We start from the raw sequence: 72,089 nt of genomic DNA on the forward strand, positions 1-72,089 counted from the left end.
AACATTGTCAAATAAATTTCAAACCTGGGCAAAAGATTCCGAAGAGGTAACCTATCCAAGCCCCTCATCGTTTTATATACTTCCTTCAAATCGCCTCTCAACTCCAAAACCCGAGCACGAACTGCTCAAATTTTGTCAAAAGGCTGTTGGTAACCAGTCGTCTCTGATCCAAGTGACATCCTTGTAAACCTATTTCCCTGCCTCTCCAAAGCGTTTACATCCTTCCTATGTTGTGGTGACATGAACTGCAAACGATCCTCCAGTTGTGGCCACACCAAAGACCCACATGTCAGCTAAGCTACGACAGTGTAAAGATCATCAATGCATAATACCCTTTTTCTGGGCACTCCCTTCCTTCCTGACATTGTGTTAAGACATTGATATGAAAGTGAAATGAGACATGGAAATTCAATGTTTGCAATGTCACCCAGTTTTATTCACGTAGTTTAGAAAGCAGTGGGGCAGCGATCATTCAGTTGAAACAATAACATGAAGCCTGAATTGATGACAAAACAGAACTCTCCAATCAGAAACACAGATGTTTTCCAGTGTTACATGTTGCTCTTTCCTTCTTCGATTTCACAAATGTACGCAACACAGTTGTTAGATGGGGCACACTCTTTTAACCCTCGTTGAAATGCCCTTCTCACATGGTACGCTGCTGCAGTAAGTCCCTTCTCAAATACATGAAAATATTGGCGCTAGGAGAGAGAATAAAAAGAAAAACTAAGATTCGTTGATGTTAACAGTCAGATGCGATATGACATCCACCTGCAACTGACTCAGATACGCAATGCCAGAACACTGCAGATTTCACCCTTGCTGTTCTAACCAGACATTCTTGGAGTTGTAAGCTTGCATATTGCTTGAACTGTGTTCCAATAATTGTTCGTGCAGACCAGAACTGGATGCAGTTCTCCACGTCCAACCTCATATTGGTACAGTCTACTGACAACTGAGAAGTGCGTTCTCACTGTGAGGCATTGGGGTGAGGAATTGTGAGGTACTCAAGCAGCTTGCCTCCAGGGAGTGAAAATGCATCGACAATTTTGGCCACCGCAAGAATGGGACGATACCAAAGTCAATAACTCTGTAACTTATTTACCCAGAGAGGTGCTGGGATTTGGAATGTCTTGGATAGTGGCAGAGGCTGATTCCACAGCAGGTTTCCAAACAGAGCTGGATGTGGAGTTCAATGGAATGAATTTAGATGGGTTATCAAAATAATACTGGCGAATGGGGCTAGATGGACAGCACTTTCCAGCATCAGGACATACACGATTGTAAGAATGCCCTATTTTAACTATACAATTCTATGATGATTATGTGACAGAGAACTCAACAGGTCTCGGTAAGGAAGGATGCTTCAAGATCGGGATTAAATGAGACTGGCGTTTGTGAGTAGGTACACGACCAGAGAACAGACGTCATGAGTCAAGATCAATAACGCCAGCTCACTAATAAAGCGTCAAGAACAGAATTCCCACTTGGACAAACTCAGATTCTACGACGTTTGTCAACCTGTTTCCATTTGCAGACACTAGACAAGAAATTGGATGTGCAGAAGGCGGCCGTTTAGCCAGTCAAACTTGCTCTTCGATTTGATGATATGTCAGTGCTGATGTTTGACTCTGATGGACATTTTTTTTTATAAAGTCGCACGAAATCAGTTTACAGTCCAACAGGTTTATTTGAAAGTGCAACCGGAGAGTGCTGCTCCTTTGTTGCGTATCTCGTGGAGTTGGATTATAGGACAAAGAAACATTTAGAGAAACATATCAGTATGTCATACACATATGCAATATATGATATAAAACAGAGATTGCTGTTCAGTCTTTTGTCTTTTAGAATGGGGCTGCAGGTTCAGATTCCTTAAATTGTAAATCCCAGAACTTCTTTCAAGTTGTATTCCCGAGAAAATTAAAGGTTGTATTTAAAAAAGAAGTCACCCCATCGACTTTTGTGTGTTTCTGTGTGCATGTGAGGGAGTGAGGACGTGAGCGAGAGAGTGTCTGTGCATGTCTGTGTGGGTGGGAGAGAGGGGGAGTGTGTGTGTGTCTGTGTATCTGCACATGTGTGTCTGAAAGAGAGTGTGCATCTGCAAGAAGGTCTGCGTACGTATGTTCGAATGTAAAACGGTGTGTGAATCTGGTGTCATGATTGAGCTGATCATCTCCACTTCCCTTTCGTACACCTCCCGGATAATTGCTCGATTGCCATCCTGACTGAAAATCTGTCAACCTCACCCATAAACGTACTGAATGAAAATGCACTCTATGCTGAAGAATTTCACTGTTTCAATGCCCTTCAAAAGAAGATAACCTTCTTCGATGAAGATTTAAATGGGCTACAATGTATTCAGAGCTGATGCACTCTGGTCCACAATTCTTGCACAACGCTAAACAATATCTCCTGTTCTCCACTGAATGTTTTTTTTTCTAAGAGTCTTTCATGTTTCAGCAGGCTGAGATCTCATTCTTCTCAACTCCCACCAATATTATCCTGTCCTACTCAATCTCTCCATAGCTGATGTCAGTTCCGTGATCTTCTCTGGATTGCCTCAAATTCTGCTCCGACTGGAAACAAATAAATGGTTGAGGAGCTGAATGAGTAAGTTGCATCAGGCTTTGCTGTGAAAAGGGCGACTTACATCGTTGGGGGGTGGGTGTGGACAGCAGAAATTCGTACGGTGGCCAGCAACAAGGAGAACTGCTGAAAGAAAACGGAACATCTGGAAGAGTGAAAATTACCTGATATAGATGGGCTACGTCCCACGGTTCTGAAGCAGATAAGTGAAGAGATCGTGGGGCCTTCAATAGTCATCTTCCTGGTGTCACTAAATTCATGGAGACTCCAAGAATACTGGAAGCTTACTAATGTTAAACCACTGTTTCAGAAGGGAATAGGGAGAAAGACAGGAAATTACAGAATGAAAAGCCTGACTTAAGTCAATGGTCAGATTTTAGAATCCATTGTGAAGGGTGGGAATTCTGAATACTTAGAAATGCATCGCAAAACAGGGCAAGCTCAGTATTGTTTTATCAAGGGGATTTTTAATTTTTTTGTGGGGGGTGCATAGAGAAGGTTAGACCTGGGGGAGCCAATCGATGTTGTCTATCTCCACTTCCAGAAGGCTTTTGATAAGATGCCGAATGAAACAACATGGTAGGAAACAGCCGGATGTTGTTAAACGCTATGTATTAGCATGTATAGAAGATTGACAGTCTGGCAGAACGCAGAGAGTGGGAAACAAACAGAAAAGAAACCCGTAGCCAGTGTTTTTTCCATAAAGCTCAGTGTTGGGAACACAGCTTTTCACTTCATATATTAGCGATCAACATGAAACAACTATGAGCATTCTGTCTAAGTTTGCAGATGAGACAATGATAAGTCGAGGGGCTGGTAAAATTGAGGAGACATGGGGGCTTCAAACAGGATTAGAGATTAGGAGAGCAGGTAGAAGTATGGACTATTTTATAAATAGGGAGGAAATTCAGAAATCTGACGATCAAAGGGACTTAGAGTCCTGGTCTATGATCCTCTTCAGGTAAACGTGCAAGTTGAGTCGGTAATCAGAAACGCAAATAGAATGTTGTCCAGCATCTCGAAAGACGAGAACAAAGACGCACGGATGTACATCTGAGGCCCTGTAAGTCTGGTCATTCCACAGTTGGAGTATTGTGCACAGTTCGGACCTCATTCCTCAGGAATGATGTATTGGCTCTGCAGCGGTCTGGAAGGTGTTCTCAAGAGTCATTCGAGGAATGAAAGACTGGACATTTAAGGAAGAGTTGCGTACTCTGGGACTGAACTCGATGGAGTTCAGAACAATCACGTATACATGATTGAAACTTTCAGAATACTGAAAGTCCTTGACAAAGTGGAATTCGAAAGGGGTTTCTATTGGCTGAAAAAAACGAGGAATCGAGGAGTCAGCCTTTGAGTGTAGGAAGAACTCCTGGTATGGAGATAAACAGAAACATTTCGAGATAAGCATTGTTGAATCTATGGGATACATTGCCACAGAAGTTCATGGAGCCGGGTCATTTAGTATATATAAGACTGACATAGTTAGTTTCTTGGTTGCGAAGGTGATCAAAATTTGAAGGAAGAAAGCGTGAAAATGGGGTTGAGAACTCTACCAGCCGCGTTTGAATGGCAGAGCACACTCGCTGGGCGAAATGGCCCAATTTCTGTGGTCTTCGGATCTTATGATCTTTCCTCAGATAAGATGCCCACCGTTACTTATAGTATTCCACCAGTGCTTTGTCGAGTTTCTTGTTCAGTCTTATCAAAATTTCCTTCTCTTCCAAGATGACAAAAACAGTATGTTCTGACGGAGTAGACACACATGAGACACACAGATGGGAGCACACATCGAAAGAACACATCAGTTACTGTTCCAAGCCATGTTTCCCATGTTTGCCAAAGCGGAGATTAAAAAATCACTGCAACGAAGACAAAAAGAAAAACTTTCGAATTGTGGTGCCTTTCATATATATCAGGATTCCAAGTAGGAATAACATTGTCGCACACATCATCGTTGTGGTTATGAGAGAAGAAACGATCATCCTCTCTTTATGGGTGTTGGGATCAATTATTGATACAATGGCGACTGGCTGCACTTTACGTTCTAATAAGGTGTAGATCACTAACTCAGACTGACAGAAACTGGAATGAAAAATTGGAAATATCTCCTTAACGCTTATGTCATAAAGCGAGCAGAGTTAAGTGCCCGAGTAATGAGTGAACTGTCGACGATTGAAGTCAATTTTTCACAAGTACGGAGGTACAGGAATCGGCGATTTGGCACATTGCATCTGTTCAGCTACTCAGAAAGATCATGTCTAATTTGTAAGACAACTCCATATGCAAGGCTTGGGACCATATTGCTTGCTCCTCTGCCTCAGTGAAAATGATCAATATCACATTTAAATGTAACAATTGAATAGCATCACTAACCATTTGAGGGTGTGAGTTCCAAACCTCCAAAACTATTTTAGTGTAGAAGTGGGTTCTGGCATCTTTCCTGCATTGCCTGACCCTTGTTCTCAGACTATAATGTGGACATCTCTGGTTGGGGGCAAACACTGAATGCCCAACCCGAGTGGTCTCTGTGAGGATGTCGTGGTGAACTGCCTTCTTGATTCGCAGTAATCCATACATTGCAGTTTACCCACAATGACCCGAGGGTGCGAATTCCGAGATTTTGTACCAGCACATATTTGACTTCAACGCCAACTTTTGCACATTGTTTGTTCTTATTTTTCCCTGTCAGTAATCCGAATCTTCGATTACATCTCCCAATAACCTTCCAGATTCTGTGAGATTTCAAGCCTAAATAAAGAACATATAACAGTACAAAACAGTAAATGCATTTGGCCCTCAGTGTTGTGCCAGACTTTTATCCTACTCTAAGATCAGGTAAACCGGCATACCTTTCATTGCACTAATAGAATTAAAATCCCCACTGTGTGGAAACAAATCATTTGGCCAACAGGTCCACACTGGTCCTCTAAATAATATCTCACCCAAACCCATGGCCCCACACCTATGAATCTACATGTCCCCTGAATAAATTACCTGGCCTACACATCGCAGACCACTAATGGCAATTTAACATGGCCAATTTACCTGACCTGCATATATTTATGGCTCTGAAAGGAAACTGGAGCACAAGGAGGGCAAGCACGCAGAAAAGGGGAAAACGTGCAACCTCCACATAGACATTCCAGTGAGGATGGTATCGAACCCGGGTCAGTGGTGCTGTGTAGCAGAAACGCTAACCACTGAGCGAACGTGACGATGGACTAGTCGCTTAAAAACATATCTGATTTTACTCCCACTGTTGACAGCATATTCCACACACCCAGCACTGACTGTGTAAACAAACCAGCTCTCCCATCTTTTCTGAGCAATTCCTCCAATGACCTTAAATATTCCCCCGCATTTTAGACATGAACGCTGTGGGAAAAAAACAATCTGTTTATCCATTCTATCTATGATTCTCAACATACTGTGCACGAAAATGAAGTCACTTCTCATACGTCATCCCCCAAATGAGAAAAGTCGTTACCTGCCTCTACCTTCCTTCATAAGATTTGTCCTACAGTCCAGGCAATATCCTGGGAAGACGTCTCTGCACTTTCTGTCAATCTTTCTTTTAATGAGGCGATCAAACTAAATGAAATATCCCAAGAGTGGTCTTACCAGGGGTCTATAGAGCTGCACAAAAACCGCGCAGCTGTTAAACTCAATCTCCATGCTAATGAACGTGATCACATCGTACACCTCCTGAACAAATTATCAACTTGGATGGCAACTTTGGTGGATCTATGGGCATGGTTCCCTCTGTTACCCCGCATTGCCAGGAATTCTATACCTTGCATTAACATTCGACCTTCCAAAGTGAATCACATCACACTTTTGCAGGTTGAACTTCACCTCCTCCTTATCAGCCAATATCTCCATCCTTGCAAAGTCTCATTGCATTCTACAACGGCCTTCCACACTATCCACAACACCACCAAACTTCACATAATTGGTAAACCTATGAACCCACCTTCAATTCCTCACTAAAGTCATTGATAAAAATCACGAAGAGCAGAGGTTCCAGAACTTATCCCTGCGGAACACCACTGGTCACCGAAATCCAGGCTGTTAACATTCCATTTACTGTCATTCTCCATTTTCTATGTGCCCACCGATTCTATATCTGGACATCCAGCCTCCTCTTTATCCCGATCCTCCTTATTTCGTGAATAACCCTAAAATGGAGATTTTTATCAAACGTCTTGTGAAATTCCATATCCACCACAACTACTGCTCTACCATTATTAACATGTGTTGTCAAATCCTCAAAGAATTCAATAAGATTTGTGAGGCAACATTTGCCACACTCCAACGATGTGGCCCTAAACCAGTGCACAGTAATGACGCAAAGATTATGGCAAGAGGCAAACTCTTGTATGGCTTCCTGTAATATCTTAGAGTACATTCTGTTTTCCAAAGGGATTTATGTATTCTTGCATTTTACAAAATATTCAACACAACCTCCTTCCTAACACCAACGGCTTGATTATAAAAATCTACTTCATGCTGTCACCAGAAACGTCAAGGGTGCCATCTGTTGTGAATACTGAATCAAGGTATTTATCAATGACTTCCTCTGAGTCCAGAAGCAAGTTCCCTCCACCAGCCCTGATCAGCCCCAACTCACAGTGGCCATCCGCTTGTCCCTTAAATAAGTGTAGATTGCTTTCGAGTTCCCCTTAATCCTTGGCTCTATTGCTTTTTATGGCCCCATCCAACTCTCCTAAGTACACTATTCTGGTCTTTGTAAACTTCTGAAACCCTTTCTGGTCATTGCTGCCTCAATCTTACGTAAACCTCCTTCTCCCTTATGAAAAGACGTTCCATTATCCTTGTCACACAAGGTTCTTTCAACCTACTATTTCTTCCTTGTCGCCATTGCACAAACCTATCCAACAATATTAGCGGGAGTTTCCGAAGCAACCTTCACGTTTCTGTCGTGCATTTTCCTGTGAACATCTATTCCCATTTACGACCCTCAATGGCAGACTGATAGAATTGTAATCCCACTCCCCCTATTACATACCTTCACAAACTGTTTGTTCCTACATTCTCCATGAGAAACGTAAACGTCTGGGAGTTGTGATCACTGTGGCTGATAAGCACTCCCAGTTGCCATCTGAAAACCTGGTATGCCTCATTGCCAGACACCAAGTCCAATGTGGCCTCCCTCTTGCCGACCAATCCACAATTTGAGTAAGGAATGCTTTCTGAACACACCCCACAAAAACTGCTCCATCCAAGCTGTTTGAAATAAATAGATTCCAATCAATATCATGGATGTTAAAGTCACGCACGATAACAATCCTGCTACTTCTCCACCTTTCCAAAATCTGACTCCAAGTGTCTTCCTCCGTGCCTCTGTTGCTATTGGGGTGACTGCAGAAAACTCCCAATAAAATGACTGCTCTTTTGCAGTTTCTGACTTCCAACCAGAATTACTCTGGAGACAAACGCTCCTCCACGATCTTCCTTTCAGCAGCTGTGATATTATCGCAGATTAGCAATACCACTCCCCCACCTCCTTTACAGAAAACCTCCATTCTGGTTTGAAACGTTTAAACCCAGGAACATCCAATACCACACCTGCCTTTCGATATTCAAGTCTCTGTAATGATCACAACATGACAGGTCGAAGTAATGATCTACATTCTGAGTTGCTCACATTTATTCTTGATACTTGTATTAAAATAGCTGCAATTAAACCCATCACAATGACTGCACCTTTGCTGCATCAAGTGCTAGCCCCTTCTCAGAAATCCTCTGAAGAATGTGTCTCGCACTACACGATCTACCGCACCATCTGTTCCAAGCCCCCTACCTATCTAGTTTGAACCCTCCCAAAGAACTCCAGCAAACCTCACGGAGAGGGTATTATTGTCCCTCCAGTTCAGGTGCACCCGCACTTCTTTTACAGGTCCCATCTCTCCAGAATGTATCCAATAGGATTAGGAAATTACTGCATGGAGTCTAGTCCACCATTTAATCCTGGACAATAAGTTTTTCATTTTCATTTTTCCGCTTACCCCTCGTAATGTTTGATCCTATGATATTCAAACATCTATCTATCTCAGTCTTAAAAGTTCTCAACGACCTGACTTCAAGACCCGTCTGTGGCAGTGAATTCCATAGATTCATCAATCTCTGACTAAAGAAATTTCTCCTTATCTCGGTTGCTAAAGGGCGTGTCTTTACTCTCAGGCTTTCTTTTCGGGTTTTATTCGCTCGTACAAATGGACAACATGCAGTCTGATCTGGCCATCCAATATTCCACGTTTGCACGTTTGGGAATCTGAATGCAATTCTTCAATTCGCCATCTCTTTGGCATCCTGTGCGATTGGGAAAAATGATCAGCAGTTTGACCCAATGAAATGTAAAGTGAAATTTTGACAGAGTCTCTGAGATGCCAAGGTATTTTGATGAAGCAAGCCAGGGAAATAGCTGAATGTGAGTATGGATGCAAATAATTTAAAACACTCACGAATTTGACCTGTCCCGTTCCATATTAATAGGAACGAGAGCTCTGTCATTGTCTTATTGTTGGTCTGTTCTGTTCAGAACCACTCAGCTCCAGGGAGTTAGGACGGACCTGAATCGCTCCTTGCAATACCTGGCATGTCAGCCAGGAAGATGTGTCAGAGGAAATAAAACGTCAGAGAAAGTATTGTGTGGAGCAGCATCCGGAAACAAAAAGTTCAAATCGATGTTCAGAGAGTCGACAATTCAACCAGGCAGCTGTAGTTAGAGAATGAAAGACACACACAGAGACACACAGAGACACCCACACACACACGCACACACACGCACACACAAACACACTCACACACACACACACACACACACACACACACACACACACACACACACACACGTGCAAACAGATTCAGTGCAATAGAGACTTCGTTTGAGCGGCAAAGAGACGGATGAAGAGAGTGTGATCGAGGCAGAGAGGCACGGACAGTGAAACAGGAAGCACGACAGACAGAAAGAAATGTAGGATATTTGGCAGAGAAACAAGCGAGAGGGTAAGAGTCGGACACTCACAGGAAGTCACAGATAATAGCGAGAGACAGGGACAGTGAAAGGTGGAATGTGAAAGGGAGCGAATCAGATTGTTCCACAATAAGTGAAAGTGAGACGAGAGACAGTGATTGAGACAATGTGCGTCATACTGGCAAGCAACAGTGATAGAGATGAAAGAACGATGTATGCACATATCGAAATAAACATAGAAGCAGACAGAGTGAGATTGACAGAAAGAATGACAAAGAGACAGTGTGAAAGGCAAAGAGAGAGTGAGTGATATATGGGTGAGATGCAAAAAAGTGTGAGAGAAATGAGGGAGTGACAGGCACTGACATACCAACGGAGGAAGATACAGCAGCATAGATTCCACGTTTCAAAAGGTCTTCCCTTTACTCTCAGGCTGTGTTGTCTGTTCCTATTCTCCCCATCAACGGAAACATCTTCCCAAAATCACTTGGACCAGACCATTCAGTTTCAGCTTATAGACCACCGGGATTTTAAATACAAATCTTGGAATAGCCCTCTCTCTGACAGCTTACGGAATTAGTGGAATTACAGAAAGTGAACAGCAATTTGACCCAGTGAAGGAGGTTATGAAATTTGGACAGAATCTCTGAAATGCAGATGCAGTGAGGTGGTGCAAGCCCGGGATTTATCGGAAGGCGAGTACGAATTTTAATGATTTCAAGCGGTCACGGATTCAGCCTGTCGAGTACCATACAACCAGGAAAGTATTGTTATGGATATGTTGGGTTCAGAGCAACTCAGCTCTGGGAAGTTAGGACAGACCTTGTACAGAATCGGTCCTCAAAACATCTGCTGGCTAAACAGCATCACCCAAGACAAACCCTCAAACACAGCCCGTTCACTTTGGAGTAAAGAAGGGGAGGCAGTGGATTCACCTGGAGTGTGTCTGGAAAGTATTCCATTGGAAACAAAAGTTGGAGAATATGCAATGGGAGCAAAATTCCGAATCTGAATCTGAAATTCGTTGTGAAGAGAATCGACACAGAAACCAGAAAACTACAGTGAGAATATGAGCGAGACAGACAGAGTCAAATCAGAGATTGAGAGCAAGTGTCCCTCCCATTTTGGACCACTCTATATCTCCTGTCGTAGTGTGAACAAACTAATCCCAGTGAAAAACTCACAGACGTCCAAGATGTGGTAATTAATGCAGTGAGCGTTACTCCCCTCTTTTAGAAAGCAGTTGGTCATTGGATAGTTAACTTTTGAGAATAAAGCAGAAACGGATTGATTGGAATGACAGCGAGCATTAGTCGGAAGTCAAATGAGTCTCACAATCGGAAACAGCCTATTTTCATGAATTCAAATAAAGCAGCAGATGGCATTGAAGGAACATCTCCTACTGCAGACAATCTCATTTGCATGACAGTCTCCTTCTCTGCAGATCCCACCTTCCCACTCACGTTCCAGCTCATTAACTGCGAAAAGTAAATGAGGTCTCAATTAATAAAATTTTGAATCCATTGTGGCACCAAAACAGTTGATGAAAATCAGCAAGTCTCTCAACACCTGAGGAAAGAAAACATTTAATATCTGAATTTTGGCGAGTTTTTATCAGAAGAAGTTTGATTTCAGATCTCCAGCATTCGCATTCGTTGCTTTAGATATGGAAGTATTGTATGTACTGCAGTGTGAATGAATCTCTTCGGGAAAATGATCAATCAAAGCTGCATAAAGTGGCAAACATCAGGTACGATACAGCTCGCAAGTGTCTGTTGTGGGACACAACTGTAGAAAGAGAATTGTCAAGCTCTGATAACAATGTTACAGACAATCATTTTAATGCGATATGTGTAAACATCCCTTCCTTTCTTCGTGGTTAGGGAGTGTGCAAAGTGCTTTGCATTGTGATTTCAACGACCTTTCTCAGATTGTGTCGATAAAGGGCTCTGAATAAAGATCGGATTCTAAACACAAGACACAAGAATGCTCTTTAAAATCTCTCTCCAACACATTCAAAAATCACAGCAACGTAAGGAACCAGGAATGCTGTATAAAATGACAGAGAACGTGTGATAGTGGGGTGCTGCTTAAATTAACAGACAATTTGTGGAAGTGGCAATAGTCGTTTACAAACAGGGACGTATGAAACCAGGAATGTTTTCTAAAAAGTCAGGGATGCATGGAAATACAAATTGTGTTGAAAGTGACAGTGAATATGTGCAAGTGCGAATTACGTCCAAAATAACCTGGAACATGTAGCAGTTTGATTCTCGCCAAAACAATAGAGAAATGTGGAATAAGGAACTCTTTCCAAAATATTTGGTACATGTGGATGTGGTAGTACGGTTTAAAACAACAGCACGATCTGGGCAATCGAATAGCATCTGAAATTAAGTGATCGTGAGGATGTGGGAATTGTTTATAAAATAACAGGAAGATTTAGAGGTGGAAATGCTGTCCAAAATTTATTTAATTATTCATTGTATTATTTATTGTCACGTAGATACCATTACCAAATATCATCAAAAATATTTTATATGGTCGCCACTCTCGAGTGCTATCTTGAAGCAAATTAACATAAATGAAAACTTCGAATAGAAAGGCAGAAAAATGAAGAAAAAACGTGATAAGAGTGATAGAGCCCCTGCGCTGTTGTTACAGGCTATTGTGACCAACAAGTTCACACCGACACACTGAAGAATATCCTACCCAGACCTATGACCCTACATTTCGCGGATAATTGCAGTTAATCTACACATGCCTGAACACTATGGACAATTTATTCATAGATAGAACATTACAGCGCATTACAGGCCCTTCGGCTCTCGAAATTGCGCCGATCTGTCATACCAATCTGATGCCCATCTAACCTACAATATTCTATGTGCGTCCATATGCTTGTCCAATGACGACTTAGAAGTATTAAAGTCGGCGAATCTACGACCGTTGCTGGTGAAGCATTCCGTACCCTTACCACTCTCTGAGTAAAGACCATGGTCAATTCACCCGACCTTCACAACTTTGGACGAAAGAAAGTGTCCAAATTTACTGATCAATCATGGGCTCCTTGTGGCTATGCACGAGTGCTGCCCTGCCACCGCAACTGGAACGGACATTATAGCTATTCCACGCAATCTTGCCTCCACCGAGGCCCTTGCGAATATGAGTACACGCTGGGCTTTACCAATGTAGACCCAACCTGTGCTGACAGTTTCAGGGCGGGCACAAACTCCGCCAGGAGAATTTCGAATGCAGTGATTGGATCAGACAGAATCAACATGGATTTATGAAGGGTCGATTATGCATGACAAACCCGTTGTGGATGGGTAAAAGCAGGATGAGGCTATTGAGTTGGACGATCATCCATGGTCGTAATTAATTTGAGTGCAGGCTCAAAGGGCTGAGTAGCCTCCTCCTGCTGTTATCTTCTATAATTGTCCTACACCATTTCGGGCATCCGTCTGAAATGCAGCCACTGTTGAGGCCACCAAATTCGCCTCCGCCACCGCCTCCAGGAATCTGCGTTCAGACTGTTTCGATAATGCAGAAGCCACCATCACCAGTCCGGGCTGCTGTGCCTGCACAATTCGACGCTGCTGGGCTTAGTTTCCACCACAGATGCTATCGCTGTGTCAGAGCTCTTCACCCAAAGGCAAGAAAAGGTATTAGAAGATTATAAAAAGACAAAGAGAGGAGAGAAATGTAAAGACACGAGAAAAAAACCGGATGTAGCAGACGACCCTAGGCTCAGAACCCTGACTCCACCTCCATTGTACTGGAAGCCAGGGAAATAACAGGGAAGTAGAAATATTGTATGAAATAGGACGACCATGTTGACTGATATTTGGACACTCAGCAGACTGCTCTTTCATCCTATTGACAGCAATATAATGGCTACAATGTAGGACAACTGATATTTGTATTTTTAGAATTTTGCAGTCTGTATTACTACTGTCATGCAACGTCCACAATATGGCAACGTACACGGTGCGGGAAGTAGTGACAACTGCGTTTCATCAACTTCTTCTGCTCAATAAAATAAATTCTTGGCACTCACTTTAAAAGAAGTAACAATTCATTTGTCCGATTCTAACAGTGAACAACCGATCTGAACCATCAACAAAGAGAATAAATCCCTTCTGATCACTAAATAATCCCGAATGAAGCAAGATGATTTTGTCATGCTGATCCAATAAATACAGGTCCCATCTCTTCAAGAAAATTGGAACTTATTCCTCCAAAATTTAGTCTTCCTGAATACTGTTTGCTTTCTGTGTTGAGTATAAGTTCAGGAATATTAGATAGTTGTGTGTGTGTGTTATGTTTGGTATTTCGATGGGGCTTCCTCTCAGTTATGGAGGATTTGTGAGAGCTGGACTTTTTCTGTCTGGAGCTGATGACTGTTGTATCTAGTGGATGGCAGCTAGCTCTGGTCCCTTCTTTGTATGATGACATACCAATAATTATTAAAATAGGATTTATCCCATGTTGTCAAAACCATCAGGTATAAATGTATCGCATTTTGGAATCTAAGTGCCTGGTTAAATTTGATTGGCTAAATTCAAAAGCCTGTCGCCTTGGTAAAAAGTGTTGATTGTCCTGCTGACTGTACGGCCTTTTTAATACATACATTACAATTCGGGTCTTCTCTGTGTTGTTACACGCTCTCTGGCTACTGCCCACAGATATCCATTTTAAATCTGCAAGCACAGAAAAAGCACATAATCTTTGAAAGCAAACAAGCAATGCTTTCCTGCCAGCATTATGCAAACACCAAATTCTAACTTCCCGCCTCCCAATCCACAAGTACTCTATTCAGCATCACAACAGTCGGAAAGTAGATACTTGCAACAGTGTGCTGTCTGTATATTGAAAACACAAGCTCACAAAGAGATTCTGGGTCTTTTCTAGTCTTTACTGTGAGACAATACAAAATTTGTTGAACTCTGACAGACTGAATGGAGCCTTGGGGCCAGTGAAGTTCGTGTGAGTGCCGAATATTTAGCGGACAGGTAGACTGTCGAAAATGGTCAGAGATTGTTGCTCGTCACATCCCCAAAATGTAAGTATTTCTGTAATTATGCCATCCATAGGGCGTTTCTCCTGCTCGAGTTTTTCTATGTTGAGATTAGTCCGCAGCAGATTCTCAGCCACTGGTTTTCTTGTAATGACGTACCAATAACAATCAAGTTACTGGGGACTCATGTGGTGCAGTGGAGGAGACCTCTCTTTGATTCAGGAGATCCGGATTTGTCTCCCAAATTTCCTCCTCATACCTAGGCAGCACGAAACTAAATTTAAAATAGGGGCAGTATTTTCATCAGCATTAAGAATGGTTGCTGTCTGTTGGGAGAGACAGATTCATATTTGCTACAGCACAGAGACAGGTCCTTTGGCCCAAATCGATGGATGCCAACCAAATGCTCATCCAGACGAACTCCATTTCTTTGCACTTGGCCCATATCTTTCTAAACGATACCAATCCAGTACATTTGTCCAAATTCCTTTTAAATCTTTCTAGTGTACCCGCCTTCACCACGTCGGATCGCTGTTCATTCCATATGCGTACAAACCTCTCTTCAAAAGTTTGCACCTCAGGTTCCCTTTTACACATTCACCTCTAAACTCGAACTGATGCCGACCCTCCTTGATTCATGAACCCTGACAAAAAGACTGAAGGCATTAAAGCTAACCTTTCTCTCATTATCTCTTCCAACCCTATCAGGCCCCTGTAGTCTAGTACGCGCACAAGAAAACGTCCTGGCTTGTCCTATCTCTCCCTTTCACTTCGAGCATTGACTCCGCGCAACATCCTTGCAAATACCTTCTGAACTCTCTCCGATTTCAAAGCAAGATTTCAGAAACAGGTTGAGCAAATGTAAGCACAATACTCCAAGTGCAGCCTCACCAACGTCCTGCACAACTGCTACATAACATCCCAACTTCTATCCTCAATGCCCTGACTGATGAAGGCCAGCGTGCAAAAAGCCTTCTTCACTGTTCTGGTCATCTGTGATTACACTTTCACAGAATTATGCTCCTGAACTCCAACTCCTTCAGGCCTGACCATTTACCATGAAACTCCTACCTTGATTTGACTTCCAAAATGAATGACCACATTCTAATCTGTATTAAACTCCATTTCCCATTTCTCCCCCGATCAACGTCCTACTGCGATTTCTGATAAAATTCCTCACTCTCCACGATTCTGCCGATATCATGTAGTAATTGTTTCTTTAATAAAGTGAAGTATTCCATATGCCTTCGAAAATGCACCTCATGTACATAACCTGTTATCCTCAGTGACCCGTTCATATTAAAATGTTTGAGTTAGTGTTAGGATTCAAATTCTGGCAGTTGAATCATAAAATAGTCATGAACAAATTTGCGAGCGACTTTTTTTTGCGAATACTTTTTTTAATTCTCAGCTATTTCCAGACTTCCCAGCGTCCCAACCTTATGATATCATCATTTGTCTTGTGAGCTGGTCATGAATCGAGTCTATCACATTCTTTCTCAAGATGTGTTATATTTGCCACGTAATCAACACGGTGATATCTGCTTGCAATTACTAGCCAAGCTCACCGAATTCCGACTGTGCAAAAAAGGCTTTCCACTTATCAAATCTGTACTAACCTTGTAAAGAACATCCCATTCTGACTCACTCCACACCAGTAAACGTGCTTTTGCTGCGTATAATTCACCGAGCCTGCACGTCCCTGAACACTACGGGGTATTTAGCATGGCACGCCACCAGAAATACCCCATATTTGGTCTGTGGGAGGAAATAAGTCCACACAGTGGAACCTTTGCAGACACAGGGAAAGTGAGTGATATCCATATAGGCAGTCGCACAACTCCTGGAATAGAAACTGGGTTCTTGCGCTGTGAAACAGTAGTGCTAAATACTGTGCTTCTGATCTACTCTTGACTGTTAACCACCAACCAAATTTTATCTCAGCTGTGGACTTCTGACTTTTTAGTTCCATTCAAATCCTAAATCTGTACACTGCTCAGCAAGATCTGCAACAATGAATGCATCCCCCTGCCATGACTCTCACAGAAAAATTGGGGATAAACATGTTTTAAGTCCCATGGAATCTTACTATCTTTACCAGCTCTCTCGCAACTTACCCGCAATAAAAGAGTGTTTGTAAATTACTGCCACGGCGCTGGTCTATGCTCTCTTACCCGCCTCAGTAAGTTGGGAAAGTTAACAAACAAAAACAGAAATCAGTGGGAAAAATCAACTCATCTGGCAACACCTGAAAACGAATTCTACCATCTCTTCCCAAATGCCGACAGACCTGCTGAACTTTCCGAGCAATTATTGCTGTTGTTTGCAATTTTCAGCGTTCTCAGTTCTTTGTTTACTTTTGATTATTAGTGTTCAGGGATGCACCATATCCACAACTGAAGATTTATGTACTTTTATTGATGCTGAAACGATAGCTTCTCGCTATTGTCTGCAGTAATTTTATCTAAAATTTAACGTCAATGCATCCTGATGGATTGTGCTGCGTTTCCGTTTTTACTTTGTTTAAACCAATGCTTTGTAAGTGTTCAGGTAGAACCCACGTCTTCCAGGCGCAGACGCAGATTACTTTGATGATCCCAAATTTGGCCCAGCTATTCCTTTGCTCAGTTCGCATATTTTCAAACAGACCTATTTGCAGGTATGTTGACACAGCTCTGGTTCAGGTGGGACTTTAACCGGGGTAAAGTAGCTAAGAGTGAGGTTCTCAAACACTGCAGCACAACAATCCCTTTCTGTTTATATTGAACTAAAGTATTGTGTGCAGTTCCTGAGCCAACATCAGAGAGAAATTTGATTGTACTTGAAAGGGAGCAGAGGAGACTGCCTTCCCCAGAGATTTTCAGTGAAGAAGAGAGATTGGGCAGACTCGATTTGTTCTCTTTAGAGCAGAGGAGAATTAGAGAGGGCATGGATGAGATGTGAGGGGAAAAGATAAGGTAGATAGGAGGGAATGCTTCCCTTTGTCAGTGGGATCAATGATCGGGGTCTTAGATTTAAGTCAAAGGAGCAGCAGGTTCAGTGACACTAGTAAAGTCCTTTTCATCCAGCATGTCGTGTGAATCTGGAATGTGCTGCCTGTAAGGGTGGTAGATGCACAATCCCTAAGAACAGTGAAGTACTAAGAAATCCACTTGCCATACCAAGGTATAGGCGTCTATGCATCAAGTGCTCGAATTTGGAATTACAGAATTTAGCTGTTTGTTTTTGACCAAAACTGAGGTTTGGGCTATAGAGAATTGTTCTGTGATTGAGGTACCAGTGACATTATGTCGCTAATCTGTAAGTCACACCATGGTTGCATAAGAAAGGCAGCCCCTTCAACGCATTAATCTCAGCAATTCATAGCTTTCCCAAGTGCATTCCCTCCAACACTGAAACCCATCACACCACAGAATGAAATAAATTGATTAGACAGCAGTATTTATCCACGAGAGCGGCAGTGAGCTGTCGGACACAGTCATGAATATCAAACGTCAGTCAAGGCTTTCAGACAGGATGGGAACTGATGACCAAACATCTGACAGATAGGAAATCTGCTCACAATGACTTACCTCGATTGGGCTTACAGTGGCCTGCAAAAGACACAGACACAGTGGTGCACACTGCCTAAAATGCAACTGGTTATAAATCACACCGCACCAAGTTATAGTCCAACAGTTTTAATTGGAAGCACACTAGCTTTTGGAGCGACACTCCATATCACTTGATGAAGAGGGTCGCTCCGAAGGCTAATGTGCTTCCAATTAAACCTGTTGGACTAGAACCTGCTGTTGTGTGATTTTTAACTTTGTAAACCCCAGTCCAACACGGGCATCTCCAAATCATAAAATGCAGCCGATTCCTCTATGAAAGATTGCAGCATAGTCTCACGCTAATCCCCACCAGGTCCTCGATTCGTGACACAATTAAATGCAGTAGTATGGAATTAGTACAATAGATTATGGCATTCGGTCCATCATGCTCATACAGCTTGATAGCAGTGAGATATCAATAAGGACAAGCTCTCACCAGCCAGGACGGTTGCACTGGTCGTGGCGCAGGAGACTGTGCAATTACCTCGAGATCTTGGAAGCGCAGGACTCACATCTATTACGAAGCAAAAAGCCACTTCACCAAACTACCTGCCCTTGAGATCAACTACAAAAAGTCACAGCCTTAAATCCCAGCTAGATTTCTGCACATACCTCCTATAAAGACCTACAAAGATATTCAGATAATTTACAGAATAGCATCCAAAGTTCTGACTTTATCCGAAATAAATTAATGAACTTGAATAAATACCCATTTTTTTTAGCTTGTTATCTCTCTGGAGATTACCAGGTTCCAATCCCATTTACAGACAAAGTGTGAATCGGTTGATAGCATTTCTGTCTACTGAAATATCAAACAGTGATTCTCATCTCTCATCAACATACACCACCCCAGCCTCAGCACGCCCGAATGTGTTTGTTCATCATTAATCCTCATTTTCTGCAATCATTAATATCAAAAAGGGAACCATCATACGGACTGTTCAGGCCACCCACTCTCTCACAATTCCAATACGATGGATCTCAAAACTGCACACAAAACTGTTGCTGCGGCCCAGCCGGTGTTACGGACAGTATTGCCAACGATTCCCTTGTCTCTGTCTTGGCTGTTGAAGTGACGTATCCCATATGTCTTCACACAGATATTTTTCGTCGATTTATGTAGAAATCATTCTTCAGATTAGTAAAATTGCAATAATCCAGGAGAATAATTTCATTTCTTGCTTTATGTCCTTACCCAAAATTGTACTCAGATAAAACGAATTATGAGCAGGAGAAACTCGACGTTCACCCAAAAGCACGCGGTTAGCAAGCCGACGATGCTTGCAATGACTCAATCAAGAACAGTGTACTCACTGCTGGGTTTCCAATCAGTTGCATTGAATGGACTTCTGTGACCTTCATTCGTTTGATGTAATGATTAACCAGAGGACATAGAAGTCCTCACACCTCTTTTATTTTACTGTGTTGTTACAGTCATCGAGTCTTGGAGTCCGACAGCGCGGAGACAGGTCCTCTGGCCCAAACCGCTTCATGCTGTGCAAAATGTTCATCCATGCTAACTCCAAATCCTTGCAATTGTACTTGTAAACCTTGCCTATCGATGTACTTGTCCAAATGCACTCTCAATGTTGTTAAATACCCAACTCAGCGACATCCACACGAATTTCATTCCATAGGCACACCAACATCTGTGTGACAAAATAATTCCCTCAGGGTCCCTTTTCTTCTTTACCCACTTATCTTAAACTGATACCCTCTCGTCCTCAATTCCTAATTATTGTTTTGCATTACTCAGACATGAGCGGATTCATTTGCTCTTCCACCCCATCTGATTATTTCAGGTTTTAAATTGCATTGCCACAGCTGAGGCAGGGCGTTTGCAATTCTTTAGCTCAATCCAAATTAAATCAAACAGCCCTCTTTGGAACTGCAGTTTCCGCCTGCGACTAATCCTGCTCTGCTCTTGATTTTTCACAATTATCCGCTTGCTTTTGAAGAAAATGTTTTGAAACAAGATGTGTCGTCCAGTCATTCTTCTCTCTTTTATCTAGGATTTGTCAAAACATTTGGGGACATCTGGGTCGCGAGTATAGCGGCTGGTGGAATGTTGCGAGCCACATTTCTGGGTGAACTGAACAAACGGATAGCTCGAAAAGGATTGTATCATATGCTTCTTCGAGGGACGATCTGACCTTCTGAAAGAATGTGATGTTACAGTTCGTAATATTTCAAATATAGAACAATACAATGCAGAACACCCTTCAGCCCTCGATGTTGTGCCGACCTGTGAACTATTCTTAGTTTGTCCCTCTGCACTATCTCAAAATCATTCAAGTGCTTATCTAAGGTTTGCATAAATCTGCCAAATGTGGCTAAACCCAAGGAAATATCTCCCTCAAAACTTTTGCTGCAACGAGATGAGAGTCCACTGTGAGGGTCGGGGGAAGGGGCATAGAATTTCCAAGCCTGCATTCCAAGCCTGATGACGTGATGATCATTACAGCGACTGTTCAGAGAGCAGGGCAGGACTGGCAGCTAAACTGTCAGCATTTGAATCGTTCAGGCAAGATACAGAGCGACTTAAAAGGGTGGCATAATTATGCTAATTATGAGGTAGAATGTCACTTTGTTGTAAGAGAGGATAGCTTGCAGGCCTTATCCAACAACCTATGTGGTATAACTCAGAAATAAGAAAGTTGCGATTGCAGCAGGATTACATTATAGGCTTCCCAATAGCCAAAGGAAGAAAAAGGAACAGATACACAAGTGGATCATTGAAAGCTGTAAAAAAACAGCGTTGCTATCGTGTGTGATTTTAACTTTCCTTCTATTGACTGGGACACTCTTAGTGCCAGGGATTTTGAAGGGACAGTGTTTGATAGTTCCATTTGCAGTGCGGAAACTGATGGAGAATGGATTGGCTCTTGATACAGCATATAAGTTTTCGAATTGAGTAAGAGGCCACACTCGACCTGGTATTGGAGAATGAACCGAGCCAAGTGATCAAATGTTCAGTAGGAAAACATTTCAATAGCAATGATCATAATCTGTAAGTTTTAAATAAATTATGGACAACGATAAGACTGATCCCCGGATAAAAGTGCTAAATTTTGGGAAAGCTGTCGACAACTGAATTAGATGAAAGTCGAGGAATTACATTGGGGCAGCTGGTGAAGGTACCTACACATTAGAAAGTGCTGTATATTTTGAAGGCCAATTGACTCATTTGAGGATGAATGTAGAAGACAGCCAGACGTCCAGGGAGACAAAAGATATTGAAAGACGGTTGTTAAAAAATGAAACGAAACGTACAGAAGATGCAGTAAGCTAAAACATGACCGCTGAGGGGTCGACCAAAATCAGGAAGGAAATTAGGATTTCTGAAATGGTTAATGGAATGTTCTTAGCCATTCAAATTAAGGAGAAATGCAAGAGGTTATTTCCATCTGTTAAGAGCAAAAGGGAAGCGAGGGAAAGGGCGGATCCACTCAAGGCCAAAGGAGTGAATATATGCAAAAGCCAGAAAGTTGAATTATTTCACGATAGTGTACATTGTCTCGGTATCGAACAACGAGAACAAAATGTGTGGTGGTAAGGTTAGCGATTGGGTATGTTGACTTCCTGGAGCATGTCGGTATTATGAAAGGGGAGATATCGAGGCTCTTCAAAAACAAAAAGGCAGGTAGGTCGCCTAGAACTGATGGAACCTATCATCGGATGTTGAGGCGGCAAAGGGGGAGAGATTGCTGGAACCTTTATAAGTATATTTTCATATGCTTTAGATGAAGGCGAAACCCCAGAAGTCTGATTATAAGATGGGACAATGGCGTACCGCATTCTTACCTTCCTTGGTCGAAGCATTGAACGTAAACAACGGGAAGTCATGTTATATTTGCATAAAATCTTAGTTCAGCCACGTATTGATTTCGTGTGTACTTCTAGTCGCCTCACGATAGCATTCTGTATAGGATACGGAAGATGTTTCGAAAGATTGGATTGAATTAGCTATAAGAATATTTTGGAGAAATTTAGATTTTTTTGCACAAAAGCATTTAAGTCTGAGGGGCAACCTAATGGAAGTGTATAAAATTATGAGAGGAGTGGACAGGGTGGATAGTCAAAGTGTTTTTCAGTGTGAAAATGTCACGTAGATTTGTACCAACATGGGGCAAGATTTGAAGACCCTTGTGAGACCATTTCTTCACACAGACGATGGTAGGTGCCCGGAAGGTACTGACAGTGTGGCTAATAGAGGTCGGGTATGATAGCAAGTTTGAAGAGGCGTTTAGACAGATACAAGAATAGTGAATGAAAAATTAAACTAATACTGCGTTTAGATATTGGCTCCCATCTTGTGGAATCTGTTTGGATTATGTTGACACATACCAAGACTCAGAAATAAAAGTTGATCTGCAAGGTCATTGCAGGGAGCAATATGATGAATATGATGGAGAGTGATGTACGTTACTCTGCAACAAATGTCCTGATCTCATTGGACGTCAGTACAACGATATGAGGCACAGGACAGCTGTGTTAGATTGTGAAGCATTACCGAAAAGATTCCATGTATTAACAACAGAATACATCACAGCAGCGCAAGGATGAACTGCAACATCATTACTTGCATGATAACAAAACATGGCAGAACCAAGATTTCCAATAGAACATAGAGTTAGCACCAATCAAAAGGAAGTGGCATACATATTGCTTGGCATAGGACAACGGACCGTAGAAGTCCAAAAAAATCAGAATTATTCAAAGAGGGGAGGAGGTTGATTTTGGATGGATACATCCTGAGTAACTGTTTGATTAACTGGAGGATTGGATAATCAGTGTAAAGTCCCATTGAACCCGACCCGTGAAGTACTGGTTGATCCATGTGATCGGGTATTGTTCCATTGAGAACTGATGAAGTAAAGTATTTGCTGGGGAGAAAGGTTTGCATGGAGGGTGTGCAGGACCTGAAAAAAGGAAAGATCGGTGACCTAAAGGGCAGAGGGTATCGCACGTTGTTTGGTATAAAGGCCTGGGCGTCCCATGAGGATTTTGGGAGACAAATACAGAAGAATTTTTTCGCTGCATGGGATTTCTTTCCCTGCCATTCTCTTGCTCTGCCTTTCACTCTGTTTTTGCTCTGATTTTTTCTCACTGAATCTGGTCTTTCGCACTACTATGTCCGTTCTTCTCTCTGTCTCACTCTCCCTTTCCCCGACATCACTCTTCCTCCTTTCCAAATTTTCTGCCTTTACCTTCTCACACAGTCTCTGTGTAGGACCTTTCCCCTCCACTTCCTTCTTTGTCCTGGGGTGCGTGGTCAACGTGTGGAGATGCATAGGTGTTTTTACATACAGTGGATAAGGTGTCGCAAAATTGTGATCGTGGAGAAGATGTGCAGAGAAGGCCAATGAGGTGAAGAGAGTATCATGCAAAACCTAGAAGCAATAACGTTTTGGGGTGGGCAAAACATTTGGGGTGGAAAATTCATGGAAAACTTTAGGAAGGATGCAAAATATTTTGCCGTGACATTTCTGGAGCAGACATAATCTGGTAAGGTGCAAAGTGTGAGGATGTGACAACAAAGGATGGATCTAAAATAGGGATAACAATATTTAAGTTTTGAAAGTCTTCATGTACAAATAGATTTGTGTTGACTGAAAAATCACGGGACTACAATATCTAGACCCAAGGAAGCCTAAATATATGAGGGAAAAGTAGGACATGCCACCAGTACTTCATTCGGAGGTTCACTTACAATGTTTTCTAGCATGTTGACGAAAACTCTGAACCGGACCTTCCAGCTCAGCATCCAAAACCTCAACCTGGGCTACAAATACTCTGAAACCTCCTTAACATAAAGTCAAAGACAGCTTGTGGGCTCGTGGAGTGTGAGGAAATTAAGGAAGTTGCACAGGGAGGGAAAATACACAGATGAAGTTGAGTAGTGTTTGAGATGGGAAGAATGAGTGGCATAAATTGTGTGGGAGTTTAACTAACTTTGTACGGGGGTCTGCAAAATCTCGGGGAATGCAAACATATGTGACCTAAATATCTGGAGGGGCACGTTTTCCCTTCTTCGCTATTGGTCTGTCTTTCTCTCTTCCATTTTTTCTCTCTCTCTCTCGTTCTTGTTTGCCCTTCCTTTCCCAGCCCTTCTGTTTCCCTGAATTTTCTTTTCGTGGTTTTATCTCTTTTGTCTTCAATCTCTCTGGTCCGAATAACTGAGGGAGGATGCATAATATTTGATGGGTGCAAAATTGGACCGTTAATGCTTGCGGTTGAGGGGCAAAACGGAGGGCAAAATATTTTGAGTGAGGAAAAATGGTTGTGGGTTCAATAGTTGAGAGAATAAAACATTGAGTAAGAGACCTGAAGGCAGGTCGAAAATGTTGAAGGGTTTTCAGTGTCAGAGATGTGAGATACACATCTTGTTGAAGTGGGAGGTGCCACAATGGTGGTGTGGATACAACTTTTTGAAGAGTCACGAATTCTGTGGTGTGCCCAATACTTGGGAATTTGAAAAATGGAGATGCAGAATTGGAAGTTCAGAACTTTTGAAATGAAACTTCAGAGGAAAAACTTGGGATTGAAAAATGGGGAAGGTGTGGCAACACAAAATTTGTGCTGAGTGCAAAGTAGAGGTTTCATTTAATGGGTTTCGTAATCGTTGGTGGGAAAGTAAAATCCGGTGGTTGAGTGCCAAATTTGGGCACACTTCATTTTTGCAGGATGAAGCAAATTATGCTTGAGAGTGTCTGATGGATGTGCAATAATTCGGGGTGCAATATTTGGGGGTCATGAAACCAAGCAGAGCAAGTAACGGGTGGTACATACGTCAGGGATGCAGTGTACAAATGCGTTGTTGCCTGCAAAAAAGGGAGCGGAAATGTCGTTTTGTGGGTAGTGCAAAAATTGGGAGCAGGTAAACCTGGAGGATTGTGTAAATTTGAGGGGCCGCTAAACGCAGTGAATAGGGGCTGCAAACACCTATGGGATGGAAAAAAGTACATGGGGCACAGCACAATGTGTTCGAATGCAACCTATTTGGGGGAAATACTTAAGGGAGCACGAAATAGAAGGATTCGCATAAAATTGGGATGATGGCCATAAACATGAGCATGTACTGAAATAGTGGTCTGGAATATTTCGGATTCAAAAAATTGGGCAGAAAACAGTAGCAAATTTGCATAAGGCAGCATAATTTGTTCGAACCCTCCGCAATATTGGGTCGCACAAAATATAATGGGGTCATAAAAATGGGAGAATGCCACATCACACTGCCTGCAAAATCGTGGAAAAGCTGCATAAAACAGAGAAAAGTCGAGGGAGGGATGGAGAAAAAGAGTCGGAGGAATAAGAAACCGTCTGGATAGCAAGGAGTCCGTGGGAAAATATGACAGGGGAATTGAATGAGAGGAAGAAAGAGAGAGGGAGAAAGGGAGAATAGAAAATGAGGCAGAACGAATATAAGGCAGGGAAGAAATTGAAGTGGAAGACAGAGACGAGGAAAAGAGTCAGAGTAAAAATGTGATGGTGGAGTATGAGGCATGGACAATAACGCGATATGTGATGGATAGAAACATGGGTGAGGTAAGAAACACAACAGAGAAAAAAGAGCCAGGAGTTAAGAAAAAGACAGAGGAAAAGTAGGGAAGGAAGTGAAACCAGGATTAAATTTGAAGAAGAGACAGAGAATTATACAGCAGGAGAGAGTGTCTAAAAGGGCCGGATAGAAGAAGCGAGAAAGAGGGTGAGAGGTGGAAAGAAAAGGAAAGAAAATGAGTTGGAGAAAGAGACACAGGAAGAGACAGTCAGAGACATAGAAAGGAAGAAGAGATGGAGAAAGGAAAGTGTATAGACAGAAAATGCAAGACTTTTGAGAGCGCAAGAGAAAGAAAGTGAAAGAAAATGAATAAAGATAATTGGGAAGAAAGAGGAGGGAGTCTGATCGAGTAAAAAGAGAGAAAGGAATGGAAAGAGAGGAAAAGAAAGAGTGAGTGAGAAAGAAAGAGAAGATAAATAAAGAGAGGGAGAAGAAGAGACATTAAAAAGAGATGGTGACGCAGCAAGAGTGAAAAACTCGGGGAGAAAAGGGAGACAGGGAACGAAACGGAGACAGAGAAAGAACTAGATAGGTATAGACAGAAAGACAAAGTGAAGGAAAAAACGGGTTTCGAAATAGAGACATACAAGAATTAACGAATGTCATGGAGAGACTTGGGTTTTGGGGCGACATAACATTCCACTTAGACCCAGCTCTTACGACGGTTTCCCTCACTGCCACCGATCATTCAGGGATATGCCAGCCTCCTTTGTTTTGCTGCAGTCTGACTGGTTCTCTAAGCATTTGACGTGAAAGGATAAAAACTGGCCTAGAGTTTGCAACAATAAGCGCACTCTTTCTCACTCACAAACACAGAGACAAACAATGTCTGATATTAAGCTGTTGGTCAATCCACGTGGCAAAACGGAATTCTGGCTGTGAATACAGCCCGCCAACAACTCATCCAGTCAGGACACTTCCTCCAGTTATGAAAAACAGGAAGAGGCATGTTTTGGAGGTAGGGACGAAGAAGAGACGGAGGAGGTGTCAGGGAAAAGCAGCAGCTCAATAGATTAATACAGATTGCATCTGCTTAACCATCTGTGATCCCCATCTCCACGCCCAACCGCCCATCTCACACATGGGCCCCAGACCTGGAATCCATACAGTGACAAAGCTGCAGATTATTTAGAAAAAGGAGCACAGGCCTCTGCAACAAAGTAACACAAATTTATCCCCATGTCCCCAAAGTACCCATATCGTGGTATGTTCGCCATTACCCATTCTATACTGTGCTGTCCACAGACAAGAAGGACCCTAAATGTGCATCGAGCTATCCTTTAAATTTCTTTTATCGATATACGTTGAACGAGCGTTCACATAGATCAGCATTCACAACTTCACCTGGATACACCAAGAGCCACGAATTACAGTCCCTGGTAGATATCTGTCCAGTATTTAAAGTTGAACATGTACCTTGTCGTCACCTAACATGAATCTCTGTCAATTGATTTTGTTTTCCATTGACCTTTGAACATGCAAGGGCATTTGCAGTACAGACTGAAAACGTCCTCTCTAGTCCACAGCTTCGACGTAATATCATTCTTATCACCACTTAATCGCATTTTTCTTTCATATTGGGCTTCATTCCCAACAGCCTGTGCCCTTCTCGTAAACTAACTCATAAATTTCCGCATTCACGTCAGTGCTAATATTATCACAAAACACCGACACTTTTGGAATCACGCCATGCGGCCCATCAGGTCCATACTCAACCACTGAAGGCCTTCGCAAGCAGACCCACCCCAAATAAGCATACCAAAAAAGATCAGAACTGGGCATTTTTTCGACTGTGGAAGGAAACTAGAACATCCGGGAGACTGCACAAATTCCACAAGATGCTGGAATTGAATACGGGTTCCTGGTGCTGTCAGGCAGCAGTGCTAACCGCTGGGTCAGCATGCAGCTCCAATATCCACAACCTGCAATAATATCATGTTCTCACTTAACTGAAATGTAATAATAGTCTAGTGAATGGCAAACAATGCTGATAGATTGAACTGATTGTATAATCTGACTTCTTCATTGTTTCAGCATCTGATGATCAAAAGTAAGCTATTAATATTGCTGACCAGCCACCTTATCTTGTTAACTAATCGTTGACTCACTTTCCAGTAGCAAGTGTGCTGTGATTATGATTTTTTGAATGAAGTAAGTATTTTGGGGAGGCGGGGAGGAGAGAATTTTCTGTTCACTTACTCCCTGTTTTATGAATTGGTGTGAAATTATGAATTTAGTCTCTCAGTAATTTGTGAGCATTCGAATCAATGATTGTGAAGTTAACCCATACTCTAATGAGGGAAGGTTGAGAAGTTTATGTAAAGCTGCTTCATTGTTTGTTATTCACCTCCTCGATCGAATGTGGGAGATGTGAACGTGTTATTAAAAATGCGTGACGTAGATAAGAAAAGTAAACTTGTCCAGTTTCGCCAGTGCTTGCTGATATTGGATACGATAGCTAAGCTCACATTGTTGCAAACACTGATACAGTTCTTACTTACACCATACGCTATTCATGCGTTAGGCGTTGTTGGAGAACATAATCTTATTTTCTGAGCAATTTTTGTGAAGGCAGATTCAACAAAGAGAGGTGAAGAATTAAAATGACATCTGGTGAAATGCAGAAACAATCAGAGAAAATTGGAAGAGACTGATGCAAATCCCACTGTTGTTACATAAAATTGGAACATTGGATGTTTCGATATTGCTGTGTGGCAAAGGAAGTGTGAGGTATGTTTTCTTTTCATAACTTGAAAGCTGTCGACAGCTCCTCGTTAAACCCTAATATCACAACCAGACTAATCGCAAAATTCTGAGATAGTTCACTGACCCCAGCCTTTGTAACTGCATCCTGAGGTTCCATGGACGTCAATCAGTAAAGATAGACAGCAGCAGCTCCTCCATCAAAACACTCAATTCTGGAGCCCCCCCAACGATGCGTTCTTAGGCCCCTACTGTACATCCTTCTGCCCATCAGGTCCAGAACGAACCTCTGAAGGCAGACACACCCCGAACAAGCATTCCCCAAATGATCAAATCTGGGCATTTTTTCGACTGTGGAAGGAAACAGAATATCTGGGAGACTGTGCATATTGCACAAGCGACTGGAATTGAATATGGGTTCCTGGTGCTGACAAGCGCCAGTGCTAACAGCTGGGTCACAATGTGCCGCAATATCCACAAACTGCAATGGTAAAATATTCTCATTTGACTGTTATTTGATAATCGTCTAGCCAATGGTAAAAATATTGATAGACTGAATTGATTGTTTAATCTGATTTATTAATTCTTTCAGCGTCTGAAACATCCACAACAGTGTTGCCAAACAAACGCCACCTCCAATGTGCTGACATCACCATGCTAAGAAGGATATCAAACAACGATTAGGAGTCAGAATGGAGAAGACAGACAGAGGGTTTTGTTACGTGGCGGAGTGATAACAATCTCTCTCTCAATGTTGGCAAAAGTAATGAAATGATAATTGACTTCCGATAGAAAGAAGGAGAACAAACCCCAATCTATATCCACTGGGTGGAATTTGAGAGAGGTGAGAACTTCAAGTTCACAGGTGTGACGACAACTGACTATCTGTCCGAGACTTCCTACGTACATTAGACTGTCAAGAAGTTGCAAAAACGGTGCATCTTTCTCAGGTAGCTCAAGTAATTTGAAATGTCCATGACGATCCTCTCTAACATTTACAGGCGCACCATATCGAACATACTGTCCGAGTACACAACAGCCTGGTATGGCAAAAGCTTTGTGCAGAACCTTAAGAATCGACAGAAGTTCGTGTACATAGCCGACACCATCACAGAAGCCAATTTCCCATTCATGGGCTCTACTTAAACAGTCCTGTTGCCACGGAAATGTTACAAATACCATCAAACACCCAACCCACTCTGCAATGCTCTGTGACAACCGTTTCTGTCAGAATATAGATTCAGAAGGTTGAATACACACACCGACAAGTTCAGGTACAGCTTCTTCACTCTCGTTCTTAGATCTATGAATGGAGTCTCTAACGACAATTTTCTTAAATGTTGATCTTGCCTCGCGAATGCTTTGTGTGTCATAAACTGCATGGCTTACTCCATCCAGTTTCTTTTTCACCCCATCATCTGCATGCCCTTGATTACTGTGATCTGCTGTAACTGTTCTCAAACAAATCTTTTCACTGTATTTAGTTATGCAGGATAATAGATCAAGTCAAATTAAATCGTAGAGTGTCCAGAATTAAGGGGAATAATACTGTGGTATTGCAATGCAAAACCCCGGCACATTTTCAGAAATAAAAAGAAAGCTCAAATACAAGGTACTTGCAATTGAGCGTAAACAACTGACAGAACATGTAGCAACCTATAACGGAAGTCGCTGTTCTGTTCTTGCAGTACCTTCACTTTAATTTCAGACTGGCAATGGCAGTAAATCAATTAAATGGGAAAACAACTGTCAATCAAACAATTCAGGGCAGGGCCATAAGAAAAAGGGCAATTCTGAATTCATTGAGAGTAGTGATGTCCAAGAATCAACTGGGGAGTGAGTAATGTTCATTATGTTTAGCAGGACCTCTTAAATGACAATAATTAGATCTGTTCCTGGCATTGCCAAAAAGCAACATTTGACATGTAAGGGAGGCTTCAGTTTTCTCGAATTGGGATCAGTTTCAATTACAAGGGGGCACAGCTTCAAGCTAAGAAGAGGACAATTTAAGGGAGATGTGCGTGGCAAGTGTTCTTTATTCAAGCAAAGACTGGTAAGAGTCGAACATTCAGCTTAATTGTCATCCATGTTCAATCATAGGGTGATCAGAACGTTTCAGTTTCTACAATCAATTAGTATGATATTATGTGCCTGATTATTTCAGATGCCATAAAAAACATATAACTTTCACCTAGAATATACATAAGGCACGCCCAGTAAAATAATCATTAATCATGAAATCACCCGTTGAATTTAGAGTAAGTGAAAATGAACTCAATTTACATCAGCGAATAGTTTAGTGACCATAACCACATGAAATTTAACAGGAGATGTACTTTAGGCCGTTTCAGAATTCCAGCTATCTCAGGAGATGTAGCCTTAGCTTTATTTACCAAGACCTCTATTTTTTTCTCTATTTTTAATGGTAATCTGCAGTTTTCCCATTGAAGTAAAAGAAAATAAAATGGGATAATGCACTCACATTGATTAATCAGAACATTTGTGCATCTTTTTTGAAAACCTGGCTATGTGTTTTCCTGTCAAAATAAATGCTAGTTACAAAAAAGAAACAGTTTGCCACAGGATCAGAGAATGGTTCCTTTCATAATTATTGTAAATAAACTGATGACTAATCTGCTGCAGTCACTTTCACTTATCTGTTGTTTCTGCTTCTTTAATGTGTTAACAACAAAACCAATGAACTTAAGTGAAATACATCACAGTGACACGCCCTTTGGTCCTCCAAGCCTGTGCTGATCACAATGCAGCAATAAAATAAAAATAAACCTTCTGCCCTTATTCGGTCCCTATCCCTCTACTCCATCCCCAGTCATATCAACATCCACATGACTCATATATATTGCCAACCAAGATCTGCTTCCACTGCCTGTTCTGGCAGAGTGATTAGGTTACGACCATTTTCTGTTTCCAACAGGCCCATCTCTTAAACTTCCCCCCTCACCTTGGATCTTCAACCCCTTGTAATTGAAACTGTGATCGTGTACCTAGAAGACTGAAGCCTCTCCAAATTCGTCATTTCCGACTTGATGGCAAGACCAGCAACAGATCTATTATCTGTAATTTTCACTATCCACCTGGAAAGAATTAACATTATTCACTCCCCAGTTGCATTACTGGCCAACATATGTCGGTACGCATTCAGAATTTTTCTGTTTCTATTGACGATGCACTTTTTTATTTGGTTCACAGTTACTTTCACATTTGATCGGTTTACAGCCATTTCTGCAGAGAAATTAAACCAAGGTACTGCAAAAGGAGAACAGTGCATGCAGTTGTAGGATGGTGCAAGTGTTGTCATTTGTTTCCATTATATTGCTAGTACCTTGAGTTTGAACTTTCTTTTATTCCTGAACGTGTACCGTCATTTTGCATCTTATTACCACAGTATTATTTCACTTTATTTTGGAAAATCTATGATTTGATTCGACTCGATTTGATTTATTGTCCTGTATAACTAGATGCAGTGAAAAGATTCGTTTGTGGTCAGTACAAGCAGATCATAGTTATCAAGGACATGCAGATGGTAGGGTGAACCGTATCTGGACAGAGTAAGCCACACAGTTTACAACACACAAAACCTACACGAGGCAAGATCAACATCGATATACTACGCACAAATAACCGCAGACTGGACACAGAACAGTCTTCTCAACTGATTGGAAGATAATTCAAACATTCATTTGTAGTATTACATTGTATCAACCAACGGATATAATGCAGCGTGAATGTTTATCCAAGATAATAACATGTGTCACATTTTACCAGGAGAAATGAGAATATGTGATCACTTGCCCTTTCGTTATGAACTTATTGACTCTGCCTCACATTTCAGGATGATATGACAAAAAATCTGTTGAGTGCACTCAGATTGCTGTCAATCAAAACTGTGCTAAATGAGAAAGGGTTCAATGGATCAAAAATATTTGAAAGGTGTGTTAGTGTTTCGCAATCAGTAGACACACTAAATACGTTATTCAAGAAAAAATAATCACATAGTGGCTTACATTGACATCTAATCATCTCATTAATATAGTTCCTGCAGAAAATTCCTAAACGAACTCAAGGAGATTTATCAAATAATTCAAGCACATCTTTTTCAAACAATACTTGCCACAGTATTAATCAATGGAAATAATTTCGAGCAAGTGTTATAGTTTAGAATTGCAGAATGTTCAGAGTGTTTACGAATCTGTAGTAATAGTTTCGTCGTCAAAAAAAAACTTTACCGATCATCCTCTGAGAGAAAGGTTTTGCCAGGAAATGGAAACATTCTGGCAACTATGTTAAATTTCATACATGTCATTACAGTATAGTTAAATATTACCTTACATAGGAAACACTGGCGTGATAGCCTTACAAGAATCACCAATTGCTGCAATTAATGGTAATAAATACGCTCTACCTGTAAGATTTTGGACTGCTTCATTTTGATAAGTCGGCTCTAATGTTATAGACTGAATGAATTTTATTGCTGAAAAATTGTCATATGAATAATGCAAGCACCGTTCATATTGAGCAAACTCTCGCATGATAGTATTAATCTGGTTGAATGTCAAACTATTTAATTAGAGTAAACCAAGCAATCAAATAATCAAATGTGTTGACTCCAAATCGTGTTCTATGATTGTCCCTCGAATAGAGTCAGAGTGTCACAGAGATGGACGCATGGAAACGAACCGTTCAGTCCAACCCGTCCATGCCGACAGATATCCCAACCCAATCTAGTCCCACCTGCCAGCACCAGACCCATATCCCACCAAACCCTTCCTATTCATATAGCCATCCAAATACTCTTAAATGTTGCAATTGTGACAGCCTCTACCACATCCTCTGGGAGCTCATGCCATACACGTTCCACACTCTGCGTGAAAAAGTTGTCCCTTAGGACTCTTTTATATCTTTTCAGTCCCACCGTAAACCTATGCCCTCTAGTTCTTGACTCCCCGACCACAGGGAAAAGACTTTGTCTATTTATCCTATCCATACCCTTCATAATATTGTGAACCTCTATAAGGGTACCCCGAAGACTCCCGACTCCCCAGGGAAAACAACCCCAGCCTGTTCAGCCTTTCCCTCTAGCTCAAAACCTCCAACCCTGGCAACATCCTTGTAAATCTTTTCTGAACCCTTTCAAGTTTCACAATAGGAACGCGACCAGAATTGTACACAATACTCCAAAAATTGCCAAACCAATGTCCTGTACAGCCGCAACATGACCTCCCAATTCATGTACTCAATACTCTGACCAATGAAGGAAAGCATACCAAACGCCTTCTTCACTATCCTATCTACCTGGGACTCCACTTTCAAGGACCTTGCACTCCAAGGTCTATTTGTTCAGGAACACTCTCTAGGACCTTACCATTATGTGTAGAAGTCCTGCTGAGATTTGCTTACCCAAAATACAGCACCTCAAATTTATCTGAATTAATCTTCACCTGCCACTTCTCAGCCCATTGGCCCAATTGGTCCAGATCCTGTTGTAATCTGAGATAACCATCTTCGCTGTCCACTACACCTCCAATTCTCGTGTCACTTGCAAACTTGCAAACTGCACCTTTTATGGTCGTATCCAAATCATTTAAATAAATGACAAAAAGTAGAGGACCCAGTACTGATCCTTGCGACACGCCACTGATCATAGGCCTCCAGTCTGAAAAACAACCCGCCACCACCCTCTGTCTTCCACATTGGAGTCAGTACTGTATCCAAATGGCTAGATCTCCCTGTATTTCATGAGCTCTAACCTTGCTAATCAGTCTTCCATGTGGCGCCTTGTCGAATGCCTTACTGAAGTCCATATAGATCAAAAATAATACTTTACCCTCATCAATCTTCTTTGTTACTTCTTCGAAGAACACAATCAAGATTGTGAGACATCATTTCCCACGCACAAAGCCATGTTGAATATCTCTAATCACTCCATGCCTTTCCAAATACATGTTCATCCTGTCCCTCAGGATATTCTCTAACAATTTGCACACCACTGAGGTCAGGCTCACCAGTCTTTGGGTCCCTGGCTTGTCATTACCGAACTTCTTAAACAGTGGCCCCACGTTTGCCAAACTCCAATCATCCGGCACCTCACCTGTGACTATCAATGAGACCAATATCTCAGCAAGATGCTCAGAAATCACTTCTCTTGTTTCCCACAGAGTTGTCGTGTACACCTGATCAAGTCCTAGGGATTTATCCACCTTTAACCGTTTCAAGACATCCAGCACTTCCTCCTCTGTAATATGGACATCTTGAAAAATGTCAACATCTATTTCCCTACAGTCTATAGCTTCCACACCCTTTTCGACAGTAAATAGTGATGCAAAATACTCATTTAGTATCTCCCCCATTTTCTGTGGCTCCACACAAAGGCCAACTTTCTGATCTTTGAGGCGTCCTATTCTCTCCCTAGTTACCCTTTTGTCATTAATATATTTGTAAAACCTTTTGGAAAATCCATAATTCAATTTGCCAAAGCTATCTCATGTCCCCTATTCGCCCTCCCGATTTCCCTCTGAAGCATCCTCCTATTTCCATTACACTCTTCTGTCTATACATGACATATGCTTCCTTCTTTTTCCTAACCTCTTGAACAATGACTTCCCCTCTGCATCTTCTCTCTTTTGCCTTCTCTGTCTCTCTCTCTTAATCCCCCACAGTCCTCGTCTTCTTCTTCTATTTATCCATCTTCTTCTTCTATCTGCCCATATTTGCTTCCAGAACAGTTGGGTTTCTCTGTGCAGAAAGTCCGACCAGATTCGAAATATTAACTCTGCTTCCCTCTCTCCCTATCTCTACGTTGCAACTGCCAGATGTCCTGCCAGCGTTGATCTTGCATGTGGCTAAAATGGGACATGGACAAGGACTGGTTAACAATTCGCGAGCTTTAATTAATAACTCTCAGTGAAGAACAAGTTTAGGAGTACGACCTGACACAGCCTCCAGTCAACTCAAGCATCAACGACAGTCAGCATCCCCATGGTTCTCGTGTAGGAATTGTGCCAAAGATCGCCGATTCTTATAACGGTGTTGTTCAGATGGGCACATCCTCCGGACAGATTCCACTTGAATTGCCAGGTACACATTGAACGAGCACATCCAACCAGCATTTATACAATCGTTGTCATAATCTGCAAGGAAGCAAGGACTGTTTTATATGTCTGATCTGCTCGGTGGATTTGGATCGGTTCAGGTTTGGAGGGCCGAAGTCCCTGTTCCTGGACTGTATTTTTTTAGTTGCTCTTTGTTCTTTATTCTTTGTGAAAGCAGGGCGGAGAAAGTCGAATTATCAGGTAACGAATTCCCCAAATTATTTAGGGCGAACGCTGATGGTATTCGACCCGCTGTTACAGTCCTGTTCTGTAAATTGATGCAAATTTCCTGACTCTCTCCCCAAGTCACTGCCTCTCATTTCCATCCCAACAAATATCCAACTTCAGTCTTGAAAGCTTTAATTGAGCCTGCTTTGACTACAATTCCAGGCCATGTATTCCAAACGCTAAGTACTTCATTATTGAATCAGTTGGACACTACTTTTAATGTACACCCTCCTTAATCTTGTTCTTCTACAAATGGTAAAGCCTTCTCCATATCTACTCAGTTCAGCCTGCTTGTCATGATTCTGGAAATCTCCGTCAGATCTCCTCTCAGCGTTCTTCTCTCCAGAGAGAACAGTCCCAAATAATTTATTCTGTCTTTGCAGTTCTCTCTCTGTGTTCTGCTAAGGTCCATTATATGCGTGCAGATATAGGAACGTCCCTTTGCGTCTGCAAACACCTCCACCCCCCCGCCCCCCGCTTTAATTTCTCCTACCTATACCACCTACTCCCAATTTTATTTTGACTGTCAGTGTTCTTCTGACGAAATACATCACTCCACATTTCCCTGTCGGCCAACTCCATCAATTTTCCAAAGTCCCTTTGGATCTCTGCACAGTCCTCCCTGTTGTTTACATTTCTGCCAAGTTTCGAATCATCTGAAACTTTGAAATTGCTGACTGCTCGGTGCTCCAGATGCAATATTTCCAATGTACGGCATAACTGAAGCACGACTACCGCCATTTATATTCACTTTCATGTTCATACAGGAACATTCTCCAAACTGTATGATTCTATGAATCTGTATGAACTGTCGAAAAGAAAGACAAATTTATGGTCGAGTTGATGTTTTCTCACATCAGCCTATCTAAAACGAAGGAACATAGTTTGAGAATGAGAAGAATTAAGACGGAGTGGAAAAATTGCATCACTGCAACCTCGAGACTCAATTGAGCTTGCCAGCTCCTCTTCTCCACTTCCAGGAGAAATATCTCCTTCCTGTAGTGTGGTGACGAGAACTACAAGTAATAGTTCAGCTGTGCCCAAACTGAAGTTGTCCACAGATCAAGCAAAACCTCCTGCCTTCATAATATATGCCTTGAATGCTCATAAAGACGGTCCTTCTTAATTATACCATTCACACATGGACAAAGGCCCGAAGATACCTCAACTCCTTTGAGGCTCCTCATGACACAGAAGTCACGAGTACTCTCCTGCCTTGATCCTTCTTTTAAATTGAGTTTCCCAAACATATCAAGGTTAAATCCAATTGTGAAGTCATGTTAAGAAATGCCTTATTGGGCTATTATTTTTTCTTCTGTCGGGCTATCTGTCTGCCGTCCACAAATTCGGAAATTGTACTTCGTGTCCCTTTGTGTGAAAGGTTTGTAAAAACAGCAAACATTTGAGGTTCCAGCCCATACCCCCTGTCACATGACTTGCAAAGCTGAACACGTCCTACTCATAGCTCCTTTGTATTTCCTGCCAGACCAGTCATTCTTCTCTCTATGTCTATACACCATCCTTGCACACCGGAAATTCTTTCTCCGCGGTGCAGCACTTTATGTAAAGACTTCTTGAAATTTACTTACACCATGTTAACGTGTTTGCTTTGCCGACAACGAGCATTCTCAATTTATTCAAACAGCATCACAAACCATGATCTTCAACAAACCAAATTGATTTTTTCCCCTAATTGCCTTTCAAATCATCCAAATTCCTTGTTAAAACTGCCCATAAATAGTTTCCTTCAGATTTTTTTAAAATCTAACTCTGAGTCCCAAGCTGCTGCAATTGGTGGAAAACAGATAAATGGGACATTTGGATGTCTGATGGTGCTGAAGGGGAAGATGAATGTAGGCTGCCTTCAAGTAATTCAAAGGCAAATGATTTTGAAGTTCAAATATTGCTTGAATATAAATACAGAAGAACATAATCAAACCTGTGATTATTTTTTGGTACAGGCGAGCCTATTGGAGACAGTACGCAGGTAAGATCTTGAATCATTTCTGCATTGTGGAGGCAATAGAATGGTGTTGCTGTAAGGAGGTGTTCAGGGAACATGCCGGTGTCTCATTACAATAATCAAGGCCAGCGTTAAACATGATGTGTGAGAGAAGATGAACTAGGATAACGAGAAGGATAGTTAATCCCTCAAGCCTGAGATCATTTAATGCAATCGTGGCGGAACTTATCTCAACCCCAACTCAGCATTCCAGTCCCCTCCCTTCAACCCGTAGTCGGGTAAAAAATACTGAAGTGCCTCCTGTTTATATTTACTCAGTGCCCCGACATCCACTGCAGTCTTGATCAATGAGTTCCACAGATCGACGACACTTTGAAAAAATGAATTGTCCCTTATATCTGCTTTGAATTTGTGCCCTTTATTCTTAAACGTGCACCTATCCTTCTCTATTGCCCGACCTGATGAATTATCCGTTCTATGTCTACTTTCTCAGTCGTACTTACATCTTGCCGACTTCGATTTGATCTCCGCTCAGTCTTCTGACTGCTGGGACATTTAAGGCCTTAACAATTTAACTTTCTTCACAAGACAAATCTTCACTAAAGAATAAATTGACTGAACCCCCTCTGAATTGCCTCCTGTTAACTATGTATAACTTCTCAGGTAAGGCGATCAAAACTCTCCACAACTTTCCAACGCCAGACTCAATGATGCTTTCGATGGTTGCAGAAGCACTTCCTTCGTTTATATTGGATTCCTTGGAGGATATATTTTGAATATCTAATTATTCCCAACTCCCCGGTAATTTCAAATTATGAACCAGTATTAGATAAAGAGCTAAATGGTCGCATTGTGGACCAAAACAAATTTACTTTCTTTTGGATTCATTCTTCCGATTTCTGATACATGGGGTAACAGTTCCGAGATTGAAAAGCCTCGTCTCAAAGCAAAGGGGTGGCCCAGATGACCACACAGAAGAGGGGATGGATGAGGTCAAGAAAAGGCAATGATCAGTGTGTGGAGGACAGACAAAATTGGACATTAGTGGAAGATTATTAACGAATAAATTGCAAAAATCATTCTTATCCAACAATAAGTTTTGGTTTTATTTGGAGAAATTCAATGATACTAAAACAAAAGAAATATATTTTAAATTTGGCTTAATGCTAATACAGTGTTCTGGGATGTCGGAATGGATCTAGAGCTACAAAAGTACAGCACAGAACCGGCCGTTTTGCCCACGATGTTTTGCCGAGGATTAATCGAAATATAAAATAAAATAATACAACCTACGCACACATCAATTCACTGCTATCCATGTCCATGTCCAGCAGTCGCTTAAATTTCCCTAATGACTCTGCTTCCACCACCACAGTTAGCAACACATTCCATGCATTCACAACTCTCTGCATAAAGAACCCTCGCTGACATCCCCTCGATACCTTTGTCCTAATAACTTAGAACAATAATGCTTCATGCCAGTCAATCGTGCCCTGGCGAAAACTCTCTGGCTATTGACTCAATCCATGCCTCTCATTACCTTATATACAATGATCAGGGCACCTCCTTTCCTCCTTCTGTCCAGAGAAGAAATCCGATGTTTGTTAACCTCTCTTCATAAGGCAAGCCCTCCAGTTCAGGTAGATTCCTGGTAATCCTTCTTTGCACCCCCTCCAAAGCCTCTGTATCTTTCTTATAGTAAGGTGCCAAGACTGGACACGATATTCCAAGTGTGGTCACGCCGGGAATTGCAGACCCGTAGGAAATCCTTGTGGCTCATAAACTCGATCCCCCTGCTATTGAAATCCAAAACATTATGTGATTTCTAAACAACCCTATCAATTGCGTGGCAACTTTGAGGGATCTATGTACTTGCACACGCAGATCCCTCTGCAGCCTGCAATAGCTTTCGACAATATCAATGGCATCTCTAACCTTTGTGGCATCGGTAAATTTACCAACCCACGCCTCACTCTCCTCATCCAAGTCATTTATAAAATCAACGAAGAGCACAAACCCCAGAACAGATCCCTGTGGGACTCCACTCAATTCTGACCACCAGGCAGAATACATTACATCCACAACCAAATTTCTGCATTCCATCAACCAATCAATTCTGAATTCAGACAGCCGCATCTCTCCGTATTCCATACATCCTGAATTTGTGACGTAGCCTACCATGGGGAACCTATCAATTTCATTGATGAAATCCATATACACCACATGCACTCCTCGACCTTCATTGATCAGTCTTGTCACTTCAAATAACTCAATAAGTTGTGAGGTATGACCTGCTCCTCACAATGCCATGCTGACTGTCTTTAATCACGCTATGCTTTTCCATATTGTCATAATTCCTATCCCTCAGAACTATTTCCAGAAGATTGCTGACCACAGACGTAAGACTGACTGGTGTGTAATTGACAGGGATTTCCCTACTCTCCTTCTTGAATAAACGAACAACAATCACCTCTCTCCAATCCTCTGATACGACTCCCGTTGAGAATGAGGAGACAAAGATTATTTTGTTACAAGCAGCTTAGCAACGTCTTTTCTCGCTTCGTGGAGCAGTCGAGGAGAAATCTGGTCTGACACCTGGGAACTTATCAATCTTAATGTTTGAGAGGTTTTCCAGCGCATCAAGTTCATCAATCTGGATCTGTTCAAGCCTGTATCCCAGCGCGTCAATGTTAACATTTACAACAAGGTCCCTTTCCTAAGTTTAAACCGAAGCAAAAAAAAACATTTAGGGCTTCCCCCATCTGCTCAGATTCCACACACAAGTTCCTTACGCTATCCCTGATCGGCCCTACCTTCTCCCTGATCATTCTCTTATTCCTCAAGTATGAGTAAAATGCCGTTGGGTTCTCGCAAATCTTTCTTGCCAAGCCTTTTCTCGTGCCCACACCTGGCTCTCATCTGTCCATTTCTGAGCTCATTTCTCGCAAGCCTGCAATCCTCTAAAGGTGGGCTAGATCCTTAATTCGCCACCTTACATAAGCTGGCTTCTTCCTTTTGACGAGAAGTTCTTCTGTTCTCGTCATCGAAGGTTCCTTAATCTTACTCCTTTTTACCCATCTCAGAGAACAGGTTCGTGCATCACTCGCAACAACTGCTCCTTAAAGAGTCTCCACGTGTCTGCTGTGCACTTTCTGTGGAACAATTACTCCCAGTCTATACTTCCCAACTCCTGTCTGATCGAGTCATAATTTCCTTTTCCCCAATTCAATTTTATCCCTCGGTGACTGCTCCTTTCCCTCTCCAAGGCTATGGTAAACGTGTGACAGCTGTGATCACTGTCACCAAAGTGTTCTCACATCCCGATATCTGACACCTGTCCTGGATCATTGCCGAGCACGGAACCGAAAATGGCCTCTCCTCTCGTCGGTCTGTCTGCATACTAAGTAAGGGAACCCTCCTGAACAGAGCTGACTAAAACGGCTCCATCCAAGCTATCTGTACTAAGGAGGTCCCCGTCCATATTGGGAAAGTTGGGATCACCCATAACAATCACCCTGCCATATCTGCATTTTTTCCAAAATCTGCCGGCCGACGAGATATTCAATTTTTCTTCTGCTGTTCGGGGGTTTGTCGAAAAACTCCAACGAGGTGGTTGATCCCTTGCTGTTCCTAACGTCCACCCATGCTGACTCAGAAGACAAACCTTCCTCAACAACCTTCATTTCTGCAGCTGTGATGCACTCTCTGATCAGCAATTCTCCAACCCCACCTCTTTTTCCACCCTCTCTGTTCTGTTTAAACGTTCTAAACCCTGGAACATCAAGCAACCATTCCAGCCCCTTTGAAACCTACATCCACGTAATGGACAGAACAAAATAGCTCCAAGTATGAATTCACGTTCTAAGTCTGTCTCTATTATTTCTGACACTCATTGCGTTGAAGCAGATACTCTTTAGCTGATCCCTCCGTTTCATTGCGTAGGAAATCTTCCCGATAGATTCACGACATTTTGTCACTATTCCATCTGCAACCATCCCCCGCTGAGATCTTTAACTCTGATTCACACCCCCTTGTCAAACAGATCTCCCACACAGGACATTGGTGCCTCTCCAGGTCAGTTGCAAACCGTTCTTCGTGTACAGGTCCCACATTCCCCAGATGGTGTCCCAATCGTCTAGGTATCTGAAGCCCTCCCTCCTGCACCAGCCTCGGGGCTATGTGTTAAGCTGCATTAGTTAACTGTCCCTCAACTCACTATCTTCTGGCACCGGTTACAAACACGAGATCATTACTCTAGTTGTCTTGCTCTTCAGATTCGAACCCAGCTCGCTGTTATCACGCTGCAGTTCCTCAAACCCTTTCCTAGCTATATAATTGTTGCCAATATGTACTACGATTTCTGGCTGCACACCCTCCACCTTCAGAATCTGATTGGCGACATTCCGGACCATGGCACCGGGGAGGCAACATACCTTCTAAGAGTCCCATTCCTGACCACGAAATTACCTGTCAATCAGTCTAACTATTGAGTCCCCTACCACTCACCTTTTCCTATTCTTCCCCCTTCCCTTCTGAGCTACATTGCCAAGCTCAGTGACAAAGACCTCACAACTATGGCATTTGCTTAGCAGGCCATCCCCACCAGCAGTATTCAAAACGGTAAGCTTATTGCTGAGGGGAATGGCCACAGGTGATCCTTGCTCTATCTGTTGGTTCTCTTTCCTCCACTTGGCTGTAACCAAACTGTCCTTGTCCTGTGTCTGAGGAGTGACCACCTCCCTGTACATCCTCTCAATTTCTCCCTCAGTCTCCCGGATGTCCAGTAGTTCATCCCGCTTCAGCTCCAGTTCCCTAACTCGGTTTTCGAGGAGCTGGAGTTAGGTGCACTTCCTGCAGATGTGATCGGCAGAGACATGTGAAGTGTCTCTCCCCTGCCACATTCAGCAGGAGGAACATGCAACAGCCCTATGAGCCATATGCCGCTAATCTGAAAGCCAACACAGGACTGTTCAAAGGGAGAGAGCAAAAAAAGAGAAAACCTGAAAACTTACCGATTTTATGGACTCTTAGCAAGTTTAGAGCGGGTGGGTGGAACTGAAAGGCTTCTCGTATCCCTACGAATGACGCAATGGGAGAACAAAAGTAATAACCTTGGATTTCGGGAAGTTCTAAATGTGCAGCTGAAGCAATGGACGATATGAGCATCAGGACATCGAGTGCTACGACTGGTGCCTTCGACATTCTGCACTGAGTTTCTCACATCTCCGGGCTGAAGTCAGTCCACCAGCTTTCTCTTTATAATTTCAAGAGTTATTCTGTCAGTAATAATGACACGTCAAAAAAAGTGATGGCTGCATCTTTTGTGTATCGAGTTGACAACTCATTAAACAAGAGCAGTCGAAAGGTAACACATGCTTCACCCAGTCTGATTGCTTTTAACTCATGAAGGGAGAGAGAGAGAGAAAGAGAGAGAGACTGATGGAGGGAACACAACATTGATGCCTGACTTTTCAGAAAAATAAAGACAGCAATGGGTACCGTTCAGTTAACAAGCCTGCATTACTTTTTTTAACAGTATATATGGAGCATGGAACATTGCAGCAGTTTTCAGGCTTTTCGAACCTCGATTTTGTGCCGACATTAAATTCTACTCTAAGATCAATTTGTCTGCATATGCTTTATTTTATATTATTTATGCTCCGATCCAAGAATCGATTAAATGCCACCAATGTTTCTGTCTCTACGACCACAGTTGCTGGTGCATTCCACGTATCAACCATTCTCTGACATCTTATCTAAACCTTCCTCCAAACACCTCTAAATTATGCTTTCTCGTGATAGCAATTTCCACCTCAGAAAACGTCTCTGGCTTTCCACTTTAACTATAGCCCTCATCATCTGAAACACCTCTAACAGGTCCCCTCTCATTCTTCTTCACAGCAATGAGAAAGGCCCGAGCTCCTGAGACATTTCTCCATCCGACTTGCCCTCCAGTATACCCAACATCCTGGTAAATCTCCTCTGCACCCTCTCTAAAGCTTCCACATTATTGCTATGACAAGGCGACCAGAAAGGAACACAATGCTCCATGTGTTGTCAAACCAGCGCTTTGTATGTTTGCAACATGATCCTGGTGACAGCGGTCTCAAGCAGGAAATTAAAGGTGTCGGTGAGAAGTAATAAATTTTTGTTCCAAGCATTATTCATGATACCACGAAACAAAGACCACTGAATGACGGAAATGCAATAACAAATCCGGGAATGACAGAGTAACTCAGTAGGCCTGGAACCATCAGTGGAGAAAAAACAGGTTAATTATGTATTTGTAGATTATAATGCTGGTGAAATGATCAGTACTAACTGCGGAATCAACATCTTTATCAAACATTCTCAGAAGCTGACGACCCTCACCTTCACCTTTCAAATGTCCCTTATTCGCTCTAATGATGCTTCTGCGCCGTGAGCTTGTGAAAGGATGTGCTTGAATTATTCGCTTTTTTTTTCAATCGAAAATTCTATTTTTTCAATGTCTACTTCAATATGAGTGTCTATTTGTTTCTCGTTGTCTGTGTGTATTCACATTACAGTATTTTACATTCTCTGACTGCCTGTCCATATCCCTCATTTCCTATTCCTGCTCTTTGAATTGCTTGACGTGAGGAGGCAGTGTGAGAGTGGAGCTATTGAGAGGAATTCTCCTTCCCTTGGATGGAGTGGCTACAACTGGGCCCACATTCTCAGGATAATGTGTGTGTCACTTAGGTCTGAGGTAAGGAAATATTGTTTTTTGGTAATATTAGGCGTTTAGACATGGCAGGCTAAGTCAAAAACTAACGAGACGTGCAATACAGGGAAATTTGTTTGTTTGGATCAAGAATTGGCTGCCACTTGGAAAACAGAGAGCGGTGGTAAATCGAAATTATTAATACTGAAGCACAGTAGCCAGTGCTGTTCTGCACGGACCTGTTATGAGATGACTGCACATCGTGATTTTTCTAAATTACTTTTTTGAGGTCCTGGAAAAACGGGGTAGTAAATCTGCCGATGGCACAAAGGTTATTCAGTTGTGGACATGTAGATGGCTGTTGTAGGTTGCAATGCGTCATTGACAGGATGCAGTTTTGGGCAGAGAAGTGGCAAACTGAGTTCAGCCAGGAAAAATATAGTGCGATGCATTGTGGAATTTCGAAGTTTAATGCAGAATATAGGGCTAATGGCAGGATTTTTCCAGTGTGGACGAATGGATTGATCTTGGGATTCACATCCATAGATGAAAGTTGCCACTCAATTTGATATGTTTGTAAAGATGTTTTACAGTGTGCTGGGCGTTCACGCGCAGGCAATTGACATTGAGGGCCACGAGGCTATGCTGCAGCTCTGTAAAGTCCTCTGTAGACCGCACTTGGAATACTGTGTTCAGTTCCGATCACCTCATTGTAGGAACGATATGAAAGCTTTAGACAACTTCCACTGCACGACACTAAACATTATGTTTTGTCAATTTCACAAATAATTCCAAAAGGCTTGTGTGGCATGACCTGACCCTTACAAAGCCATGCTGACTAACTCTCATCAAACTACACATTAATCAAGTATATTTAATACTTTCCATTTCCCCCATTGTTCTGCGTATATGGCTGTTTTGTTATTTTCCCAAACATTTCTGCAATCGATCTCTGCAATGTTATTGGGTGGCATGGTTGGTCATTGGAATACTTTGCTACCTCACAGTGCCAGGGACATTGCCTCAATTGCACACATTGTGACTGACTTTTAGAACAATCTCCCAATATTTGCGTGCGATTCTTCCAGGGGATCTACCTTCCACAGTCCCAATATATTCATATTATTTTGATTTCCCCATCGGCAATGCACGTTTGCAGGAACATGGCATGGTGGTTGGTCTGCGTGGGATAATCTTCAGGATGTCCATGTGGTCACAATTGACCGAATGGCCTGCTTCAACACTGCAGGGAATCTGTTATTCTAGGTCTGTGTCCAGTGCCTATTGACAGAGGCCATTCCAGAAGACGAGGGATTGGACCAGACCTCCAAATCTCTGGGAATACCCAAAAAGAGAAATCATTCATTCTGCTATCGTCGGCAAAAAGGAGACCTAAGACCTGGAAGGAGTTCATTGCCAGTGTACAGTCACAAACCTTGAATATTAGGCGTTAAATTCCGAGGAGTGATGAGGCACATTCGGTTTTGCATCTCTGGAATCTGAAAGTTTAATGTTTGGTCTCATCAAGACCTTCGGGACATCAATAGACAAAGACAGGCAAGATAAAGATAAACTACTTCGACCGATGAAAGTAAAGGTCAAAAATGTGCTCGGAGAACGTCTCAGAATTCCCTCCTTTAGAGCATTGTTGGCAAATGGACCGGAACTTTTCTAGAAGTCAGCTCGCCAACACCTTCTCGAGCCGTCAAACACAAACAGGCAAAACATTTGGGGACCAGTCAGCGATATCCACATGATAGTATAGAATCCTGGCCAGACATTCAGGAAAGATAACAGAAAGCTCTTCTATACACAAATTGTAGTGTAGGGTTCGAGTTCTCGTCCTCAAATTCCTGCTGATCATTATTGAATTGGCAAATTTAAACTAAGAAAGATACGTTTTTATTATGCAAGGGTGGCACGGGATACGGGCTCAAGGCATGCATATGATATTACCTACAGATTACACACGGTTTAGCAAGTGGCTGAGCAGGCTCGGTACCAAAATGGACAAACCATGTCGGTGAATTCCTAGCAATAATTAATTTCGTTCCTCATCAGTTCACTTATTCCTCAGGTCAATAACTTCTTTCGGTACATAATGTAAACTTTCAAAAGATAGTTTTAATCGTTCATTCCAGTCATTGCCAGTCTCAGTGAATGATCTACCTTTTAATGCCAACCATACTGGAGCCGGTCATCAATGTGTCAGTGATGAAAACCTCCAGTACAATATTTGAACCCATGCAATGAGAATTTGTGTTTCAGTCTTGTCACTCTTCCACTCACAATGACAGTGATGATGTTGGCGACACTGCTTTTGCTGCTTGGAACCTTGGCGTCTGTGGAAGTCAAAACTTGTAAGTACCTTAGTTAATCGTGCAGAGAATTGCAAAACTTCTCGTGGGCAACCAAGAGAAGAAAAGTTTGGACAGTGGCCACTGTGCTGTTGCTCCACTCGGGTTGATCATGTGTGTTCATTCACATCTACATTTCACCCCTTTCCGTATCTGTAATCCTGGAAAGGAATAATATTGCACATAGCAAGATGCCTATCATGTTTCCAAGTCCGTATGAAAATTGTACGCTTGCAATATTTCTTAATTCAAACATTGCTCGCCAAGGAGATGACCCATGATCTCTCACACGTGCGATTGACTTGTGGAAACCCAGTGATAGTGAGTTATCGTAGTGTAGTGGAGTGTTCAAGTTTACTTGTTCTGGTGTTGTACAATAACATTCACCGAGCAGATTGATTTGCAACATTTCAACAGGTTTTTTTTTATACATGCATGGCTGTGCCTGACTTTAATTTCAAAGGCAATGGAGTATGAAATTTAAGACGTTTCATTAAAGATAAACAAATTCCAGTCTGCATAACAGGGATTTTGTGAAGTCATGGGCATCTGAGGAAAGATAGACTGGAATTGAAGGCAGTGGCAGAGCAAGTACATTGGCTAGTTGCCAGTTGTGGAGGGATTGTCTTAGATGGGGAATTCTAGGAGCTTGGGGGTGTACTTACTGAAGTTTCGGCGAATGTGTGTTGAGCATATTGAAGAATCATTCACTCTTGAAGGACATTCCAGTGTAATCGATGTGAGGTCGATTGCCCTTGTGGGAGAGTTTCGAACCAGAGGGCCTCATCTCAGAATCCAGGATCGCTAATTTAAGACAGAGATGAGGAGGAATTGGGTCAATCATAAGGTGGTGAATCCGGGGAATTATTTCACCGGTGGTGAATCCGGGGAATTATTTCTCACAGAGGGTTGTCGAGGTTGAATCATTCAGCCTGTTCAACGGTGAGATATACAGATTTTCAAATACGTAGGGAATCGATGAATTATTTCAAAATGGCGGGAAATGTATGTTGAGAATGATGAGATCTGTCTCGATCTAATTGAATGGCAGAATAGAATCGATGGGCTGAATGGCCTACATTCGCTCTTCCGTCAATTGGTCTGATCTCTGCAAGTGGTTGCATTTGGAAAGCCTTCACAATATCTGCATTCCTCCAAGGCTGGCCTTCTGTGTTCTTCACTGTATAAATAAAACTGCCTTTGTTGTTTACGTCTCAAGATGTCTGTTGCATCAGATCCTCTTTAACAGTAACCACGTCTTCCTCCTCCTTTAATATCGATTGGATACCATACCGTTTTGAGAAAGGCTTATCCAGCTCTCCATCATATAAGAGTCGTGGAATTCTCCAGTTTAGAATGTAACTGTTCGACATATTCGAGCTGCCCTGTTAGCACAATCCCCCAACTCTTTCTTCATATCCTTCTCAAATCATCCATTTCACTTGAATATCCCATTCTCTTTCGAAACCTCCTGTCGAATCTGCCTCCAACCGTGTCCCTTGCAGTGGGTTATATACGCAAACAACTCTCAGAGTAAAAACGTCAGTGAGTTACGGACCTGGGGATCTGTTCACTTTTAACGCAGCAGAAGTTTCCAATAACTTCTTATGACCAAACGCAAACTGCTTGAGAGCGTTACAGTCCCTCGACCGAAATAACTTAATATTTGGAACAACACTGATCATTTCTCAATTGGCTGAATCAATATTAGGCCAGAAATGCAGCACTACACAAAGTTCTCGACTTCACCAAACTTTCGTGCCGACCAATTCTAACAATCTCCACGATTCCAGTCTCAAAATATTCTGATTAGAAACGGAGGTAGGAGGTTCCATTGTTCTGGCTTCGTGTACCGCAGTGAGATCACAGGGCAATATCCGAATGTGTCCGAATGTTTACATTAAAAAAAAATTCTCTTTTCTTCCCTGTCCTAGATCAAATCTTTTCATGTGTGTTAGAGAACAGTTACTGCAGTGAAGTACCATGTGATGAGAATGTTTCAGTACGGACCAAAGGGACATGCCCACTCTTCCAAGTGTGCTGTATGCGTTTCCTGCCAGTGAAGTAAGAAAGACAACATGCAACACTGGAAAGCATCTGAATTTCCGGTTGGAGAGATTTGTTATCTCTTCAATGCAGACTTCATTTGACGGAGTCTGTGCAATGTGATCTGGTGCACTGCTTTCTCAGACACGTGAATAAAACTCAGTGACACTGGTAAATATTAATTGTCCAATCTTCATTTCCGATTCAGATCAGTGTCTTAACATAATGAGAGGAAGGAAGGCTGCAGTCACAAAATATGCGAGATAATGTGCTCGCATTCCCATCGCAGCAGGTTAGCTGCTGTGCTGGCCTTTGGTTACATTGAAGTTGGAGGAGCATGTGCAGTTCTGGTTCTGACACGATCAGAATGATGTGGAGGCTTCAGGGAGGCTGTAAAAGTGGTTTACCAGCGCAGCAGAGGATTACCTGCAACGAGTGTATGACAAATATTGGATCATTTCGTCTAGAGTGTGGGAGAAAGAGGTGCGTCCTTATCAAAGTCCAGAAAATTATGAAAGAATAGCCAGGAGGAGATTTTTTTTCTTTCCCGCGCTGAACTGTCAAATATCAGTGGACTTAGATTTAAGGTGAGGGCAATAAATTTTATGGAGATGTTTGAGGAAAGTATTTTTTATAGCGGGGGTAGTTGGTGTCTGGAATACAGTGCCAGGGAGATGGTAGTGGATATGATAGCAAAGCTTAAAATGAATTTAGATTCACAGATGTACGGCTAGAGTATAGACGGATACACACGATGTGCAGGCAGGTCGCATTAGATTAAAATGGTTTTCATGGTGGGCCGAAAGACCGCTTACTGTGCTGTCCAGTGTTATATCCAACGGAGAAGTTTAGCTGCGAAAATAAGCAAGGTATGTTCGACTTGCTTTCTTTAAGCAGAGAAGGTTGCCGGGAGATGCGTTTGAGATGTGGAATACGATGAGGGCTACAGATGAAGTAAACCGATAGCAGCTGCAGCCATCAGTCAGAATGTCATTAGCAGGTGGGAACAATCTGAAATTGAAAGGCAAAAGGTTTGGACAGTTGAGGGGAAATGTATTCAACCTGAGGGTGGTGGGATCTGGGATAATCTTTCTGGGAGTGCAGCTAATGTGGGAAACCTGCATCTTTTCAAACGCGCTTTTATGAGCCACCTGAACTGTTCAAATATTGAAGGCCACGCTCCATGGTTTAAAATGTAATGCAGCTATAGATTTCACGTAATATTTTACAGTATGGACTCGATAGGCTGAAGTGCCTCTCATACATACTCTGATTCTAAGTTTCTATGATGATAACACCCACACCACATCCCGCAGGCAAAATCACTGGGCCTTTCAGCATCCTTCCGTTGGGAGAGAGGTGGTATTCCACGCAGAGGGAAGTTCGGCATTGCACAGTTGCATCACGCTGAGAATCACCATTGTCTCGCGTTCTGAGGTCATAGATTGGAAAGGAAATTGTCAGCGACATTGTACAGAGCAGGAGACAAAATTTATCCTGCATGCTGGCCGTTTTTCAAGTGACCATCATTCATATCAATTCTTATGCACATTGTGGAATCATGGAGTGAACATTCGACTAACGTTGGCTTGCATCAGGAGATGAACAAACCATTGCGTGGGCAGAAAACACACAAAGAATGTTCGGTATTCAATCAGCAGTTATCTGAAGGATAGTCGGCCAGACATTCTAAGTGAAGTCATCCCAATAAATACAATAATAACAGGTTTAGACCACTCAGCCCCTCACGTTTACTAGCCACCAAAACAATACGATTATTAACAACAGAAATTGCTGATAAATTTCAGCACGTCTGGCAGCATCTGCAGAGAGATGTCAGAGTTAACGTTTGAGGTCAAGTGACCCTTTATCAGATCCAGGCAAGTGAACCTGAGTTCTAATTAAGGGTGACTCGACCCAAATCATTAATTTTGATTTCTCTCCACGGAAGCTGCCAGACACGCGGAGCTTTTCCAGAAATTTATTTTATGTTCTACTTTATAGGATGCGCAGATCTTTCAGTCTTTATTCAGTTCTGTCATGGTTGTTCCAAATGTATTCACAATTCTGCATTCTTTCGTAGTGCTTGATCATCTTCCCTTCACTTGGTCATCAAAACCCTCTCTGAATCTGCCTTAAAGTGTTTGCATCCATTGACTTTTAGGGAGGGCAATTCCAAAGATTCACAAACCTTGATAGAAACGTGATGTTTCTTCATCTCAGTTCTCTCACTTTACTTTCAAATAACGCAGATGTATTTCTTGATTATGGACAGTACATTCACAACGTGAAAGAGAATGCAAAAGGGATAATCAGGAGTTTTGCAGCAAACTCAAAACTTGATTGTGTTGCTGATAGTGAGGAGGATTGTCTCAGGCTGCTTTCTGTTATTGATCAGCTGCTGAACTTTGCAGGTGTAATTTAATTCTGCTCAGAGTGGTAAGAATTTGGCGAGGTCAGAAAATGGGAAATATCTACCCTATGTATGCTAGTTCCACAGGGAGCACTGAGCAACACAGGGATATTGGTGTACGTGTTAATAAATCCTTGAAGATATCAGCACAGTAATAAGAAGTGCTGAAGAATATGTACAGGATGATTGCCATCATTAGGCATTAGAACTTTGGAGCAAGAAAGGCTTGTTACGAAAGAATTGGTTCAACCACACATGGAATGCAACGTGCAGTTCTTCTGCCACCTATCAGAAGGGCTAGAGTACATCGGCGACGGTGTTCCAATTGACCAGGATGTTGCTGGCGATGAAATGTATTAGTTATAATGAATGAATGGACAGGTTGTGTTCTGATACGGGCAGAAATCGCTGGGGGTGGGGGGTGGGGGGTGGGGGGGACCGCGGCACTGATTGATGTATGCAAAATCTTGGGAGTTATTGACAAAGCAGATGATATGAATCTTTTCCCCATTGCTGGTGTGTCTCCGACCAGAGCCTAACAGTTTCCTCCCAGGAATAATTGTTTTAGAAGTGAATATTGTTTTCACTCAAACGAATGGCAGAAATATGGAACATCCTGCCTAAGATGGGTGTCAAGGCAGGTACCTCATCCCATTTGAAACAAAGGACAACATGACATTCGCAGATCATTGGTCACCACTGTGAAGTTGGTCTGGTGTCCCATATGGGAGCAGACCAGGTCAAGAACAAGAACATTTCTGTGCTTCTAGGATCGCATTTGTCTACAGAGTAAGTCAGTGTTAGCCACAATAGTCTGGGTCTGGAGTCACATGTGACAGTAGGCAGATCAATATTAACCATCTTGCATGTGACATGCATAGACAGAGTCAGTCATTGGGACACGTTCTGGGAGGGGGGGGGGGGTGCATCTATTCCAAATTGCACGGTATACACTTCAGCCGGATTGGAACCAATGACGTCGCGGGTATTTTGCGTACGCTGTTAGGGAGGGTTTAAACTCACGTGGCAGGTAAATCGGAACTAAATAAGTAGATTAGTGGAGAGAAATAAAGTTATCGTTCCTTAAACTGAACCCTGGAAGAAACTGGGTAATGAAATCAGCCTGACTAAGGGGGAAGGTTAGGCAGGAATAGATGATGAACACAAAGGGACAATTGATTTTATGTACATTCGTTTTAATGCGAGATTGATAGAAAATAAGTCAGATAGACTGAGGGTTTGTATTAGTACCTGGCTGTGTTGCGTTATTGCAATTACACAGACTTGCTTGAGGGAAGGTCATGAAAGGTAAATAGCATTCCCAGTGTTTAGATAATTCAGAATATTGAGGGACGTAAAATGTGTGGAGGATTTGCTTTGTAGTCAGATAAACTATCACAGCTGTGCTGAAGGAGCGCAAAATAGAAGACTCAGCATTCAGGCAATATGGACAGAGCTCAGAAATAGGACGGGTGTGAATACATTGTTGGGGCTATACTACAGGCATCCTAAGAGTGAGCGTGAGATAGATGTACAAATATTTTAACAGATGATGGAAAGATGGAGGGGGTGATAAGACATTTAAATTTTCCAAAATTGACTGGGATTCACTAAGTGTTAGAGGAACAGATAGATTATAGTTTCTAAGGAGCAACCAGGAGAGTTTTATAGAACATTATAACAGTAGTCCAGCTCAGAAAGGAGCCATACTAGACATGATGTTAGGGGGTGACCACGGCCATTTGCTTAAAATTTCCGTAGTGAATTACTTTGGGAATAATGATCACAAGTCCGTACGATTCAGAATATTCATGACCAAAGGCGAAAGTAGTACGGAAGGAAGAGTGCGAACTATAGCAAAACTATATAGACAACTATAGCACAATTCGGCGGGAGCTGGGAAATGTGAATTGGGAGCAGCTGTTTGAAAGTGCATCCACGTTTGATATGTGGGAGGCTTTTAAAGAGAGGTTGATTAGAGTGCAGGACAGACATGCCATTATGAAATTAGGAGCAGAAAGGGCAAGATTATGGAACCATGGATTTCAGGTGAAATTGTGAGACTAGCTAACAGGGAAAAGGAAACATCAATAATTTGTTGGCGATTAAAAACAGGCGAGATTTGGAAGAATATCAGGTATGTAGGACCAATCTGCAACAAGGAACTTAGAGGGCAAAACGTAGTCATAAAATATCGTTAGCAATCGGAGTTAAGGAAAATTCCACAACATTTTATTTGTATTTACGGAGCTATATGGCACCTAGAGAAAGGGTTTGGCCACGCAAGGGCAAATGAGGAACGTTATTCTTGGAGTCAGGGAAAATGGGCGAGATTTTTAATGAGTAATTTTCATCAGTATTCACCGAGGATAGAGACATAATGTTTTTATCATGTTAATGATAGATAATTGATTACTGTAGTTCACATAGGCATACGGAGGGAGGAAGTGTTGGGTACTCTAAAAGGTATTAAGATGAGGAAAAGTCCTCAGGTTTGTTTGGGATCTATCCCAGGATACTGAGGGAAGCAAGAAACGAAATAGCTGAGGCCCGAACCAAAGAGTTTGATACGGTTATTAAGAAGACATACGTTGTACTAGCTTTTCTGGGAGAGGGCTTGAGTTTCGGAACCACGAGGTCATGCTGAAGCTGGGAAAATTTGTAGTGCAGCTACACTTGGAGTATTGAGTAGAATTCTGTGTACCGGACTACAGGAAGAATGTGGAAGCTTTGTAAAGGGTTAAGAGAACGTTTACTTCGATGTTGGCTGGTATGAAGAGAAGGTCTTACGAAGAAAGGCTGAGAGACTTGATGCTGTCTTCGTCAGAGAGAAGAAGGTTGAGAAGTGACTTACTGGAGACAGGGAAGAAATCATGGGTTCGATTGGGTGGACAGTGAGATTCTTTTTCCTCGGAAGCTGATGGATCGCATGAGGAGACATTATTTTAAATTGAAGGATGATAGATATAGGGCAGATGTCAGCGGTAGTTTCTTTACTCAGACTACTAGATTCATGGGACATACTGCCTGCAACACCTGTAGGTTCGTCAATTTGAAGGGCATTTCAATGGTCATTAGATAGACATATGGGGGAAAATGGGTTAGTACATTTGAGGTGGGCTTCTGATTTGTTTCACAAGTCGGCGCAATATCGAGTGCTGAAGGGCCTGTACTGCCCTGTAGTGTTTTATACTCTGGCTATTCTGTATGTTTGAACACGGAGGAATGGAAAATTGCGACTGTGGCTCGCTCGATAGGAAGGGTAGCAGGGATGATCCAGGTGATTCTAGACCAGTGAGTCTGACATCAGTGGTAGGGATGCTGCAAGAGAAAATTTGGAGCGTTTGGGTTTTTCATATTTGGAAGGAAATGGGCTTAACAGTGGTTGGCAACATTGATTTCTGCAGCGAAAATCGTGTCTTACCAACTTAATCGATTTTTTTGATGAATTGACAAGGTTGATTGATGTGGGAAGAGCTGTAGATATGGATCGCAGTGAGATATCGTATACAGCTCCCTATCGTGGACTGATGGAGAAAGTGAAGTTACATTGGTCCAGGGTGTTCGAGCGAGATGGAGAGAGAACATGTTTGGCAGCAGGAGACAGAGATTATTAGTGAAAGGGAGTTTCTCCAAATGAAGAAATGTGACCACTGTTATTCCACAGGGATCAGTGTTGGGCGCATTGCTGTTTATTATATTGATCTGGATTAAGTCATATGTGGTCTGATTAGCAAGTTGGCAGATGGTGTAGTCGCAGAACGTGCATGTGTCGGTCAGAGAATGCAGCGGAATGATGATAGACTGGAGAGTTGGGTATGGAAATCAGCTGTGGTGTTCAATCCATGCAAATGTAGGGTGATGCATATTGGAAAATCTAATTGAAGAACGAACTATACTTAAACGGAAAAGCCCTGGGGAAAGTTGATACGCAGACAGGTCTGTGTGTTCAGGTACATTGTAACCTGAAGATGAAACGCAGGTCGACAGAATGGTCTAGAATGCCAGTCATGCTTTCCTTCATTGGACGGGGAATTGAGTACAAGAGTTTTCTGCTCATGTTACAGTTATATAGGACTTTGGTTTGGGTTCATTTGAAATACTGCTACAGTTCTGAATGCTATATCATCAAGAAAATGTATTGAACACCCCAAGACAGGAAGACAGGATGAGCAGATGAGGATTATTTTCATTAGAAAGAAGCAGTCTGAGGGTGGACATGGGTGAGTCCAATGAAATCATGAGAGGTATATACAAGGAGGATAGAAAAAAGCCTTTTCACAGAGTGGGGCACTCAATTACTACAGGTAACAAGTCGAAGGTGAGCGGGGAAAAATTAAAGGCTTATTCTTTGCGCAGAGGATTATGAGTTCCTAGAATGCGTTGCCATTGGAGGTAGGAGAGGTCGCCAAGTTGGAGTCATTTAGCATGTTTGTAGACAGATACGTGAATGGGCAGACAGCAGAGGGGTACAGGCCTTTAGAATACATCCGACGGGGTTAGATAGACGATCTGGATTAGCGGAGGCCTGGAGAGCCCAAGGGTCTGGTCCAATGCTGTAATTTTCTAAGTTCTTACTTATTTGTTCTTTGGTGAGTAGTCATCACAACGCTGAGTCGAGAGTCATGAGAACTCACGAGACCTGGAAGAGATTAATGAAAATCAGAGGGATTTGGAACTGTATTATATTTTGAGATGCATCAGGTCAGTGATAAATAAAGTGCAGTGCATCTGGAGTCATATGAAGATATAAAGCAGGTCAGTAGTAATCGCAGTGTTCTGTAGTTTTGAAGTCACATCTGGGTATAAAGCAGGTCAGTGGTGACCATAGTGTTGTTGACCTGGGGAATCACATGTCCAGACACGGCATGTGTGTGGCAACCATAGTGGTATTGGTCTGGAGTCACATGTAGAGATTGTTCAGATCACGCTTACCACAGTGCAGTTGGCCAGAACGTACATGCAACAACGTCGAAATGGTGCATGTCAGTGCCAGCCACAGCGCTTTGGTCTTCATTCACATATAAACGCAGACCAAGTCAATGTTAACCACAGTGATGTTGGCCTGGACTCATATGCAGAGGCACAGCAGGTCAGTGATAACCACAGTATTGTTCGTATCATGTCACATGCAGAGACAGAGCTGGTCAGAAGCAACCACAGTGCTGTGGGTCCACAATCATACGTGAAAACATAGTACAGCAATGGTATCTACAACACTGTTGGCCTAGAATCACACGCGGGTAGAGCAGGTCAACGGCAAAATAAGACTTGTGGCTGGAACAAACGCTAGAAAGAAAAAATATTACATTTGTAGTTCTGTGAGACTGGCATCACCTGGAGGCAAAGATCGGTTGAGTCGTAGATGCAATGCTGTCAATCTGGTGTCACGTGCAGTTGCCAGTGGTCACTATAGTACTGTGGTGCTGTATTCACATCTAGAAAAGAGCAGATTCGTGATAACTGCAGCGCTGAAGATCCGCAGTCGCATGTAGATCCAGAACAGGTCAGAGTGCTTTGGGCTCCGATTTTCATGTCGAAACTGAGCAGGTCCATGTAACCACAGTACAGAAAATCTGCGGGTCACATGTAGGTTCTGGAACAGATCAATTTGAAACACAGTGCTGTTGTTCTTGAGTCACATGCAGAGACCAAGCAGGTCAGTTATAACCAAAAGTACTGTGGATCTGCAGACACATGGAGAGACAGGGCAGGTCAGTCATAAAAATAGTGCTGAAGAAGTGGAATCACATTTGGTCGAGAACAGGTCAATATTGATCACAGCGCTGTTGGTCTGGATTCAGTTGTAAACGCAGACCAGATCAATGGATCCAAATTGCTGTGAGTGTATTGTCATGTGTGGCAACGTAGAGGTCAATGATTGCCACAATACCAAGTGTCTGGCATCATACGTAGACACTGATCAGGCCAGCAATAACGACAGTTCTGTGGAACTGGATTTAACTTTAACGACAGAGCAGGATAGTTGCAACTACAGCGTTGTTGGTCTGCACTTATGTGCTGAGAAACCACAGATCAGTGATAACCAGTGCTGTTGGCCAGAGGTTAGAAGACAAGAGGGAACACATCACAGCTAAAACAGTGCTGTGGGTGTGGAACCAAATGCTGGCACAGATCAGATAAGTGACAGCCAACATATTGTTTCCCATGATTAACATGCTGAAACAGAACAGACTAGAGGGAGCAAGGGTGTTTTGTGTCTGGTGTCCAATGAAGAAAGAGATCACCTCAGAAATAACCGGAGTTTTGCGGATATGAAATCACCTGCTGAGACACAGCAGATTAGAGATCACCACTGTTATGGGCCTGGACACAGAGGTTATCCAGAATACCTCAGAAATACTGGAAGGGCTGTGAGCCCAGACTGGTGTCCATAATCCTTTCTGTCGATGTAACATGAAATCCTAGAACAAGCCAGCAGTATTCACAGTGCTGTGGGTCTGAAGTTACACGTCAAGACTGAAGTGGTCCATGATAACTGGCTATTGGCCAGCTGTTACACTTGGAGACATAGCACGTCTGTAGGAAACACAGTGCTGTGGTCTGCAGTCATGTGCAGAGACAAAGAATGTCAGTGCTCACCACAATGCAGTTGGCCTTGCATCACATGCAGAGATACAGCAGGAACGCGATAACCAAAGTGCTGTGGTCCTGGAGTCACATGTAGGGATGTAGCTGTTCAGTGGTAAGCACAGTGCTGTGGATCTGGTTTCAGATGTACAAAAAAACAGGTCCACATGGGCCACAGTGATGTGCATTTGGAGTCACAAGTAGGATTAAGAAATACCAAGAGCAATCACATTGCTTTAGATCTGCACTTTCATATGGGTCCAGAACAGGGCAGTGGTAACATCAATGTTGTGGATCTGGAGATACATGTGGAGAAAGAACATGTCAATGATAAGCATAATGCAGTTTTGTTCTGTAGTTACATCGAAGACAAATCAAGGTCAATGAATGCTGCAGTTCTGTACTTGGAGTCACATGCAGACACAGAGCAGTTCAGTAAAATCCATGAGTATGGAGGAACATGTCAAAAAGGAGCAAGTCAGTGGAAACCACAGTGCTGTTAGCTTGAAATCATTTGAAAGTAAATGGTGACGACAGTGCTGTGGGTATGGCATAACACGTAGAGGGAAGTGCAATTGAGTTTTAAACACAATTCTGTGAGTCTGGATTCATAAGTAGACAAAACACATGCCAGAGATGGCCAAAGTGCTTTGAGTCTGGAGTCGAACGTCGGTCGATAATGTATTAGATTAGATTACTTACAGTATGGAAACAGGCCCTTCGGCCCAACAAGTCCACACCGCCCCGCTGAAGTGCAACCCACCCATACCCCGAACCTAACACTACGGGCAAGTTAGCATGGCCAATTCACCTGACCTGCACATCTTTGGACTGTGGGAGGAAACCGGAGCAAACCCACACAGACACGGGGAGAACGTGCAAACTCCACACAGTTCGTCGCCTGAGGCGGGAATTGAACCCAGATCTCTAGCGCTGTGAGGCAGCAGTGCTAACCACTGTGCCACCGTGCCGCCCAAAAGTCCACAACGACCCTCTGAACAGTAACCCAACCAGTCCCATTCCCCTATGGTTACCCCTTCACCTAACACTACCGGCAATTAAGCATGGCCAATTCACCTAACCTGCAGATCTTTGGACTGTGGGAGGAAACCGGAGCACACCCACACAGACACGGGGAGAACGTGCAAACTCCACACAGTTAGTCGCCAGAGGCGGGAATTGAATCCGGGTCTCTGGCGCTGTGAGGCAGCAGTGCTAACCACTGTGCCACCATACCTGTGTATAAGCGGTTTTCACGTTGCAGTGAATGGAGGCACGTCAGAGGATAGAGAAGGTTTGTCATACCCAAAATGCTGTGTTTATGAAGTCACCTGGAGTGTCAGGACAAGATTTTGATCACCATGGTGTTGAGAGATCAGAGACTCATTTAGTGCAAGAGCAGGTCAAATTGCATGACAGTATTGTGGGTTTGAAATTACAAATAGAAACGCAGTAGGTCAGTCATGAGCGCAATGCTGTAGACCTCGCATCACTGATCGAGACAGATTGGGTCAGTGGTAACTGCGTTGCAGAGAGTCGAGTCTCCTGTGAAGACAGAAGATTTAAATGAAACCCATATTTAAACATATAAACACAGAAACATGGAAAGTAGAGCAGGAGGAAGGCGGCCATTTGGTTCAACAAATCCACACTAACCCTGCCACCCAGACTACATCACCACTCTGTCACTGTAGCCTGGCACTTCCCATGGTGCATCCACACAATCTGCACCTTTCTACATACGATGGGCAATTTAACTTGAACAATCCACCAAACTTGCACATCGGTGTACTGTGTGCGGAACAGCCAAGCATTCGGAGGAGAATTCCCGTCCCTCCACAATCTGTGTATTTATCCATTACCATAGGTGAGTAATGGATTGATAATCTTTCCTGCAATTAATAACGCTGGGGATGTCCTTTTGGGTACAAACAAAACGTTTAAAGATGTTCTATCAAGACTGCAAACGACAACCACATGTGAAAGCGGGTTGGAACTCCATTGTGGCAGATGGGGAATTCGCAGATATTAGGAGAATGTGTATACACTACACAGACAACCTCCGGAGCGGGGAGTCAAACCGGACTGCCTGCTGTGCAGTGACTTTAGTGCTAATGATTGAGCCACCATGCGGTCCAATGAAGGAATTTGGGATAAGGTCAAGCTTCCTGAGCCTGACGAGATAAATGTAACATAATGTAATGTAATATAAAGTAATCTAATCTAATATAATATAATATAATATAATATAATATCATGTAATATGATATAATACAATAAAATATCGTGTAATAGTCTCCTTATCTGAGGAAGGATTTACCAGACTTGGATGGTGGAAGTGATGAATAAATCCGTATGTGTTCGCTTTTGACGTTGATCATTGGAGTTCAGAAGAATGAGGCCGGTCGGGGGCATGTTCATATAACTTGCCCACAGTTCAGTCCTGATCTCATTGAATAGTTGAACGGGCTCCATTGGCTCAATCGGCTGAATCTATACAATCCAGCAAGACTGGACAGGCGAAAATAAAAAATGATCATCCCCGTGACCAGAGGAGTCCAGAACCGACAGGCTAAGAGGTATAGGATAGGCTATTTAGCACAAAGGCCGAGGAAGTTTCATTTAACCTAGCGAGTGAGAAGCCTGTGGAATTTTCTGCCACTGAAAATGCTCGAGACCAAAACTTGGAATGTTTTTAAGAAAGAGTTAAATATGGTTCTTGGAGCAAAATGGATAAAAGATTATGGGATAATAGCAAGGCGACTTAATTGCACAATCAGCCATGATCACATTGAATGATGCAGAGGGTCTAAGAGCGGAATGGCCTACTCCTACTCCTAGTTTCTATAGTTAAATGTGAAACCGACAGTAAAGTGATTCATCCGTGAACATCTCGATAACTTCATTCCAAGCAGACAGGCAGAATGGCAATCTGTTCCGTGACTGAGGTAAATATTTGACAAGCAGAAAGCACAGTCCAACATAACCTGATGCAGATCAGATTTAAAGTTCAGAAATATATTTTTAAAAGCAATCTTTTTTTATGGCCTGTGAGGCTTGCTGTCTCGGGGAGCGATTTAGTGCCTCTCCCTCGCTGTCTGGAGAGTTAACCGTATCAATGCGGGTCTGTTGTGAGGTGGTTCCTCACTGGGTTAGGACAGCAGAATTCCTTCCATAAAGAACATGGTTGATATGGACGGGTGTTTAGAATGCTTAGAATTGGAATTGCTGTCATTCTTTCCAATACTTGTGCTTTTCTAAATTTTCTGCCTTTGAAAAACTTTAACTATAGCATTGAAAAATTGTGTTTTGTTTCGCATCGAGTATATTGACTAGTCTCACTAAATCTGGGGCACGGAACTTTTAGTTCCCTTTAAAATAGCACCAACGTTCGAGTTTAGGCGACTTTGTGAAAATATTTTGTCGGGTCAGGTCTGGTCTGTATCACAGTTACCCCTCAACCGTCTCTATTCCAGAGAAAACAACCTCAGTTTATTCAACGTCTCATCATTGCTGACACTCAACAAACCAATAAATCTATTCTGAACGCCCTCTCCCCGGCTGCGTAAATGCATACTTCCTGTTGCTTGTTGATCAGAACATCATACATTTTCCACAGTGTGGGCATATTGACATACTCTGTTCGCTGTCTGTCACGTTAACAATTCTAAGACTGTCTGGAAGGATGGGCTGTGCTGATCATCGCACAGAAACTCATAAATTATTAACTGAAGGTGTGTCTCTGAGCAGGCTATGCAGAGCTGCTGTATTGTGGCAATCTCACTGGGAATCTGCAGAGCTGAGTGAGAAAGAATGAAAGCTTTGTTCTTGGCTGTAGTCATGCTGGTGATTGGAGAGGGTGTCGCTGCCCCTAGAAGAGTGAATATGAGGTATCTAGCCACAGGTGGGTGGACCTTCCATAAACTAGATTGGGAAACCGTTACAGAGGAAGGCAAAATTAATCGTTTCTGGATAGTCCCGTCACTGTCATATATCCTGCTGGGTTTGGAGGGGAGCATCCGATTGCGAAATGGTGTCAGAAAAGTGCGATACATGGAAATCAAGGAAGAGAGAGAGAGAGAGAGAAATAAAGATCGACTGAGGAACAAGGGAGCAAGAAGAATCGAAACGGAGATTGAGAGAGCATTGGGGCCAGAGAAAGGCTAAATAACTTTATAACAGAGAAGCAAAGATTGAGATAGCAATGATGGAAAGAGAGAGATGATAAAGGTGTGAAAAACGGAGGTAGTGGTAGAGACAATAGTGAGGGGCAAAGAGACAGGAAAATAAAGCGATTCAATACGAATGAGTAACAGAGTGAAAAGATAAATGTGCTTGAGAGAGTAATAAAATTCAAAGAGAGAGAAGTCGAGGTACAGAAGTAACAATATGGAAATAGTTGGAAAAACAGGTTCAAGAAACAGAGTTTGATTAATAATGGAAAGTATATAAAGCAATAGAGTCGAGAGAGAGAGATTGAGTCCTGTAGGACAGGCATTGTAAATAAAGATATTAGAGAATGAAGTAGGTGTTGACAGATTAATGATGGCAAAGAGCGAGATGACAGCAGGGATAGAGATAGAAAGCACCTTTGTACGATGTGATTTGTTTCTGATATCGTCGAAGGTGGTTGTCTAAACATCATATTAAGTGTTTTACAATCCTCGACTCTCGTCAGGTTCCATGCTCCAACATACATTTCTGAACGCTTGGAGCAACTGAGCAATAGGATTGGGCGGCGGGGTATAACAATTCGAGGGGGTGGTGCTGTCAGAGGGTGGGGACGGGAAAAAGACATTGCAAGGATTCGTACCCGCTAAAACACAGTACCACTGTTTTCAATCACCCTTTATTCCTTTTCACTCACAGCATGTGATAGGCCCTGTCTGGTATATAATTTGTTGCTCATTCGTAGATCACTCCTCCTTGAGAAGATGGTGGGAGTGGGATCTGTCGTTAAACACTGCAGCCTGTATTTTGAAGACAGGCTCACAGTAAATTCTCAGAGTGGGAAGTCCAGGAGTTTGAGCCAGTGATGGACAAGGGTTGGTACGGTGATGGTGATGACATTGAACATCAAATGGCAATTGTGAGATTCTCTCTCAGTCGGAGAGCTGGGATATTGACAGTGAGGTGATACAATGAGGATATGCTATTGGAGATCAAGATCGCTGAAGGAGTGAGCGGAGCCTCACTTGGGAGGCTATCAGAGTGTATTCTGTGACAAAGATATGAAGGGGGAATCTGAACGAGTGTTTGGATAATGAAAGCCTCAGTCAAAGGGAGATGATGTGGGGTAATTGGGAGATGACCGGGGCCAGCAGTGAGCTTTCTTTTTGCTGTTTTCAGGAATGATACTGGGATGTCAAAACCTGGGATGGAACTGCGCCAGACCTCTGTGCCGACCAGGACAATCCCCAACCACACACGGCTGCACGCGTGCTCCACATATTGCCAGATGAGACGAACTGCTCGAAGGGTAGATGTCAACTAACCCAACCACGTCGCAGAGTCTGACAGTTGGCTTATTCAATTCAGTCTTTTCTGTGATGGCACCTATTGACGAACGGCAAATCCCAATAACCCTAACCACCAGGATCCCTCATAAACAAAATCGCATCAGTAACTCACCTGTGCCGAAATTCATGCGCGTTTTGTGGTGCAGCCATAGTGATGCAGATTGATTGCATGTATTCTCTCCCTGTAGGCAAGACAGGACCATTGAGGTGGAGGAGGATCAGAGGGCGTATGCGGGTTTCAGAAGGCTCTCTCCCTCTCTTTGTCTCTGTCTCTCTCCCACCCCCCTCTCTCTGGTGCTGTCACAGACGCCACATTGAAAACACCGATCCCACGTTGAGAACACTGATCTCACACTGAACACACAGTGATCCAATACTGACCACACAGATTCCGTATTGAACACAGAGGCCCAAACACTGATCCCACAGACCTGACACTGAACACAGAGATGCGCACACTGATCGCACTCAGCCCACAATGAACACAGACACCACCACACTGAATACGCTGATCAGCACCTGTATGCACACTGGCCTTATTCTGAACATACAGGCACCATACTGAAGACACAGACCCCAAAAGGAAATCACAGAGTCTACAGTGAACATACAGGCCCCACATTGACCTCACACTTCACATATAGACCCCATTCTGAACATACAGCATCGACAATGACCATACGGACTCAACTCTGAACAAACAGATCATATACTGAACATACAGATTCTAAAGTGAACATATATAGACCCATACCGAGCACACTGAACCCACACTGACCACATTTCTCTACATTGAACACTCAGACTCTATTCTGAGCACAGGCCCCCACCGTGACCCCATACTGAACACAAACCAGACAGCCTCACTGAACAATTCCATCTCCAAATTTGAAGTCACTCAAATAATAATCGGCCTCACTAACTTTACAATCAAATTCGTTCACCGCATATTTCTGAACATTATACCGAATCTGGTCTGCATTTAGCCAATCAGAGCACGTATGTGCATATCCGTGATTCTCGTCATTTTGATGTCTGTGTCTCTCCCTGTGTAGATTAGCATGTGTGTCTGCATTCGTGTGGTTGTCATGATTTACATGTCTGTCAATATGTGCCTGTGCATGTGTGCTTGTCAGTGTGAGTGTGTGTGCATCTGGGTTTTTTTTTTGCACATGCCCGTGTTTATGTTTCTGTGTTAATGCATCTCTCTGTTTCTTTTTGTGTGTTTCTGTGTGCTTCCCTCTCTGTCTATCTCTCTTTCTCTCTCTCTCTCACTCACTCTCTCTCGCTCACTCGCTCGCTAGTGGTAAAACTGATGCAATACCAACCTTTGCTGGCTTCCCCACTTCACTGCAAAAGAAACAGATTTTGTTTTGAGAACGCATCACAGCGCATGAATCCCTTAGAAGCTGGAAACTTCGAAGCTCACAGCAACAGAAGACGTCCTTCATCATTTGATTTTGTGTTGTACATGACGTCAAAATAGTGTAATCGCTTCTTCCTGCCGTTGTCCACATTTTTTCATTCCTTGCATATTCATATGCTTATCAAAGTGTCCCTGAGTATCCTCTATGGTGACTGGATCCAGCATCACCCCTACCAGCGCGTTACCGAATCCTGACACCCTCTGTGTAAAGGAATTTGCCCCACATATATTTTTAAAATTTTCCCCTCTCGCCTTTAAAACATATTCCCTAGTTTTAGACATTTCAACTCAGCGAAGAACGTTATGACCGTCAGCCTTTTCCATGTATGTCATTATTTTTTTTCTATCCTCCGCTGTTGCAGAAATGTTTCCAGGGTGTCCATTTAGTCAATGCCCTCTAATGAAGATCGCTTCCTGTGATAACTCTTGTGCACCCATTCAAAAGCTTCCAAATTCTTCCTTTAAATGTGTTGAACAGAATTGAACGCAATGCTCTTATGTTTGTCCTGAACAATGAAAGAAAGAGAAGAAGGAAGGAAGAAAGAAAGTAAGAAAGAAAGGAAGAAAGAAAGAAAGAAAGAAAGGAAGAAAGAAAGAAAGAAAGAAAGAAAGAAAGAAAGAAAGAAAGAAAGAAAGAAAGAAAGAAAGAAAGAAAGAAAGAAAGAAAGAAAGAAAGAAAGAAAGAAAGAAAGAAAAAAAGAAATAAAGAAAGCAAGGAAGAAAGAAAGGAAGGAAAAAAGAAAGGAAGAAAGAACGGAAGGAAGGAAGGAAACGGTTTCGGCTGTATGAAGGACAGTGTGTGGGAAGGGAAATAAGAGAGATTGAGTTATCAAAGTCAAAACAAGGTCAGGGAACGAAAACAAACTGTTGAGTTCGAACGTGGTCTGCATCCCTTCCCGAAAGACCAGGAGTTGGTCCCGAATCTGTCCCTCTCCAGCTAGCGTCTTAATCAAAATGATAAATTGAATAGTTAGATATGCTGCTGGCACCATTTAATGATCATTTTCCTCATTTATGCACTAAAATTTGAAACAGCATACGTGTGATCGCGTCTGGTCTTCCTGGCCCTGTAATCGAGACAAAAAAAATGGAAATGTGCGCTATAACTTGTGTGACAAGTTTGAACATGCCAGAACTGCTGTAAAAACAATGATAGGAAAGAATTGGCCGAGATCAGAAACAGTAAATATCTTTTTCTCGACATTACATTGGAGTATATTTCTGCCAATCTCTGTTCCTATGGGCCCAGGATGTCCTGTGGTCTTTCTGGTCACTACAATATGTTAGACTGTTAAAATAATGATGAGTAGAGTCAGGGAAATGGAAACGTCAGGATTAGAATGTGCTGGAAGAATTAGGCTGTAACACAGGCACAACAGTAATTGTCGTTGCATCACATAAACACCTTTTGTTCAATCGTTATCTATTTAATGAAACTGACGGAACACACTTTTGAAATCCAGCGTATTGAGATCTTTACTGAAAATGTGTTGCTGGAAAAGCGCAGCAGGTCAGGCAGCATCCAAGGAACAGGAGACTCGACGTTTCAGGCATAAGCCCTTCTTCAGATCTTTAGTCTAACACTCTCCGATATAGCACTCTGAATAATCATGTACAATGTGTCTCAGAGATTTTCCAGTCATTGTAAATTCTAGTCTCCACCATCATGATTTGTACAGCAGTGTCTTCGGTCGCACGTTAGATGGGAGCTAAAGCAGATGGGAAACAATTTGGAATTCATTCAGCAGACATGTCAGAGAAAAGAAAAACATAGTGTTTCAATATTACAAAGCACCCTAGAATTATTGCTCATTTTACACATTAAATTAACTATAAAATAGAGTATGGAAAGCTGCATTGAACAGGCAAAGTGACAACTGAAATTGGGAGATAGTGATTCCATAAAATATAGATCAAAATATCAGGATACACTCAGTTACCTACCGGATTAATTGTACGATTTCTGGAACTGAGCTTTCATTAGAGGCAGTTAGTCTTTCAGTGTACCAAACACTACTGGTCAATTGTCATGAACAAAATAACATCAGACAAAAGAGTCGGTGAAGATACACAAGTGATACTGAGGCACGGGAGAAGGTGATATAACACAAACAAGTGCTGCCTGAGCATCAGCATTCGGTAACATAAAGACCAGCTTGTCCGCGGAAATGCAGGGTAATAAGAAACTGAGGAGATCAGAGAAAGAACTGCCAACAATGTAGGATATTCTCAACAGGCAAGAAATAGGATATTCTCAACAAGCATGGACATCTCAGAGGGTTTTGGCCTGAAGGATATAGTGAAGGTGCAATAAACTATCAGATGATTTTGAGGACCCAGAATGATAACCACACAGATTAACGGGCTGATTCATATGAGACGAAATCCCGTTGCCACTTTAATCGATAGATGTTAAATTTTATTTCCTTTTGATCGTTTTTCTTCATTGCTTCTGTTTCAAACAAACAAAAACGTATCTGCTCATGTGTACAATAATGCACTTAATGTTAGTAATGCAGCTGTTCATTATTTTTTCCTTGTGAATATGTGTTTGTCTGTGTTTGTATATATTCCTTAAATTAAGTGTATGGGTGTTTGCGTATCTGAGCATGTTGGTTGGGGTAATATTGAGTGCTTGCAGCCGTGAGTATGGATCTCTCTGTTTACGTGCATTTTCAGTGCTCAGTGTCTGTGCGAGTTCGTGTGTGTTAAGGTGAGTGAGTGTCTATGTCTGTGGGTGTGTGTCAGTTTGTGTTTATCAGTGCATGTGAATGTCAATGTATTTCAGTACACGGGACAATAAATCAAATAAAGCAAACAAAAACATTTATGGAAGTCGTTTGGAAGGAAGGGCACCATCAAAACACTGACGATTACAAATACACGCCCTGAATGCAAATATTCTTTTTTTATCCACAAGTAGTAGAGATTTTGTCATATATACGTGTAGTGTTAACATTAATTCACATTTGTCAGCTCTCTAGTGCTGCACGTTGTAATCTGAAGATTGGGACTTCTCAGGCCCTGATTTACCAATGGCTATGTTTGCTGGAAGCAAGGAACGTGTGCAGTACGTTCGAGGGGAATATTGACCAGGAGCTCGAAAATTGGATTTGTTGAAATGTGCTTCAGTCCTGAATGGGTACATGACGGGAAAGCCTCTGAGAAGCGTGAAAAATGATCGTTTAGAGAGTGACATATGTGAGCATTTTTGAGTGAAGGTGTGTAAGCCCCAGATTTCGGAAATGTGTTCATTCAGTTTCACGAACCAAACCCGAAAGAACGCAAGGTGAACATCCCCTGGTTTTGTGATGTATCATTTGGTGTTAATTACTATCAGGTCGGGGTGACAATCGAATTTCTTGACCAAATCCAAAATCCGACTCTCCCTTTTCTTCTGATTCTCCTTCAACGTGTTTTCACTGTCAGACACATTTTAAAGAACAGGTTATGGGGTTGTTGGTGGTGGAGGAGTTGAGCTCCTTCTTGCAGTCCGTGTGCTATAGACTGACTCATAACCAACTGCCAGCTTTCAAATTCTACGATCTGGACAGGGCAATATTTACGTAATGACCGATATATTTCCAAGTCAGGATGGTAAATGTGTTGGAGTACGATTTGAAGTGCTCCCGTGTATCTATCACCCTTGCCCTTCCAGGTGGAAGTGAACATACGTTTGTAACGTATTGTCTATTATCCCTCTGCTCACACTTCAGAGATGGTAACGGTGCATTTCGCATTTTGTCTCAACAGTGAATCTATGAAGCTGGCAGGTAAGGAGCTGACAGTAGTGATTATGTCTCTGCCATTTCTGACCATTGCCCCCCGATGGCAACATGGTTCACAATCGTCACAATCTGAAATTAGACACAGGCTACAGGATGGTAGCAATGCACTGATCAACTGTATTGACGTTTCTAAAACAGTGAGTTAGGGTTCATGGAGATGTGCAGAATCTCGAAAGGAGAAAGTGAGGACTGTAGATGCTGGAGATCAGAGCTGAAAATGTGTTGCTGGAAAAGCGCAGCAGTTCAGGCAGCATCCAAGGAACAGGAGAATCGACGTTTGAGGCATAAGCCTTATGCCCGTAACATCGAATTTCCTGTTCCTTAAAAGCTGCCTGGACTGCTGCGCTTTTCCAGCAACACATTTTCAGCCCAGAATCTCGACAGGGCCAGGATACAGAGAATGAAGGTGGCAAAACATTTCACCTTCTTCGATGATGTGCTCAATCTGGGTCTCCTCCACCGCCTAAACAAGGCCACCCACAAACTGGAGGAAGCAACATGTCATTTTTCATCTCGGGGATATAGAAGCACATGGCCTCAACATTGACTTCACCAGTTTCCAAATCTTCCCTAACACAATCACCTTCTATCTATATGCACCTATCGTCATCCAACCTACTTTTATACCGGCCCCAAACCTGGCATTCATTTCTCAGTCCGCCCCTCCATTCCCCTGAACTGTTGAAGAGTCCTGCCCGAAACGTCTACCCTCCTGGTACTTGGGTGCTGCCTGACCTTCTATGCGTTTTCCAACGCCAGATTTTACGGTCCCTGCACCATCACCAAGAATCTGAAAACTAAGAACTGGACAGTTCTCTATCTCTGCTGATTTTCTGCTGCAATATAATCTACTTGGAAAATGAAATTAACTTATTCGATAACGCAGGCTGTCCTGTGGTTAATAACTGTGAAAAACAATAGACGGCTAGAATCTGTGATGCCCATGCGAGGCATTTCATTCAGGACTCAAACAGTAACATGGACAAGCATAGACTCAAATCCAGGACTGACCACATGCACTGACATATACACACACAATGTCAACGATGCTTAGGAACACATGAATATTCGCACAGACACCACCGACAAACACACCCAGATGCTCATACAAACAGATGTCCATCCTCAGTTATGCATTGTAGATCGTGTTGGGTAAGTGATGTTTGAGCCTATTCCTTATGATCTTTACCTCAGCTGATGTCCGAACTGAATCTTCATTGTTGACATCATTCGAATAGTAAAATTGGCAAACCAGGGACCCAACCTCAACATTGACATAATAGCAATGATACGAAGGTGGAAAGTTGAAGCATTTTTCCCAGATGCTAACAGATAGAAAAGGATAATTGGAGCCATGGAAAGCAACTGCGAAACAGAAGTCGAGCAGCTTTATAAAATACTGTGGATAGCGGGAGTGGGAGATAATCCCAAGGTGTCTTCGAATGTTAGATAGACGTGTAATAACAAATTAGTGAGGCCCATGATTTAATCGGGGAGACAAGGCTTGCAATTTTCACACAGTATACTCGCAAGGTTAGCAGGGAAGTTTTGGATAGTCTGATCGAGAGGTTGTTGTAATGGTGCCAGAGAACTGGAGGTAAATCTCGAGGTCTGCTTCAAGGCAGCGTTTGAGGTTGGGTGAGATTCAGTCACTGGTAGAGATGCACCAATAGGAACTGAGAAAAGGCTGATTTGGGGAATGTGGAAAACGCTTTCAAGTTTGGTTAACTGGAACATGCCATGGCAACGAGAACTGGAAGTTCACTCAGTTATACAATATACCCCTGGAAAGCGATATGTAATCAGAAAGGAAAGTCACAGCAGATCTTTGCGCTGAACTGTGAAACCAATCTGAAGCCCATCTAACTAACATTATTCTATTGTCATTTATTGTTTATCCAATGACTGTTAAACGCCCTAAACATTGGAGTGTGGACGACTGTTGGAGAGAAGGTGTTCCAGGCCCTTACTACTCTCTAACTAAAACACCTACTTTTCACATCTGACCTCATTTTCCAAGCTATGTCCCCGCGTGCTAGCCATCGACATTCGAGGGATACAAAGCATTGCGGGTTTTCTTGAACTGACCTGCCAAAGATTTTCATGTCCCCTCATGACTCTGCTAGCTCTCTCTTTACGTCTTTCTGGCTAACCTGTAATTTTCAACTTATTCATCCTCTCACCATCTTTTATGTCTCAATTACATCACCTCGCAACATTCTCTCTAACGAAAGCAGCCTCAAAGACATCAGCCTTTCATCTTAAGACCTCCTGGCAACAAACTGCTAAATGTCTTCTGCGCCCTTTCCAAATTGTCCACATCATTCCTCTCATGCAGCGACCAAAAATGAATGCAATGCACCAATGATTCGTAAAGCAACATGATCTGATGGCATCGCAACTCAATCGCTCGACCAATAAAAGAGAACACACCACACAATAACTTGGTATCCCTATCAAATTGTGTGGCATCTATCAGGGATATATGGACATGCACACTGAAATCTCTCTGCTCATCCACACTGCTAAGAATCTTACCATGCACATTTTTCCACCTAAAGCTCCATTTGCAATCTGTCAGCCGAGCTCTGCAGCTTATCTGTGTCGGTCTGGAATCTGCAACATCCTATCGGCACTGACCACAACTCAATTGACTTTAGTATCATCCACAAATTCATTAACCCACCTTGCTACGCTCTCATCCAGTTCCTTCAAAACAATTGAAAAACAGCACTGGTCCCAAAACAGATCCTTGCGGTAAACCGCTAGGAAATTAACATTTCCCATTAATGACAAACCCTTTGTCTTCTTTCAGCGAGCCAATCTCTGCTCCAAACCGGTAACCAACCTCAATCCCATGCCTCCATATTTTGTGCAACAGTGTACAGCGGACAACCTTATCAAACACGTTATTGAAATTATAGACACTGCTTTAAAAACGTAACATGTAACCCCCTATTTGTTCACCTTCTGAAACAACTCAATAAGGTTTGTGAGGCACGACGTACCCTTTACAAAATTGTGCTGACAAGCAAGCCCGAATCAAATTGTTCCTTGCCAGATGTTTAGAAATCCTATCTCTCGTAATCCTTTCCAATTTTTCCTCACAATTGAATTAAGGTAAGTTCTAGGGTTATCTCTACTTCCCTTCTTGAACAAAGGGCCAACTATTGCTCTCCTCCTGTCTTCTTGCACTATTCCTGTAGACGATGACGACAGAAAGGTCAAAGCCAAATGTCCTGCAATGTCCTCCCTGAACTTCCAGAGAATACTTGAACGAATCCCATCCGGTCCAAGTGTCTCACTTATTTTCACATCTTACAGAATTGCTATCATCTCTTCCTTATTAACTTCAATCCCGCCTTGTCTAATATCATGTATGTCAGTATTCTCTTCGGCAATATTGTCACTTTACAGTTTGAGTAAGGACGAGAAATATTAATTTAGTGCTTCTCATATTTCCTCGAACTCCACACACAACTTCCCATGACTATCCTTGAC

Source organism: Chiloscyllium punctatum, chromosome 51 (genome assembly GCF_047496795.1).
Source record: "Chiloscyllium punctatum isolate Juve2018m chromosome 51, sChiPun1.3, whole genome shotgun sequence".
In the NCBI taxonomy this organism is placed as follows: domain Eukaryota; kingdom Metazoa; phylum Chordata; class Chondrichthyes; order Orectolobiformes; family Hemiscylliidae; genus Chiloscyllium; species Chiloscyllium punctatum.